At 39.2% G+C, this 72,089-nt stretch overlaps 3 protein-coding genes and 2 long non-coding RNA genes across 6 annotated transcripts; 1 reads left to right on the top strand and 4 right to left on the bottom strand.

Moving 5' to 3' along the window:
* Positions 1-26,150: 26,150 nt before the first annotated feature.
* LOC145768444 (uncharacterized) lies at positions 26,151-26,705 on the bottom strand. The gene is made up of 3 exons (XR_014288936.1): positions 26,590-26,705; positions 26,336-26,409; positions 26,151-26,236 (listed from the first exon to the last, which is right to left on the bottom strand). It is a non-coding gene; the product is annotated as an uncharacterized LOC145768444 (long non-coding RNA).
* Positions 26,706-27,280: 575 nt separating this feature from the next.
* On the bottom strand, positions 27,281-33,244 carry LOC145769068 (uncharacterized). The gene has a single exon (XM_082580664.1). The coding sequence runs from the start codon at positions 33,242-33,244 to the stop codon at positions 27,281-27,283; it is 5,964 nt and encodes a 1,987-aa protein (XP_082436790.1).
* A 122-nt stretch (positions 33,245-33,366) lies between these two features.
* On the bottom strand, positions 33,367-33,921 carry LOC145768445 (uncharacterized). Its single transcript, XR_014288937.1, has 3 exons — positions 33,806-33,921; positions 33,552-33,625; positions 33,367-33,452 (listed from the first exon to the last, which is right to left on the bottom strand). It is a non-coding gene; the product is annotated as an uncharacterized LOC145768445 (long non-coding RNA).
* A 1,523-nt stretch (positions 33,922-35,444) lies between these two features.
* LOC145769391 (uncharacterized) lies at positions 35,445-45,105 on the top strand. Of its 2 annotated transcripts, none has more exons than XM_082581011.1 (9): positions 35,445-36,282; positions 37,206-37,295; positions 41,290-41,429; positions 42,484-42,646; positions 42,979-43,205; positions 43,796-43,910; positions 44,135-44,258; positions 44,602-44,734; positions 44,942-45,105. In XM_082581011.1, exons 1-9 carry the CDS (start codon positions 35,563-35,565, stop codon positions 45,027-45,029), a joined length of 1,800 nt encoding a protein of 599 aa, XP_082437137.1. In that variant the 5' UTR covers positions 35,445-35,562; the 3' UTR covers positions 45,030-45,105. The 2 variants fall into 2 exon arrangements, with proteins under 2 accessions (XP_082437137.1, XP_082437136.1); XM_082581010.1 differs by having other exon boundaries at positions 41,287-41,429.
* A 762-nt stretch (positions 45,106-45,867) lies between these two features.
* Positions 45,868-50,149, bottom strand: LOC145768542 (actin, muscle). Its single transcript, XM_082580053.1, has 5 exons — positions 50,018-50,149; positions 49,348-49,672; positions 48,830-48,991; positions 48,329-48,520; positions 45,868-46,193 (listed from the first exon to the last, which is right to left on the bottom strand). The coding sequence occupies exons 1-5, from the start codon at positions 50,147-50,149 to the stop codon at positions 45,868-45,870; spliced, it is 1,137 nt and encodes a 378-aa protein (XP_082436179.1).
* Positions 50,150-72,089: the final 21,940 nt, after the last annotated feature.

The raw sequence follows: 72,089 nt of genomic DNA, 5'->3' as shown, positions 1-72,089 counted from the left end.
GCTTACTGGCTGGAGTGGTCGCCATGGTCATCGTGTTCATCAAGTTGTGGTGCTGGTTATGCAATAAGCACAAGACGTTGCAGCAGCAAAAGTAAGTAGTCCACATAATGGCGATTGTGACCGCACAACCACAGGTGCGCAAAATGCGGATTTGAAGGACTTTTTCAAAGTTGTTGATAACACAGTGCAACAAATAAAGAAAAAATTGTTCTTGGGAGATAATTCTTATTTTCTGTTTGCTTTTGCCGAAAAAACATGAAAAATCTTTATTTCGCTACAATAACTTCAGATGTATGTTACTCAGATAATTTTGAATTATCTCTCATTTCTCATAAAATAGGCGTGTAGATTGCATTGAGAATTTGCTACTTTTAGCAAGTTACCTCATAATGGGTATTATGAAGTAACCACTGTAATGTAATGAAACATTTGTAATGAAACAAAGAAGGCTGAGGATTTTTGCAGCTGCATGCCTTACAGGAGCAATTTATTCAAATTTGCTGCTTTGCAACCCTACACAGTTTGTTTGGTTTGTCTTGTCAAGCCCGAGTTACTGGTGAAAGGCGAACTTACTACCGCCATTGAGAAGATATAAACGATGTTATAGGAGAATTGTCATTGACAAAGTCCAATGTTGAGCTACTCATTTCTAAAATAAAGCAATTGAACTTATTGGATGACAGTACTCAAATTACTTCACAAAGAAAGCAACGCCACGGCTTCACAGTGTTCTCTTCGGTTTAAAGACTGTTTAGGCTACTGTCACGATATAAAAGGCCTCTTTCAAGCTATAGGCATTTCTTGCGATCATTGAATCAGTGGCGTAGCCAGGAAAAAAATTTGGGGGGGGCCAAATATTTGATGCATTGAAGAGAACGACAAAGTGTTTGATGTAAGACATCGCCACCTGATGTGCAGTGGCGTATCCTGGTGGGTTGAGCAATGAGAAGCAATGAAACTGGTGGGGGTTAGAGCATGCCGAAGGCATGCGTATTCTAGGGGGGTCCGGGGGCATGCTCCCCCGGAAAATTTTTGCAAAATTACACTCAAATAATGGATTATAGCGCTTTCTGGAAACACTTTTAGGATAATTTTGTATAAAGTTTATTAGCAGATAAACAGCTATTAACTTATTAAAGGTAGCTCTTACACACACGAACGGGCAAAATCTGCGGCTAACATTAGAGAACACAAAAACTCAGCTACACAAAAACCCAACAGAGTAAGCCATTCTGAAATTGCTTCCACAAATTAGTTCAAAGAAACGTAAATCGAGTAAATTTTGCGCGATTTACGATTTGCAAAATTTATTGGTGTCTTTCTGTGTGTCTAAAACAAGTCCTTAGGGTGTAATAGCCAGATGTCTTGGAAAACGTTATAAATTTCTTCAAATTTTATTATATTTTCAACAAAGGGCTCAACTTTGGAATGCAAGCTTTGAAAATTTGGGGGGGGGGGGCCATGGCCCCTTTCGCCCCCCCCTGGCTACGCCTATGCATTGAATGGAGGCTCTTCATCGACAGCTCATCTACTGTAGAAGCTTCGAAGCTGTATTGTTGTACAACACAAGCAAGTGTCTCTTCATTTCTCCGGCTCACTCACTTTATATGAAGGAAAAATATCAAAACATCAAGATCGTGATGAGTGCATTGAAGTACAACCTCTACAATTGGGAGGTCATTGGTGCTTTCAAGATGCTGGCCTTTATATGGCGTTTCCGGGTAGTTTTATCAAGTTTCAATGCTGTCTTTGTCTCTGAGATAGCAAAAACACAGCTTTTCACTACGAGAAGAGGAATTGGCCTCCAAGAACCAGCTATGAAATTGGATTTTACAATGTAAAACAACAACCGCCGGTAGATGCAACGGAAATACTGATGTCTGCTGACTCTGCTCTGCACATAAAACTAAGTCTTAAACAACTCGACAGAGAGGGTAGAGCATTCAAGCAATTAAAAATCTGTTTTCAAACTTGCAAGATACAACAATCAAAGCTGGAGTGTTTACTTGACCAGAAGTGAAGGGACTGATAAACTCCATTTATTTTTTGTCTGAAGTTCAACAGACAGCTTGGACTTGTTTCATATCTGTAGTTAAGGAACTTTTGGGGAATCACAAGGCAGAGAACTACAGGAAACTTTTTAATGAACTCAGGGATGCGTATTGGAATGTGGGATGCATGATGTCACTGACACAACCCCAATAAAACCCAAGTCTGCGCATTCCACCTTAGATCCCGGGATGCATCACGCCAACTAAACATTTCCTGGAATGGAACCAAACTGGCACACTGTATCAATCCCACATACCTCGGTGTCAAATTAGATAGGTCCCTCACATACAAATCCCATATCGAAAAAGTAAGAGCTAAGGTGGCTTCTAGAAATAATATTTTGCAGAAACTCGGAAAATCTGATTGGGGTGCCCTCCCTGACACAATACGGTCAACTGCTTTAGCCTTATGCTATTCGGTTGCAAAATATGCTTGCCCAGTGTGGGAACGCTCAGTACATGCCAAGAAAATTGACCCCATACTGAACCAAAGCTGCCGTCTGATTACAGGTTGTCTCAAACCAACCAACATCACGTCGCTGCACATTCTGTCTGGAATTGCTCCCCCCAACATCAGAAGAAGCGTGACCAGCAGAAAGGAAAGATCTTGTCAGGACATAGATTTGAGACACCCACTGTATGGCCAAACTCCAGCACACAGGCGTCTGAAGTCAAGAAAAAGTTTCCTTGCTTCAGTTGTCCCATTAGGTCATGACGATGTCGCCGCCAATGTGCGGGTTCAACTATGGCAGGAGAGGCTGGCAGCCGGACCGACATTGGCCAATATGGAGCTCACACCCATGGAGAGCCTTCCTCCCGGAAAACGTGAACCGTGGAAGTATTGGCGATGCCTCAACCGCTTAAGAACTGGTATTGGCAAGTGTAAAACCCTGATGAGACACTGGGGGTATTCCATGGGGAGCACAAGTTGCAAATGCGGACAGGAGCAAACGATGCAACATCTACTTGAATGCCCTGACCTAAAAGCAAGGTGCTCTGCACAGGATTTGGCCGAGTTCAACGATAGAGCAAGAGCCTGCGTGATGCTCTGGGCTACGGCCGTGTGACACACGATGAAGAAGAAGACTGACACTACACGCACTACATGCTCACCTCAATCAATTCAAAGATACAATGGGCGACTACTAAGAGGAACAAAGTAAAAGATGTCATCAAGATATCAGGTTCTTTGATGAGTGCTAAGACTAAAAACGAAACTCAATCAATTGCAAAGGCTAGGAGGTCTACAATGAAAGTATGATGGGAACTACATATGGGACCTTTTTAATGAAAGTAAACTGATATATCATTGCCAATCTAAAAAAAAAAATTTTTACATTAATTATAAGTTTTAAGTGCTTCAAGTGACAACGTAGGTTTGCTCTGTAATTATGTTGATTAAGGGCCAATAGCTTCAAGCCTTTAGGTATATCGTGCTTGTAAACTAAGATTGCCTTCCATACATTTTTTTTTCTTGTTTATTCATTCAAAAAGACGTTTGAACGTTTTAAATGCTCATTTTTATTAATTTAGACCCTACTAAACTGGAAAATAATAGTTTTAACCCAAGGACAAATTTTGTATTACACGGTTTAATTTTATGAAGTTTAATAGGCCTAACAACAGCGATAACACCCGTAAGCTCAGTGATTACGCACCTGGCTCAAGATCACGCTGAGCTGGTTCGACTCTCGGGGTGTGCGCTTGAGCAACGCATTCCAAGGACTGCTCTCCATTCAGCGACACCCAATGGATGGAATAATTCCCCGGCAACAACACTTCAACAGTCGGAAAACTCACTCTGCCAATCTCGGCAACCGACCCTGCGTCAAAAGCCTCTACAAGTATGCGAAACTACCAGGGATAACCTATCAAGGCTTTGCCAGTCCAAGGATAAAGATTCAAAACCAAAACCAAACACGTTAGTCATTACGTTCAAAGTAACACCAATAAAAAACAATGTGCGCAGCAAACCGAAAAAGTAGAAATGATCAACTGCCATGATGTTAAAGTTTAAACAGTAGCCTCTTTAGAGTTAATGTTGATCCAGAAAAAGATATACCTTCTACTTTTTTTCTTTGTTTTTAGATTACATTAGATGTAAGAGTGCGGAAGCAACAAAATATACCATTTGCCACTCTCCCCTTTGCTGGTCAAAATGGTCGGCTCACGGTCCTTGCTCGACATCTTGCGGGAGCGATGGAATAAAAACACGAACACGGCAATGCGAAGGAGCAGTAGGAGTTTCGAAGCATCTTAGTTGTGTTGGAAATGCAACTGAATCTACACGCTGCAATACAGATGTATGCCCCTAGTTGTTTAAAACATTATAATTTTTCTAAGTTTACTTATACGGTAACTAATTAAAGTTCATTAGTCGTCTATCAGGAATGTGTCAACTTATACGGTCAATTTCTAGATTTTCGATTTGAAATAAAAGTTGTTTTAAAGTTTATATATTTTTATTTTTTCACAGGTATGTCCAAAGTGGGGTCCATGGGGTGTGTTTAGTACATGTTCAAAGAGTTGTGGCGTTGGAAGACAGCACCGAAGAAGAATTTGCGAAAAAGGAAGATGCGAAGGCAAAGATATAATAGAAAACGAGTGCAATTTTCAAGTAATTTCTTGTTCAAATAAAAAACACTATTGGACAATGATAGTCTTCAATAACATAATTTTACAAAACAATATTGTAAAAGCTACTGGCTTTTGTTGATGGCACTTACATAGGCTAGGCTATATTAGTAGACCCATTGATCAAGTTTTCTTAATTAACCCAACGCTTTTCAGGTAATTTCTTCCAAAAGTAGCCAACCATAAAAGTAGTCTACTCCTACAACAATCCAAGAAATAGCAAATTGGCTTTGTATTGAAACAAAATTTTGTTTCAGAAATGTCCTACATGGTCACAATGGTCGTTGTTTTCATGCTGCAGCACCACATGTGGTAGAGGGGAAAAATCTAGAACGAGAACCTGCAAACATGGTGGACTCGAAGGTACAGCAAAGAATTTTATGTAGTCTACACTACAGTAGAACTACGTTATGTTGTAATTTTTATCTAAATAACTACTGAAATACATAAACCGCAGCCTATAATTCTAAATCATGCGGCTATGTCTTGGCACGACATTTAAAGGCATGCCTGAAGGTGGACAAGAAGATTGATTTCCTTGCCTTCTTGTCCACTTAATCCTAATCTTTAATCATTGGGTGAAAGCCTGGATAGGACAAAAAATATGTTGCTATTACTAACTTCAACTCATTATTACATAGATTGTAGAGGAAATGCAGAAAATGTGATAGCTTGCGATGCTGGTTCATGCAACGCTACAACGCCTGTAGAAGATTCATTTGTCTGCGGAAGAAAAATGACCTCGTTGTTTTCAACACGACGTTTGGCTAAGCTCAAAATTTTTGGAGGGAAGGTGAGCTTCTATAACTTTTTACCCAGCTATCAAAAGCTGCCAATTTTACATCACTCGGAGCGTAGCGATGCTATTGTGATGCAAAACTGGGGACTTTGTTTATCGGGTGCTGAAATGAAAGTTAAACTGCGTTTTGAGTAAATAACGTGCTTATTAATCTTTCATCGGGAACTAGTGCTAGTTGTTGACCAATGACCATGCTTCAGTTAGTTAGCCTACTTTAACGCGACATAGATCACTGGGTTTTGTGTGACCGACCAATTTGTGTCTACAGTAAACCTCAAATGGCACAGCACATCAACTGCTTTTGCAGGCTATGTTGTTTTCTACGTACGTTGTTCCTTGTTTCAATGATTACTGTTTTCTATTTTGATTGACTTGTTTTTGTGAGCAATCTGCCTTCATTTTTAGTATGGTTTAAGTTGGAGTGGTCGCATTTTAGGTTGGTTAGGCCTGAAGCCTTACTAATAAATTCAACTTTAGTTTCATGACATCAACTATAGCCAGTGTTGGGCGCGATAACTCATTTTTCAGTTAAGCGATAACGATAATCGATAAACGAAAAATGCCTAAAGCGATAACGATAAACGATAAATCAAAAAAAAGTTAAGCGATAACGATAAACGATAAATTATCGCCGATAATGTCCGATAACGATAATTTTTTTTTTTCTTGATTAGCGCTGCCCCATCCCATGCAGCACGAACTGTTTTCATCAACATGACGAAAAATCGAACATAATATACTGTAAAGGGACAAAACTTTTTGTAAGTTATGCATAAATAGAATCGCAATAGCGGCAGTAGGTATCGAATCTTCAACCTCTTGATCTAGAATCAAACTACTGAGGTAACCGCCGTTCTTATAATTATACCTTCAGATACCAGTTGGATGCTTTTATCAATTGAGTTACACTGCCGCTTACGTGCAGTAGGAAAAATAATTAAATCAAATGAAAATACCATAAAAAATTCCAAACTTTGTATTTTGCTTTCTACGGGCTGTTTACAGCAAAGTCAGCAATAATTGAAAAAATTCCAAAAAACGCAAAATGCTTGAAAATTTATCAGTAATCTTAAGCGTTATTGGTAGTAAAAATGTGCATGCAGTGAAATCCATCAAGCTTGTCAAATTAGTCGTGTTTGTTCAAGAACAATAACATAATTATCGTAATTTACTGATAATTTCAGATAAATTTTTCTGTTTTCTTTGTGAAGACCATCACTAAAGCAATGGCAGAATCGGGGCAGAACGCTGAGTTGTTGAGATAAGAATTACAATATAGGCACTGTATTATTAGTGGGAATAAAAATATTTGATTGAGCGTTGGCTATGTCGCATAGGTAAATCGTCGTCGTATCCAGGCTTACGTCCGGTGGTTGAAGACTTAGATTAAGTGGACGGGAAGGCAAGGAAGCCAATCTTCATGTCCACTTTCAGGCATGCCTTTAAGTGTCCTGCGAAAGACAGTGTCCTGCCCTTTCGATTGCCGTTCCAGCGCTCTCACCACTCGGCTATGCAGTATAGGTAAATGAGAAAGGTTATATTGTATTTAGCATAATTTTACCACGCAACTTGATGCGCCTATTGTCATGCAAAAACTACTACAAGATGCAAAAAGTTTGATGTCGGTCTGCATGTCAAATGCTTCAAGCAATATCATATTCTGCAATGACTTGTTTCAGTGATGGTGGCGCGAAAGACCATGTTTCCGATGTAAAAGCGGCCTCGCATTGCGACAGTTTCATAAACCACTTGCCAATTTCTTTCGCTTCGCTTCAAAAGAATCTGTACCGCCTGTGCGCTTACATTTTAATTGTAAAATTTACTCGCGACTGCCGATTGCAGCAAAACAGCATTTCATTGCATTTCATTGCATTTCATTGCATTTCATTGCATTTCATTGCATTTCATTGCATTTCATTGCATTTCATTGCATTTCATTGCATTTCATTGCATTTCATTGCATTTCATTGCATTTCATTGCATTTCATTGCATTTCATTGCATTTCATTGCATTTCATTGCATTTCATGCATTTCATTTCATTGCATTGCAATTTGCAACTCTAAAAATTATTGTGTTGTCAAGGCCGTCGCTGCAGGGGGCGTGCCCCTCCCATGACAACGACCTGTGCACACACACTTCAGGCATTGAAGAAGAACTGGTTTTAATTTTAGTTTCATGAACTAGGTGGTTAGTAAAAATATTACTTTTTATGGTCTTTCCACTTTTCCACCTAAAATTTATCGGCGATTAATTATCGGCGATAATCAAATATTGCCTTTGGCGATAACGATAAACGATAACTGAAAAAATAATTAAGCGATAACGATAAGCGATAAAAATTTATCGCCGATAATTATGGCCGATAAATTATCGCCGATAATGCCCATCACTGACTATAGCTATCATTGTAGCCTATTGTTTTCCCCGTTTAAGAAGGTAAATTTTAAACACCCAGACGCTTTGACTAAACTCTAGTTACAACATTTGGAAGGTGTTACCTTTTACCCGCCTTTTGTTACCCGCCTTTTTTCAGCAACTACGCTCTCCCAATTTATTACGCTTTGGATAGAGGTGAGCGGTGTGAGCGGTGTTTTGCAATAACTTGCTTCAGCCGGGTGTCAAACCAGACACTCGTTCCGTTATATAAGCAAAATGAAAACGCGGAAATTTTGTTATAATTATGCTACTTTCAAGTAGTAGGCTAAATAATGTATATTTCAGATTTCAAAAACACATAGTTGGCCCTGGCAAGTCAGTTTGCAACACAACCATTGTTTCGAGGACGCACCATGCTGGAGGCACTACTGTGGAGGAACGTTAATTCATCCACAATGGGTGCTGACTGCTGGCCATTGCTCAGAAAAGCAGTGAGTATCAAATAAAATGATGCTATACAGCATCATATGCTAAGCGAAAGTTTTGAAATTTTAGCCACTTCAAATAGCAAGAAAGTATCGAAAATGCTTTTATTTCGTCTAATACAAAACGTAGCCTAAAACTCTTGTAAATGGCGACAATTGATCTACGGATTTTATGCTGTTTTGACGTGAAAAATCGTACGTTTGTAAATAAAATATCTTATCGTAAGCTAACCAAATGCTGTCTTAGTACGCTAAATTTACAAATAAAAATCTCCAAAGCTCGTCCAGCATCTGTTATTAATTTAGTCGTCTGTAGACTGTAGTTTAGCTTTCAACATCAATTTCACATTGCACATGACGTTACTCAATAAATCAACCCGGTAGCCCAATATACCAAAAAAACTCTCTGTGTATTTCTTAGCCGCGAAAGAAGCCGTTTACGATTAGACAGCCCCACGTTGGAATGGTCAGTTGTATATGGGACTAATAATTTAAATGACGTTCAAGAATCAAACAGAGTTGCCATGAGAAGAATCATTCTTCATCCCAAGTATCGCGTGCAACGAGCTATCTACAGTAAGTTTTTTTTTATGCTTCGTTATGGAAAGACCAAGATTTCGCTTTATCTACTGTAGAAAGACCAATCCGGTATTTAGGCTAACTAGGAGCCAGCTGAGTTAAACATTTTCCCATCTTGCCACATTTTAAACTGATTGTCCTGCTTTGGTATCTTGCACTTTATAACGTCTGCATTTTGTCGCTTCTATCTTATTAAAGCTTTGGTAGAGAGTTTGCTTTGTTGAACCATAGAGAAATAAAACAAAGTAACTTCAGCGGGTTTAACATGATGTTAGAGCTTCGGTAGAGAGTTTGTCTTGTTGAACCATAGGCATACGAAGCCGAGCAACGTGATCAAGTTTAACATCTTCAAGTTTATTACATTTACATAAACATAAAACTACGCAACAAATTAAGTATCGAACGTTTTCGACATCACAAGATGTCCTCTTCAGGAATAATATACATACAAATTAACTACATCTGAAAAAAATACAATGGTTAACTAAATCTATAAACAGAAAAAGACAAAAACTGCACAGTACTTCTGACTAGCTCAAACTCAACGACATAGGCTCCACGAGAATCAAAGGTAACTGCATCAAAAGGTGTTAAACAGATCACATGATATGGTAGAAAGGCAAGGTGCGAAAAAACTAATTTTGCGAAACCGTTCGATACTTAATTTGTTGCGTAGTTTTATGTTTATGTAAATGTAATAAACTTGAAGATGTTAAACTTGATCACGTTGCTCGGCTTGGTATGCCTATGGTTTAACATGATGTATTACATACACAAATATAACATAGGCCTAATTAAAAATAAACTCTAACGTTTTCGCCACGTAGCCTACGTGTGTCCTCATCAGGAATTACATATCTGCAACATAGGCGTAGCCAGGGGGGGGGGCGAAAGGGGCCATGGCCCCCCCCAAATTTTCCAACTTTGGATTCCGAAGTTGAGCTCTTTGTTGAAAATGTAATAAAATTTGTCGAAATTTATGACGTTTTCCAAGACATCTGGTTATTAACACCCCCCAGGACTTGTTTTAGACACACAGATAGACACCAATAAATTTTGCAAATTGTAAATCGCGCAAAATTTACGCGATTTACGTTTCTTTGAACTAATTTGTGGAAGCAATTTTAGAATGGTTTACTCTGTTGGGTTTTTATGTACTGTAGGCTAGTTATTGAGTTTTTGTGTAGCTGAGTTTTTGGTGTTCTCTAATTTTAGCCGCAGTTTTTGCCGTTCGTGTGTAAGAGCTACCTTTAATAAGTTAATAGCTGTTTATCTGCTAATAAACTTCATACAAATATTACCTAAAGTGTTTCCAGAAAGCGCTACAATCCATTATTTGAGTGTAAATTTTCAAAAAATTTCCGGGGGAGCATGCCCCCGGACCCCCCTAGAAAACGCGTGCCTCCGGCACGCTCTAACCCCCCACCACTTTCATTGTTTCCCTTGCTCAGCCCACCAGGATACGCCACTGCACATCAACTGGCGATGGCTTAAATCAAACACTTTGTTACTCTCTTCAATTCATCAAATATTTGGCCCCCCCCAAATTTTTTTTTCTGGCTACGCCACTGATCTGCAATAGGCTATACATAAAATGAAAATTGTAAGGTAAACTTGACTTTGCACTATAACTGTAACTGTATAGGCCTACTAATGACACTCCAGACTGAAAAGCACAAACTGAACAAGTGACACAGGAGTTTATTTTTAATTATGTTATTTTTGTGTATGTAATACATCATGTTAAACCCGCTGAAGTTACTTTGTTTTATTTCTCTATAGTTCTACCTATTTCAAGACCGCTGCCATGATTGGCATTTATTGTTTTTATATTGGTTGTGATGGTCAAAAATAAAAACAAACTGAACAATTGTAATTGAGACTTGTTGGTTTTGTGTAATCGTAATTTCAAATAAGGTCAAAATTACGATTACACTTGGAAAGTTGCACGCATGATGTCAGTAGGCTACTTTGGATGAGCCGCTTTCTGGGGTTCAAAGGAGACTACTACATTGCAACCTACTGGTTATCAAATGCAATTCTACTTGCTTGTATAAAATCAAATAGTAGGCTAAACAATCATCGATAAACAGTAATAAATTATTAAAACATTTAATTTTTTAAATTGAAGCATAAAAGTTATTACACTGGTAAGTAATTGTAGGCTATCTGTAATTTGAACGTTTTATTACAGATGATATTGAGCTAATTAAATTGGAACGCCCCATCCAGATTTCTTCCAACGCTAGACCAGCTTGCTTACCTGATGAATCTGTACCTAGTCAAAGCACGACATGCTTTGTGACAGGATGGGGCCACACTGGTAAGCAATCATTGCTGATTTCAATTTTTTAAAAGAAAGACTGCTCACTCTTTTTGTTGGTCTACACACAAATAGCAAGGCCGAGAGATTTACTTCTCAGCGCAAGAGAAGAGCTCATTTAAAGTTATCTCTTCCTTCAATGCAGAGACACAAAAAAGTGTCACTAACAGGATGCAAGTAAACTTGTACTGGTACGGTACTTTTGAGTAAATAAGATCAATGACACTAGACTGGCTGTAAGTGTAAAGTAACGACTTCTTATTGCCTTTTGGATCATGAATGCAAATCCAAAAAATTCCTTTATTGTTGTCTATATTCTGAAGAGCCTATGTATAAAACTACAACATTATAAAGGTTAAATGAAGCGTTTGATTTTGCAGAGATCGCGGCTACAACAACAAACGTACTGCGAGAGGCGCAAATACCAATATTGAGCCATCAGCAATGCCAAAGCTTGGGATACAAGTTTCGATTTTATGTGAATCGTATCCATCACATGTGCGCTGGGGATCCAATTACAGCAAATACAGACTCATGTCAGGTAAAATCATTTAAGTGACTTCTTTGACTGTAAGCTGGATGATGGTGGAATATCTAACAGAAAATATCAATGTCTTTTGTAAAGATTATTTTTAACCCATCTATTATCTTGACACACAAAAAGATTAAGGCAGTAGGTTTGCGCTTGCACTTCGCTGTAAAATTTAAAAATGCTGCAAATCAGGGCCAGAGATCAGGGCGGACAAGGCACCAAACTTCGGAATTTTTCCTTTGGGTTGTTTGAGTTTGGGACGATACGAGGGTAAAAACCTTTTTAGAGATACACCCACTTCAATCATAAAAACTTTTTTTCACCACTTCAAAAGGTGAAAAAATCTATAGGCTATTTAAAAAAACGGCAATAATGGAACCACTTCTATTTCTAAATTCGAGGCTGATTTACTGTACTTCGCCAATCCGTCTCTAATTGCAAAATTACAGAAATAAACTAGTGAAGCAGTAAAGTAGTTATTACAATTGGATAGATTAGCACAACTCTTACAAAATGAAAGCAAAGTTATGTTTCATAATTAAACTACAGTACATCAACTTATTGTTTAGGGGGATTCTGGCGGACCTTTATCTTGTGAAGGTTCAGATGGAAGTTGGTACATTGCTGGTGTCACGTCCTTTGGGTTTGAACGTTGTGGCACGCCGAACCATGTTGGTATTTATGCGTCTTTAGCAGTGTATCAAAACTGGGTAAAAACTACAATAGCTGCATACTCTCGTAATGGATGCTAAATTTCTGTTAAAAAAGAGCCTGGAATGAAAATTCTCAGTGAAGGTGGAGAAAAAACAGTAGCTATGCAGAAGCGTTACGAAAGTGGAGAGGGTTCAAGATATATTAGTTGTGAATCGAAATGTAGGAGATCACATGTAGGCTACTGCCCGTGTTCTTTCCAGCACAGAACGTTTATACAGCATGAGCCTGTGTGGCTAAAATGTGACATCTTTCTGACGTCAGATTAACGTTGGGCAACGTTAAACTAATGACATCACAGAAACTATATCACCACTTTATTCAAATAAGTTTATTGCTGTTTACTGTATTTGCAATATTTGTTTAATTTAAAGAAACTTTTCTGTGCTTGTGAAATTACTCATGCGTTTAAGGCATCCCGTGCTTATCTCAACTCCCTGTCTCAATTTTACTGATGACCTATTTCTTTTTAATCTCCTCTACTTCACTTGCAGCGATGCAAATTATGTAATATGAGTTCATCAGAACTTACTTAGGTCTACTTTCTTCTTTCGTCCGAGAGAAAATAGCTGGCAGCCATAGGCTAGGCTACCCTACTCTTTTTGGTGCCGGAGATTTAGTGCCTTCAATTCCTCAACATTAAGTAATTTAGTACCGTATGAAACCTTTACTTTACTTCCAGAATGATGACTGATAACATTAACAACTTGGTTGGATTGAATAGCAATATATTCAAAAACACTTAGCCTACATCTTTCACAATGGATACGTTTTAATCATGGTTATCAGTGTTTGAATAAAGCTATTCAACCAATTAATTTGATCCGTCATCTGCCAATAAATTTGATGTTTTTTAAAGTTGTTTGTACTGAGCCATCAATCTAACATGAAAAGGAAGATGACCATTTGCGTAAATGTGAAACTTCAAGCAAACATCTCCACAAACTTTTAAAATGTTTCAAGGTCAAGTTAAAAAAAACTTACTCAAACAATGCAATAAATGACCTTAGTAGAGGCAGGCTACAATCAGTTGCTCAGCTGGTACATTTGTCACACCATCTGTCGTACCGTAATCTGTTGATCTTTTCATTCAAGTTATTTTAAAACTGTCCCCAGTTACCCTATCTCTATGTTTTACTTCATGTGAAAACTTGCGCCTCTCGCTGCCTGTTATTGTTACTTTGGGTCATTGCTTTTTCTACAATTTACATTTTATTTTGTTGGCAAGTCTTTCTTTTTTACCGTATGCCGCACGGGTAATTTATTTGTTCTAGGGAATCTAGGCCTATTTACTTTTGCGAGAGTAGGCTATAAGTGGACGACTTTTAGAACTAGACACTGTAGTCTTTCGCACCATATTATAGTCAGGCCCGTAACTAGGGGGGGCGCAGAGGGGGCGAGGCCCCCCTGCAAAAACGTTGGCACCCCCTGGAAAAAATCATGTTAAATTAGCTCTGTTCGCTAACTTTTCAGTTTTACACTCAATTTTCTTGTGTTTAATTGTAAACATTGTGTGTTTAAGGGTGTGGTAGAATCAATGGCGTAGCCATGGGGGGGGGAGGGGGGGGGGGTTGGGGGTTGCAACCCCCCTTTGTCACACGTGTGACGTCACGATATTGAGATTGATGCTTAGTCTAAAAAAAAATGCCTAATTTTATACAAAACTGTATTAAAAGAGCGAGTTTTGCCAATACCAAACATCTCAGCCAGGAATTAGCAACAAGAAAACATAGAGACTTAGCTTTATTTCCGAAAAATGCCGAAAAAAACATGATCTTATCCTTTTGCTATGCCACCGGACAGCACCATTTTACAGGAATATTCATACCCACATTTTTGTTGAAAATGCTCTCAGAATTCACCAAATTCAAAGTAATTTTTAAAAAAATTTTGGGGAGGCCCCCCCCCCCCCCGCTGGGTCGTCAACCCCCCCACCTTTCAAAATTTCTGGCTACGCTACTGGGTAGAATGTTGTCTCTAAAACAAAGTTTGCTTAATTTTAAACGAAACTGCATTAAAAGAGCGAGTTTTGCCAATACCAAACATTCAAATATCTCAGCCAGGAATTAGCAACAAGAAAACATAGAGACTTAGCTTTATTACCGAAAAATGCCCTAGAAAACATGATCTTATCATTTTGCTATGCCACCGGACAGTACCATTTTACAGGAATATTTATACCCACATGTTTGTTGAAAATGCTCTCAGAATGCACCAAATTCAAAGTAATTTTTCAAAATTTTCTGGGGGAGGTCCCCCCAGACCCCCCGCTGCTGGGTGTCGCCTTTGGCAAAGGCGCTGTCGGGCTTTGTCCGCCGCCCGTCAAACCCCCCCCTCCTTTTTTCTAAATTCCTGGCTACGCCACTGACTGTTTCTATGATAAACTAGTCTAATGTAAACGTTGTATTAGGCCTACGATTAATGTTCTTGCGTGAATATACCCACATTGTGTACAAACGTCGTTTTCGTACATGATTCGGAAGGTAAAAGTTGGGCCCCCTCTAGAGTACTTTTTGCCCCCCCTGCTGCTCCAAGCTAGTTACGGGCCTGATTATAGTATCTTACCTGCACCATTCTTGATATTTGATCATAACAATGTGTGTTGTATCCGCATTATACTGTATGCTCTGTTGTGCTGAAAATAAAATACTCTGAATATGGGAACACCAACTTGCTACAGCTAAACGAACTAGTCACCCTCTTGTAAGTGCAGAAGGTTTGACTACTACATAGGCAGATATGGTTTTGGTGATCAAAATCAAAATCACCAATCACCAGATCAAAATCAGTAATCACCAATCACCATGATTAAGTGATCATAAAGATCAAGATCACTTTTGTAGGCTATAGGCCTACATGAAAAAACGCAATTCTTGATTAATGATGTTGCCAAAAAAAGTAAATTTCACTTGTAAGCAACCTGGTTAAAGGGAGTTGGTATTGCAAACGTTTCCTTTTAACTATTCGAACACATACGGTACCGGTATGTAAGAAAAGTAGTACGGTACCGATAACCTACCTTAATGGCTGTTACTATTATCAATCGTTGCCCTATAGTTAAAGTAGGATTGCAACATCACGCCCAAGGCGAGTGTTAGTAGCCTATTTGATCACCTCGGTCGTGTAGGGTAGGAGGCTAAAACGGGATTGGATGCGGGTCACGGGGTAAACCATAATCTCTTCGTGGGAAAATTTTAACATAAAGTTCCCGAATCCGTTCGTCTGTATATAATGACCGAAGAAACACACACTTGAACTTCTTTTCAAACAGTGTATTTCTGTAAAATTAGCCCGCGGCTATCGAAATGGAGATGCAATGGCTACACTTCTAAAACTGTCACTACGATACAGATTACTTGGATAAAAGACGGAGAATTTGTCCAGTTAGCAAGCACCAAATAAACCAGTTAAATGTGCGACCGACTTCCAACAAACAACTTCGAGAATGAATCAGAAAAATTTGTGATAACTCAAAGGCACAATGTTTAAACCGGTTTCAACAGGTTTGACACGAGTCTTACGGACGATGGTGCAATTTTGGCTCATGTTTTAGGAATTTCCATGACGTAATATTTAGTAGACCCAAACGGTTTCTACATGACGTTTGACCAGGCGAACAACCGTCTGGAACATAGCGGCCCCTAGTTATGACAGTCTGACATGGCATAACTAAAAAAGAATTGACGACAATTGTGAGCCAATGAATAAAAACACATGATACACAAATTGTTTGAATCACTCACGTTTAAGTTAATACGCAAATACAAAGGGCATGCAAAGAATGAACAGCAATAAGAATAAACACGACGATACATGAAATTGGTACCATAGGTATTAGGTACACGCAAAAAATGATGCTATATACAATGATTGCGATAATAACCGACTGTTCTGGGCTCAGACAAGTGTCGGCCACCGCAGACAAAACCAGGCTCAAACCCTAACACTTAGGTGTTCTTTACGGGGGCGAGGCACGAAATATCCCTCAACACATAGTCTACTTTCACTTTCCCCGTACTCTCATCATAGTTGCAGACGGCAACTTTAGCTCTACGAACCACAGGCTTCCCTTTCCTAATTTGTGGAACTACCTCATGCACCCTCCCAAGTTGATACTTCCCACGTTTACCAATGTCCTGGAGAGAACCTACCACTACAAGTTGACCAGGCTCCAAATTCTCGGCCATTTTTAGCCATTTTTTCCGGCCCTGAAGACCTGGCAAGTAAAAATCGATCCATTTACTCCAAAACTGATGAGAAAGTGACAAATTGAACCGATAATCCCTTCTTAATTGGTCACGATCATGTGGTTGCCCAACAGCACAGTATGGGTCTAAGTATGGGGTCAAAAGTGAGGCAGGGGTGATGACAGTAAAATCCCTAGGGTCGTCACTCAAAGGTACCAAAGGGCGTTCGTTCACGATCCGAACGGCACTGCCTGTGTACGTAAGCAGTTCAATAAAATTGGGCTTACGACTTGAAGAGTCCAAAATGTGAAAAAATGCAATTTTAAATTGTTTAACCATTGCCTCCCAGGCGCCACCTTGCGCCGGAGCATACGGAGGTATAAATTCCCAGTTTATCTCTCTCTGTCTCAGGGCGTTGTGAAATTCAGCTGATTCTATCAACTCGGGTAACTTCTTAGGTGCTGCCTGAAAGGTACTTCCATTGTCGGAATAGATAGCATTAACCTGCCCACGTAAATCTGTAAACCTTGTAAAGGCAAGTAAGAAATCACTCAGCGACAATGACGTAACCAGCTCAACATGAATAGCGCGAGATGCCATACATGTGAACAAGAGTCCCCAAGCTTTTTTGTGACTTCTACCTTCAACAAAGGTTAAAGGTCCAAGATAGTCTAAGCCGCAATCAAAAAAGGGTTTCCTATGCGCAGTTGTGCGAGACAAAGGTAAATCAGACATGAGCTGCCTTATAGGCCGTGCTTTCTCAATCGCACATACACCACAATCATTAAGATACCTCTTCACGGAGGCATTACCATTAGCGATCCAAAACTTCTGTCGCGTAGACAACAAAGTGTGCTGTACTCCACAGTGCGCATTTCCATTATGATGCGACAGTACAACAAGCCTTGTGAAGGGGTGCTTCAAAGGCAAAACAATCGGATGCTTTGCTTCAAGAGAGATCTCGGGAGAATTACTTAAGCGCCCTTCAATGCGGATTACACCAGCGTCATCTACACAAGGTCTGTACTTTTTAAGTGAACGTAATTCTTTCAAGCGTTCCTTCTCACGTTGCGAAGCGCCAACACTACCTCGCTTTATCACTTCCTCAAGGGCATCCGGCGATCGTTTGGTCATTAAATGTACCACATCACCATACACGCTCTTCTGAACAAACTTCACAGCCAACTCTGAAGCACTGTTAAGATAAGATGCATCCAGTTTTGGCTTCACAAAGCTACGCTTTCTCGTTTTACAGCACAAAAATTCAACAAAAGCAACCAAATAAGCGATTCTCTTTTTCATAACATACAAAGAAGGTGCGGCCTCGATCAATCTGTGAAGACCACCCTGTCCAACGTCAAGCGACTCCTCTTCGTCACGAAGATATAGGCTATGGACAGGTACTGGAGTGGCATTTTCTACAGATGGAATTTCCTCACACTGGTAGAGAAGACTAGAACCATTTAACCACAACTCTCGAAATTCTTTCTTTGTAATAAGATTTGGCCTTGTGCCAACATCAGCTGGGTTCATATCGGTAGAGCAAAAACGCCAATCCTGGGCTCCAGACAACAATAAAATATGCTCAACTCGACGCGTAATAAACTTATTCAAACGTAAATCAGGGTTTTTAACCCACTGCAACACAGTACGAGAATCACACCAAAAATACTTAAGGCAGTCGGGCATCTTCAATGCCTCGTAGGCCTGCTTCACGAGTCTTGCTGTATTCAAAGCGGCAACAAGCTCTTTCCTAGCTATCGGCCAAGAAAACTGATTTTTTACAACAATGGTAGATTTACCCAGAACGAAAGACACACTCGGAACTCCGTTAACCAGTCTACGTAAGTAAACAACAGAAGAGAAAGCTTGATTCGAAGCATCACTAAACCCATGCAATTGATATGAAACAATATCATCCGGACTGCACACACCAGAGTTTGCAAAATACCATCTCGGTAACGAAAAATCCTTAAGCAGGTCCAAAGAGCGAAGCCACGACTCCCACTCTTTAACAAAGCTATCAGGGACCTCGGTGTCCCAATCAAACTTGTCTATCGCCAATTGCTGAAGTATAAGGCGTGCTTTTAGAAAAAATGGCGCTCCAAAGCCTAGCGGATCAAAATTTTGTCCAAGCTGACTGAGCATACTTCGGCGCGTGTGTTTAGCTAAGGGCTTTAAGAAACATGCGATACGCATCTCGTCAGACTCGGTTTGCCACACACAACCCAATGTCTTCGCTGATGGCAAAGTCATATTTTCAGTCTGAAAATCAATGTCACGAATCAAAGGTGAAAGCATCTCATTATCCAAATTTGACAAGACAGTCATAGCCTCCTTGTTAGCACTCCACTTACCAAGTTTAAACCCACGGCTATCAAACAAAGCAATTGATTCATGAGTGATTTGCTGAGCTTCCTCTAAGCTATCAGCCGAAAATATAAAATCATCCATGTACATATTATTTGCAATATTGCAGAGAGTCAATTCACCAGCACTGCTGGGATTCTGCTCGATCATTTTCTTTATAGCCAAGCAAGCGATATACGGGCTACTCTTTATTCCCCAAGGGTGTACACAAAAACGAAATGGTACCATCCTACCATTTTCAAGGTCATCATCTTCAAACCACAATATACGAAACAAATCCCTTTGCGACTCAGGTAACTTTATTTGAAAGAAGCATTTAGTCACATCAGCCATGAGACCAAATCTACCAAGCCGAAATCTAGCCAAGACATCTACCAGAGGGTTTAACAAGTCAGGACCCGAAAACATTACATCATTAACACAAGTTCCTCGGAATTCAGACTTGCCATCGTAATCAATGCGCTTTTTTAATTGTGACGTAACAAAGTACGGTAAATACCATTCAAATCCCTTGACATTTCCTGCTTCACCAGTACGCTCAATATAGCCATTTGATTTAAGATCTTTCATGGTGTCAGTAAGGAAATCACGAAGTTCAGGTTGTTTTAAAGCTTTCTTCCTTAAAGCAGCAACTCTATCTGACGCCAACACAAATTGTTAGGTAGATCAATATCTTCCTTCAACGGAACAGGTATCTCAAATCGACCATCTTTCAACTCAATATTCGGTTCAGCAAGTTCTCTAGCCAACTTATCATTGCGAGACAATTCACAGGTTTCATTTTGCAACGTCAAATCCTGAATGACTTTATTCAGGTCTGCTATTTCCATATCACGAGACTCAATTTTACGCTGAAAGCCAGAGATTACATCCGACTCTGAAGACGTCTGCACTCTGCACACTTTAGCAACGCTTTCCTCTAAGGGTGACTTACCACCACAAGCCAACCAACCGAGAGGAGTGAGTAAAGCATGCGGTTCACTACGATTTTCACCAACACGTTCTTCTTTTGCCCACATCAAATAAGCGTTGACGTTGCCAATCAGTACATCTACAGTACTACAATCATTCAAATGAAACATATTCACGTCATGAAAATGACGGAAACCATTTAAATCTTGTTTATGCGGTAAAGTTTTAACATCATCAGCCCAAGCTGGGTTAACCACCGAAGTTATATCACAAAACAGTTCATCTGTCTCTAACGACTGGATGTTGAGTTTGACAAGGTCAGCACAAGTAGCTTTCTGACCAGCCAGGGTATCCATTTTAAACGACGCTTTATCGTACGGTTTAAGATCAAGTTCACACACCAAGTCACTCGAAACAAACGTCAACTGCGAACCAGGATCATGCTGACAATACACCAACTTCGATTTGCCAGTCATTGGATTCAAAACACGAGCAGCAGTAACGCGGTTAAAGGCTGCTTTAACATTTCCAATCTTAACATTACGCACAGGAACTCTGGCACGAGCATCATCTTTCCCAACAGAATCCAGAGAATCACGTGACGTCACATAAAAATCATGCAGAAGAAAATAGTGTTTCCTATCGTTGTTAGGCCCACACTTACGACAGTTATTTGCATGAACGCAATCCCTAACCATATGCTGGCGCAAACAATTCAAGCATTTGCCAGCTTTCACAATGACATCTCTCCGATCTTTAGGTGTCAAGCGCAAAAATTCTTTACAATTAGACAAAAAATGATATTCAACTTGACCACGTGACGAACAACAAATGCATGCCGGTAGGTTTTTACGTCTGGCTTCACCACCGCGCGGTGCGCCAACAACAGTCGAGTACTGCGAACTCCCTGACATCACATCATCGTGGGGTTTTACGGACGTCTGCCTAACCGGACATGAAGGCAATTTTCCTTTGCCAAACTTTTTAAATTGCTGCGACTCACCAGAATCGCCCATTAGCATAATGCTAAAATCAGTCGACTTACGCGTTTCCTCTCGTACAACAAAATCGAACAAACTCTGAAAAGTAGGCTCATCAGTGCCACCATACTGATCACCTAAAAAGTCAAGATAACGCTGCTTAGCGTCAAACGGGAGTCGCTTAGCCAAATCCAAAACAAAACGTCCTTCCAATTTGTCACGCTGACCATAAGCTTGCGCGTAAAGCAAACACTGCGATAATTCATCTTTAAACTCTTTCAGATCACTGGAAGAGGTCGAAGTCAATTTGCTACCATAGCGATACTTTCTAATTTCCGGTTCTGCAAAAAGACCTCCACGAACCCCAAAACGCTGGGACAAGCGAGCTAACGACATTTCTATCCTGTCTTCCTCTGACAAGCCAGGGGTGTCAGAAACCAAATTAGCAATCGTTTGCGCAGCTGTTCTAACACAAGCTGCTTGTAACAAAGTCAAACAAGTCCCCTTAAAGGGCGAAGCTGCCATTAAGGCCGTAACACGATTTTTAAAGAAGATAAATGGCATATTATTACCATCGTAACCAATCAAGGCCGCCTTATCGAAAAACGTCCTACTATTTTGGTATTCAAAAAAGCAATCCTGCTGTTGAGAACTCGATTTAGCGGGAGAAGACAAGCTATATCCCTTAAGGGGCTGAGTGGGCTCAGTCACATGCACAGCCCGACCACGATCCTCACACACGTTAAAATCAGGAGACGCAATACGCCTCTCACAACCACCCAAATTACGTGTAGCTGGGCGATCAAAACCTAGCGGCGCTGAAAACTGTGAAGGGGGCAAAGCATTACTACTAATGGCGGCCCCGTGACCTGTACGCTCTGGGGGAGGAGTTCGGTTGTAATTCGCAGACCTTGGCTCTACAGCATTCGGAAGACCCTTAGCCGCGGCCCCGAGACCTCCTGAAACAGCTGGAAAACGTGTGGATTGCCCTGGTCCACTCACAGGTTGAACGGGCGTTTGGAAAAGGTTATGTAAATTAAACTGCGATTGATGTTCATTTCTGGAATGCCTAGAAGAGCCCTTCTTAGAGCTACGCCGAGAGCCCACCTCTGATCGATATTCAGCTAAAACTACCTCTTTACGTTGTTCAGCCCTCAACTGAGCGTCTTTGAGTGCGAACTCAGCAGCTCTCGCTTCGGCTCTCGCGGCGGCCTCAGCTGCTCTCGCTTCGGCCTCAGCTCTCGCGGCAGCCTCAGCTCGAATGGCCTCAGCTCTCGCGGCAGCCTCAGCTCGAATGGCCTCAGCTCTCGCGGCAGCCTCAGCAGCTCTCGCTTCGGCCTCAGCTTGTATCTGGAGCTCCTCTCGTCTTAGCTGCAGGTTAATTTGTGCCACTATCCGAGACGAAGTCCTAGACATCCTAGTGCTTACATTTGAGGCGCTATCCTCAGGATGTATGTCAGCATCCAACATATCTGAGAACTCACTTTCTTTTTGTTCAAAGTTATTTTTTAACGAGTTAAATTCGGGGTCTACCCTATCACGAAGTTCTGCCAAGATCGCAGAGTTAAAGATTTTAGTCAAAAGAGCATGGAAATGCCGTAATTCCTCTTCTAAAGTAGATAACTTAGATCTAAAAATTAACAGTTCCTGCTTATCACTCAAAGAACCTAGGGCTACAGAAAGTTTCCCAATTTGAGTCAAAATATCCCGTCTAAGATGCCGGGCCTCTCGAACTGACTTAGCCTCATCGTTAATGGGTCCCTCCCCAGAATGGCCTGCCCGACCGCAAAGAACATCATCAGGCTTAAACTCAGTCGAGTCTACGGCGGTCGAGTCCTTGTCGCCACCGAGTGTAGACATATTAAATGTTGGGGCTAAGTTTAACAATTAAAAAAATTAAGTTACACAAACACACAAAATTATTAGGCTACAGTAGTTATAAAAAACTTAACTGCCAAGACCGTAAAAATACAAAAAAGAATTTAAATGCACGATACCGTAGCTGTACGAGTATGAAGTCCTAAAGTCCACAAACTTGCTTGGATTCTTCCACTTGAATCTACAAGCACAGATGGATTGTCTTTTAATCTTCTTTCTTGCCAATGATTGTCAAAGTTATTTTTCTTCTGTACCAAACTGAGAAGAAATGTCTTTACTTTTCTTTGCTTCTGTAAGAGTGTAGACTACCAACCAACAAATCTTCTTTTATTATTCCTTGTACTTCTAAGTAGTTCTTCTGCACTAGCTGACAACAAACACGTCGTTTATTTTTATGCCTTCAAGTGCTTCTTGGCCCACCAGCTAACAAGAATCGTCGTTTATTTTTTATTTTTTGCTTTAATTTCTTCTTGACCTACCAACTGACAAGAACTCGTCTTTTATTTTTTATTTTTTGCTTTAATTTCTTCTTGACCTACCAACTGACAAGAACTCGTCTTTTATTTTTTATGGTCACAGCGGTAAACCATAATCTCTTCGTGGGAAAATTTTAACATAAAGTTCCCGAATCCGTTCGTCTGTATATAATGACCGAAGAAACACACACTTGAACTTCTTTTCAAACAGTGTATTTCTGTAAAATTAGCCCGCGGCTATCGAAATGGAGATGCAATGGCTACACCTCTAAAACTGTCACTACGATACAGATTACTTGGATAAAAGACGGAGAATTTGTCCAGTTAGCAAGCACCAAATAAACCAGTTAAATGTGCGACCGACTTCCAACAAACAACTTCGAGAATGAATCAGAAAAATTTGTGATAACTCAAAGGCACAATGTTTAAACCGGTTTCAACAGGTTTGACACGAGTCTTACGGACGATGGTGCAATTTTGGCTCATGTTTTAGGAATTTCCATGACGTAATATTCAGTAGACCCGAACGGTTTCTACATGACGCTTGACCAGGCGAACAACCGTCTGGAACAGATGCTTAGACATAATTTAAGCTGCCATGCAGTTATATCTACTGTACATTAGGAGCTTCCAGGCCATGTAGGCCTACTGTATAGCTCGGATTGATCATGGAAGGTTTAATAGTTCAAAAAAAAAACATTCTTAAAACTTGGTTAGGCGATAGGCAGGCAACAGTGTAACTTATTTGTTTTAACCAATTAGCAGAGATGTACGTATACGCCGCAAATTCTACGCCGTATATTTGCGGCGTAGACTTTTTGTTTAAGATAACGCTTGCGGCTACATTTTTTTGGATAGTTTGCGCTTGAAGCTACGCCGTAAAGTTTTCGCGGTTTTTTAGCGCATAGCGTCAACGCATACTTTTTAATGTATTTTTTTTGCTACAACACGCCAATACCTTCCAGCGCTGCAGTTGAAAGAATGTTTTCAATGGGCAAAGACATATTGGAACCAAAACACAGCAAAATGTCAGATGAACACTTTCAGATGCTTGTGTTTCTTTGTGGAAATTCAAAATAAAACTTGTTTGTTTCGAGTGGTTTATACAGTGGCGTAGCCAAGGGGGGAGGTTTGGGGGTTACAACCCTCCCTTTTGGCACGCGTGTGACGTCACGATATTGAGAATGATGCTTTCAGTCTAAAAAAAAAATTGCCTAATTTTATACAAAACTGCATTAAAAGAGCGATTTTTGCCAATACCAAACATTCAAACATCTCAGCCAGGAATTAGCAACAAGAAAACATAGACTTAGTTTTATTTCCGAAAAATGCCGATAAAAACATGATCTTATCCTTTTGCTATGCCACCGGACGGCACCATTTTACAGGAATATTCATACCCACATTTTTGTTGAAAATGCTCTCAGAATGCACCAAATTCAAAGTAATTTTTCAAAATTTTCTGGGGGAGGCCCCCCAGACCCCCCGCCGCTGGGTGTCGTCTTAGACGAAAACTACCCCTTTCAATATTCCTGGCTACGCTACTGGGTTTATAGCGTGTGAATGTTTGGCACCTAGCAAAACAAAATTAGTTTACGCTAACGCTGACGCCGCCAACATTTTTTACAAGTTACTTTGACGCATACGGCGTATGGTTTTTCGAACGTTTGCGTTTACGCTGACGGCGTCAATATTTTTGGTATGCGCGTACATCACTGCCAATTAGTGAGACTGTGAGTAGACATGAATCAAAAATCAATCAATCATTTTATTTTTCGTCACGCGTCCGGGACGAAAAAGATACGAACTACAAAAATCGATATAAACCTACCAGCACGTTAATGAACTGGAAAGGGTGGCAAAACCTTGAAAGGTTTAAAACGTGCCTGAATGGAAAATCATGCAGTAGGCTATCCTATATCAGTAGTTAGCACGGCCACAAAACCCAAAAAACAAATAGCAAAAAATAAAACAAAAACAGAGAGAAGCACACATGTAGTAATGAATGACAGCCCAATGAAAAGTGTTGTGGATTGAATTTGCCAGTTCCAATATTGATGTGGATGAGCAATCATAATAATAATAATAGGATGAAGATGCAAGGGACAGGGTGAAATGGAGAAAAGGGATTAAAACAATTGCTGCGCGGAAACAATCGGCCACCCCCACTAGTGGGGAACAAACCGACGATGGATTATGATGATGATGATGATGAGGATGGAGAAAGAAAACCGGACATAAAAGAAACCCATCCTCAGGCAAAAACCCGTTTCGATGTGGCCCAGGAGAGCAGGTCTTGAGCTCTTTCTATGGTTAGACTGCACATCACACAGTAGCCTAAGACGATTGAGGTTTGATATCCAGTTTAAGTTATTGTTTCTTGTCCTGGTGGGTGATGGAATGGATAAGCTGGTAGGTGATGATGCCCTGATGGTGTTGATGAAGCTCTCATCCCCTTTTGCGACGTGTCGTGTTGATTATGGACAGAGGTGGGCACTATACATACAACACACAACACAGCATAGCCTACTGGTCAGACAAAAGCGAATAGCCTACCGGGTATAGGCTAGCCTACAGTATAGCGAGATACGGTGAGAATAAGTAGAAACAGTTTGATGGTACATTGGTACTATAGGCCTACCCGTTACTTATACCCACAAACCAATAAGTATGGGCTAAGGACAGGGGCGAATTTAACTGATGAAGGGCCCGAGGCACTTTTAGATCGGAGGGGGCCCGGTGTAAAAAAGGGCGCAAAAAACTTTACAAAGGTAGGCTAACTTGAAAGTCACTCACACCGTTGCTTATGCTTTTACGCCAAGCTCAGTCGTAACTGTAACGTACGAACACGCACACAGAGTGACGGTTATTGTATTCAGCTGTCGACGACAACGACAGCTACGACAACGAACAAGCGACGGTGAAGTGAAGAAGAAGGTTTCTGTGACAACACAGCAAACAACGATTAGCAAACAAAACTTACGAATTAGGCCTAATGCGGAATTACAGATGACGAATTATAGGCCTAATGAATTCTTACCGACTAATTTGTGGCGCACGGAACAGCACAGGGAGAAACCCAACAATTGAAAATTCTACCGTTGTAGATCGAAACTGAACATATAAACAGTAAACGGTAAAATATTATGCTATAAATTTCACATCATAGGTGAGTCCCGTACTTGATTTAAACATCGGGAAATAAGACGAGGTACTTATTACACTTAACCATTGACACTAAAATTCACATTGGCCTAGCCTATCACAAAGGTTGCAGTAGGATGTTAAGCTTACCGTGAACTGTGATAATCACTGATTTGGCCACATAGGCTAACGGCAACGACAGATGAACTTGCTGCAGACTTCAACAACACAGTACGTTAACGCAGTAGGCTAACTCTTATTCAACTAAAAAACAGCAGCACCGTTAATATCTCGAATTAACTGTCGGTCGCTAACTAGTTGCTGTAAACGTTAAGCTGATCTTTACATGTACTGCCACTTGACAAAACTCAAAGAACAAAGAAACGTAGTAACGAACGCAAACTCGCAAATGCAATTATGACGTAACGATCACACCTCGAGGTGAGACAGCAGGGGTTGCCAGGTGCTACTTAGGGAATCCGAATTTAGTTGTTACACATAGAAAAGGAGGCGGACAAATACGACGTAACACCCCCACACAAAAATGAGAACTGAGTGAACATTTTTTTTTACAATCCAAACTAAGTCGTGTTTGGAACGATATACTTCACAATCCAATCGGCCTCTAAGAAGGCCTTTACGAACAAGGGATTAAAAATGCAGTTACATATTTACAATTAAAAGGCACATTTTTGAAGCAGGTAGTGTGTTTTCACTATTCTCAACCAAAAATGTTCGTTGTTGGCTGTATTAGCCAACAGAAATTTGTTCGATAGTTCATAATACACATTGATCAATGCCTTTAACCCGGCGACAGGTAAACAGTCCATTTTGTTCTGCATTAAGCAGTTTCCAAAATCAAGCACAGTTTCGAAATTGGTCTCTTGACCACATTGTATCGAGTTTTCACCGAAACTGTGCGTACAGTCCCTTTATTGTCCGGGTATGTGTCAACCACTCGCCCCAACAGCCACTTCGAACGAGGTTGGGAATCGTCGACGAGGAGGACAACATCATCTTTTTCAAAGTTCTTCTCTCTTTGAAACCACTTCTGTCTCTGAATGATGAATGGGAGGAACTCACGGGTCCAGCGCAACCAAAATTGATTGGCTAGGTATTGCACCTGGGCCCAGCGGCGTCGAACATAACAGTCCTTTCTATCAAACAGTCCAGGGGGCAGGTTTGGTGCTTCTCTCAACAGCAATAGGTGATTGGGAGACAACGGCACATCATCTTGTGGGTCAAAGATGATAGGAACGATGGGTCGCGAATTTATGATTGACTCCACTTCGACCATCAGAGTAACGAGAGCTTCATCTGAAACGGTTTGCTCCTTCATTAGAGCAGTTAGGATTCTTCGAATGGAACGGATCATGCGCTCCCATGCTCCACCGAAGTGAGAGCCGGTTGGCGGATTCCAATGCCAGGTCACATTTTGTTGGCACAGATACTCATTAATCTTCTGTTGGTTCCACAGTTCTAAGGACTCACGCAATATTCTTTCAGCACCGACAAAATTCGATCCGTTGTCACTATAAATGTCGGTTGGGAGACCTCGACGACCAATGAATCGTCGAAGGGCATCAATAAACGAGTCAGTAGACATGGTGTGGGTAATTTCAATGTGGATAGCTCTAATTAACATGCACGTGAATACGCAGCCATAACGTTTGAGTGAACTGCGGCCTTGCTTCACCATAAAGGGTCCAAAATAGTCGACACCGACATGAGAAAACGGAGGCTTATCGGGTTGGAGTCTTCCAGATGGCAAATCAGCCATAAATTGTTTGCCAACTTGTGCATTCCTTTTTTTACAGAGCAAGCACTTCCCGAGGACACGTCTAACGGCGACGCCTCCCTTCAGAATCCAGTATGTTTGTCGAAGAGATGCCCATGTATGGGTCATGCCAGAATGGCCCACTTGAGCATGGTGACTTGTAATCACAAGATCTGTAAGGTGAGAGTCATAAGGTAACACGATCGGGTGCTTGGCGTCTTCTTCGATTGGTGCTCGCTCCAAACGGCCGCCAACCCGAATGACCCCATCAACCAATATAGGGTTCAATTTAACCATGGATCGTGAGAATGTCCTTTTAGTTAGCATGGCACCTCCAGATAATACGTTTAGCACCTGTCCAAAGCGACTTCTTTGCACATATTTAATCAGTTCCACTTCAGCAAGCTTCAATTCGCGGACTGTGATGGGAGATCGATTAAGTGGAGCTTGGCAAACCGAGGGTCGAGTCTTCATCATGAGGAACTCTTTGTAGCGCATCAACCACGCTGTTGCTTTCTTCAAGCGTATCAGCTTGGAATATCGTTGCATCAATCGGTCAGTTGAACAAGAAGTCTCTGAAGCGGCACTCACGTAAACTCGTTGTTTCTTGACGGGCGCAAACTCTGCTGGAAGATCAGGTAGTTTTATTGGAGACTCTGGCCATCTTTCTTCGGCTTCCCACAAAAACGTTGGGCCAGACAACCAGAAGCTGGAGCTAATCAGCGTACTCGCATTCATCCCACGGGACGCACAATCGGCAGGGTTTAACTTTGAAGGCACATGTCTCCACTTCGAAAGGTCTGTATTTTGTTCAATCGTGGACAATCGATTGGCAACAAATGTAGGGAATCTTTTCCTTGCATTACAAATACTTTGTAAGACAGCGCTCGAGTCTGTCCAAAATCTTGATGTGCAATTGGGTAGGTTCAATTCTTTTCTTACTATTTTATCTAACCTCACGGCCATAACAGCAGCAGTGAGTTCCAGCCTTGGAATGGAAACTGTTTTAAGTGGGGCTAAGCGGGACTTTCCCATCAGAAATGCACAGTGAATCCTTCCTTCATCGTCAACAAGACGGAGGTAGGACACAGCTCCATATGCCACAGACGAAGCGTCTGCAAAATAGTGAAGTTCATGCTCCGTTACCACGCCAAAGTGGGGAGGTTTGAAACAACGAGGCAGACGTATGTCGTGAAGTTGGTGTAGCTGATTTATCCATTCATTCCAAGTGTCTACTTCAGACGCCGAAATTGGATCATCCCAACCGAGACCTTGCTTGCACAAATCTTGCAACAACAACTTTGGTTTCAAGGTCACTGGAGCAACAAACCCCAGGGGGTCATATAGCGAGCTCGTCGCAGACAAAATACCTCTGCGGGTCAGGGGCCTCTCGGGAAGAGAAACGTTAAACCCAAACTCATCTGTGAACACGGTCCAATAGACACCCAGTATGTGTTCGTTGATACAATCCTCATTAAAGGTGTGGTTTCTTAAACACTTGGAACGTTCATTCTCGGGTACCGATTCCAAAACGCCTTTGTCGTTCGACAGCCACTTGGTTAAGTGAAAGCCACCTTTGCTCAACAGCTGAGTGAGTTGTGACATCACTCGTATTCCTTCTTCCCGAGAGCTCACAGACACTAAGCAGTCATCAACATAAAAGTTATTTTTGACGATGTCTGGAATGCCTGGACAAAGAAGACTACTAAAGTCCTGCGCCGCCTGTCTCAAACAGAATCCAGCACAGCTGGGGGAGGATGTTGCTCCGAACAAGTGAACCAACATTTGATGTGGGACCGGTTGTTTGTCCATATCTCCTCCAGGCCACCAGAGGAATCGCAGTGCATCGCTGTCTCGAGGCTCCACCTTAATTTGATGGAACATGGCCTCGATATCAGCAACCAAGGCGATTCTTTCCTTCCGAAAACGCATTAACACGCCCACAAGATTGTTCACTAGGTCAGGACCTTGCATTAAGGCGTCATTGAGTGAAATGCCATGATGTTTTTCAGCGCAGTCGAACACCACTCGTAACTTGTCAGGCTTCCGAGGGTGTAAAATCGGGTGGTGCGGCAGATACCATGTGGTATTTACTGTTTGGATTTCCTCTGTTGGAATCTCTCGCGCATATCCCTTCGAAAGATAAGTTTCTATTACCTCAACATATTTTTTACACAGTTGCTCGTCTCTTGTCAAACGTCTTCGCAGGCTAAGTAAACGACGATGCGCCATCTGGCGGTTATCTGGTAGAGTCAAGGAACAGGGTCTCCAAGGTAATGGGAGTTGATATTTTCCATCAATCTGCTTGACTGATTTTGTCATTATGTCATATGCCATTCTATCTTCACGTGAGTTGGGCATGTCAAGTACTGATTTTTCGTCTCCAAAGTCCGTTTTCCATAAACACTCGATTTGTTGCTCAATGGCAATGTCTCTCGATTGAGCAAAATTAACTTGAAAGGACGAAGAGGAAGTTGGTGACAGAGATGGGCCTAACAAGGACCAACCCAAAGGGGTTTTTATAGCGATCGGCTGATCACGTGATCCCTTCCGTGAACGTTGAATGCAAAACACTTCTGGGTTGTCGACACCGATCAACAGTGTCACACTTCCACCCTTCACACAGGGAAATTCCAGATCATCTAGGTGGGGTAGTCCAGACAGTTCCTCTTGACTCGGAATGGCATTTGGAGTAGTCGGAATTTCATCAATTGACAGGACTCCAGACAGCTCAAACTTTCGTCTGTCATCTAGGGAGGACACAGACAAGCTTACAGATATTCCATCATATATTTTAGACGTGTTAGAAAGAGTCTGTAGTGAGATCTCTCTTTTATCTCCAGTGATATTCAAAACGTCTATCAATTTGTTAGCGCAAAAGGTTGCTGTAGAACCTTGATCGAGGAACGCGTAAGTCAAAACTTCATTGCCATTGTATCTAACCTTTACTGGCACAATGCACAGGTAGGCCTTGCAGACACCCGCGTCTTTATCTGGCGGCCGCGGTTCCGTCACTGAACAAGAAAGAACTCCCCTTTGTTCTTCATCACTGCGTGGCTGAGATGAATTAGGTGGATTAGGGTTGTGGAGCAAAGTATGATGGAAACGTCCCTTGCACCCTTCAATGGTACATGTGCTGTCAACTTTACAGTCGCGAGTTTGATGCTTTGTGCTAGTCAGGCACTTATAACATAAGTGTGCATCGTAAACCAGTTGTCTACGCTGTTTGTACATCATGTTTTTAAACTCGTCACAATCAACAAGCTTGTGCGACTTGCGTTTACAACATAGACAAACATTACTGAAAGATGGCTTTGATACACCTTTGAACGGAGGAACGTCCGTGTTAAATGCTGAAACTCGATCCTTACGATTGGGTTTCTTTGCCAGGGTCTGGTGAGTTTCCTTCGCCTTATGAATCCTACTTCCGTACAGGGAGTTCTGGATCTCTGCTCGCATGCCAACAAATTCTGCAAGATCTCTGAATCCTGCTTCACGGCTTGTGTTGTGCAGAACCATAACCGATCTCTCTGCCCATGCCTCTTGCATACGGAATGGCAACTTCTCAATCATTACCATCATTGTGTCCAGAGAGTTCAGTCCAGCAAACTCATTAATGTCATCCAGGGTTGAGAGACACACATCCATGGCATTGGCTAGATCCTTTAAGCCTTGAGGATCGTTATGCCCAACCTTTGGCATCCTCTTCAGTTTTTGCTCTGCTGCATTTGCGATGATATGGGGCTGGCCATACTCCAGGTACAACTTCTTCCTTGCCAGCTCATAGCCATTGGATTTCTTCACAAGATGTTCTATTGAACGCTTTACGTCACTATGACAATGTTGTAACAAATAGACCAACTTCCTTTGATAGTTATGTACCAGCGGAACGATCTGTGCGTCAAACGTCCGCACAAAATTTTGGTAAGTTAAGGGGTCACCCTTAAATGAAAGTATTTCTGGTCGTGGTAAGAAACGTTCGTCACTATAAGAGAAATGTTTACTTGGTAGTTGGGGCTGCTGATAGGAGCACCCTGGTTGTTCACCGACATGGGACACAGGTTGGTAATCTGGTCCATACGAGTCACGTTTAATTGTTTTCGGTTGCCAAGCCAAACTTGGCGAACTAATATTTACTTGAGGAGTCGAGCGTGCTGCAGGGAACGTAGAATTAGGCTTGTTAGCTTTAGCATCATGAGTAGCATAAGGAGATGAAAAGACAGGAGAAGATGTCTCTTGAAATTGCACAGAGGGTCTCTTTGTCAAACGGGGGGAAACATTCGCCTTGCTGTTTGGTAGACCAGGTGACGTGAATCCAGTTTCATCGACAGTAACGTAAGGTGAATCAGCGTCACTCATCGCCTCTGCCCGAGATTGCAATTCCAATTGTAACATTTCAATTTTGTGTTCAGCTTGCCTGCTCTTCCTCTCAGCTTCTATCCGAGCTTCTTCTTTCTTCCTCTCAGCTTCTATCCGAGCTTCTTCTTTCTTCCTCTCAGCTTCTAGCCGAGCTTCTTCTTTCTTCCTCTCAGCTTCTATCCGAGCTTCTTCTTTCTTCCTCTCTGCTTCTATCCGAGCTTCTTCTTGAATATGAAGCTTTTCCCGCTGAGCCAGTTTCAGTTGGATCAGTACTTCACGTTGCTTTGAGCTTGCTCGCGAGCTGGTGCTTCCAGAGCGTAGGCTCACGGAACGATGTGAGGAACTAGGCTTCTTGTAAGACGTAGATGGCACAGGCAAGTTGGCTGTTCTTTCCAGCCACTCCTTGCAACGAGTGTCAAACTCGACCTTATTTTCTTTTATTAGGGAGCGTTCGGTTTCCCTATCATCTCCAATCATATTGACAACTTCCTGATATTTTCGGTCCACTTCGGAGCAGTAGGAACGGAATGCCTCCAACTTAGTACTAGGATGAAGCATTAGCCGCTCTCCATGCAGATAGGACTGCTGCAAATTTTTTGCGGCCCCATCGAACTCAGCTTGCTTGGCTGCAGAAGCATCCTCGAGTGGACTACTGCCTTGGACGCTCATCATAAATAAACAAATGTAGAAACAATTAAAGCCTACGGCAAACCTTCGGGACTTGAGTGCTGCAACTCCGAGGACTGTCCAAATTAGTCGAAACGCTTCTATGTAACGTACGAACACGCACACAGAGTGACGGTTATTGTATTCAGCTGTCGACGACAACGACAGCTACGACAACGAACAAGCGACGGTGAAGTGAAGAAGAAGGTTTCTGTGACAACACAGCAAACAACGATTAGCAAACAAAACTTACGAATTAGGCCTAATGCGGAATTACAGATGACGAATTATAGGCCTAATGAATTCTTACCGACTAATTTGTGGCGCACGGAACAGCACAGGGAGAAACCCAACAATTGAAAATTCTACCGTTGTAGATCGAAACTGAACATATAAACAGTAAACGGTAAAATATTATGCTATAAATTTCACATCATAGGTGAGTCCCGTACTTGATTTAAACATCGGGAAATAAGACGAGGTACTTATTACACTTAACCATTGACACTAAAATTCACATTGGCCTAGCCTATCACAAAGGTTGCAGTAGGATGTTAAGCTTACCGTGAACTGTGATAATCACTGATTTGGCCACATAGGCTAACGGCAACGACAGATGAACTTGCTGCAGACTTCAACAACACAGTACGTTAACGCAGTAGGCTAACTCTTATTCAACTAAAAAACAGCAGCACCGTTAATATCTCGAATTAACTGTCGGTCGCTAACTAGTTGCTGTAAACGTTAAGCTGATCTTTACATGTACTGCCACTTGACAAAACTCAAAGAACAAAGAAACGTAGTAACGAACGCAAACTCGCAAATGCAATTATGACGTAACGATCACACCTCGAGGTGAGACAGCAGGGGTTGCCAGGTGCTACTTAGGGAATCCGAATTTAGTTGTTACACATAGAAAAGGAGGCGGACAAATACGACGTAACAGTAACCTTGTGACTAAAAATTAACCTTGAAAAAAGAAGGAGGCATTTTGTAGAAACTTCAAAGGCTGAGAGAAAATAATAAAAATAACACAAATTACAGTTTTCCACGTCGGGAGACCCTTCAAAAAGGGGGGCTGGGGAAGCTGTAGCCTACCCTCTACTTCCCCTAAACCCCGGCCTGGCTAAGGACACCACCCTGTTTGACACTATTACTACTGACAAACCAAAAACCAAACCAACCAGACGAGATTGTGACAATGAACTAAAACAAAATTGCTTTTGTTGCCACACTTGCTCAAAATGTGGGAGAGCAAAGCATGTCATTATTGCTAAAGGTAAATTTGATAAAAAAAATAAAAAAAGGCCAAGAACCATTGACCTACTGTAGAACAAATCTATTTTCCTTTTTACAAGTTAAATTAAATTGAAGAGAAACAAAGCAAAGATAGTGTCTGGTTCGTTGAATCTGAAATACCTGCAAAAAGAAATATCATGAGCGCCCAGTAGCGGCTAATAAATTTTGATTTGAACCTTTCGCGGGAGCAGGCCGCAGGGTCATCCCAATTTTTCAGTTATGAGTCTTATGACTTTTAAAATTCTAGTTACTGGCAAGTCACTGCTGACTGTATTTTTGTTATTCTTTTGCCTTAGGGTAGGCTTGATGAGTAGAATCAAAATAATTAAGCAATTCGACTGGCTGCAGTGAGTGCATACTGTATAGGTTGGCTAATCTGTAAAATACTGTAAAAAAAAATTGAATTGAATCACTCATTCAGTACTGTAATACAGTAACCAGCTCAGCGGCCATGTGGTTATCGCCTTCGGCTCTGGTGCTGGTAGGTGACAGATCGATTCCAGGTAGAGTCAGGGTCACACCGAAGACTGTAAAAACTGTACCTGCAGCCTACCGATTGTATTTTTTCTTAAAAAAACCTAGTGAGGATAAGTTGGGTAATAATGGGATGACATTCTTAACCTAATACAAAATTTAAAATGATGTCTTGTTGTATGTGTGTGTGTTTTTCTTGTTTGTTGTTTTGTCTACATTGCCGTTTCTGCTTGCACCGAAATAAACTTTCTGATTTATGTCGCTAAAACACTAGCAGTTGCAGAGCGACAATAAATAAATCCTTAACTTCATTATTAGTAATATGGTAATTACATACCCAATAAATTAAATGTTATTTACTAAATGCTTTGTAATAATTTTGTGTCAATGATTTTGAAAACCTAAACAACTCTGTTTTTATAGGTGAATACATTGTGACATAACAACAACATTTATCTCAGGTTAACTAGCAAATTCTGAGAAAGCCTAGGTTTCTGCATTAAAGCTTGCTTCATGTTTTTGGCCTAGGCACTTGCTGAAATATAAACATGTCTGAGTCGAAAGAGTTTCTTAGAAAATTTGCTTCTTGGGCTCGAACATTGGGGTTGAATTCATTTGAAACTTGCGATAGTAAGTTTCCTGAAGAACTTACTCCGATTTTTCAAGGGCCTGGTTTAAAAAGCCTTTGGAAATACCTAATGGAAAATGTGCAAGACAAACAAACTGTGCTAAAAGTTGTCAAAAACATCCAACTACAAAGTTTAAAAGTTGAAAATAAAGACATAAGTTCCACATCTTTGAAAACTACCAAGGAATTACAAGAAATTAATTCCAGTCTCTACCAACTTGAAGAAAAAATCAAACAAAAGAGGAATGTTTGTAAATTGTCTGTTGTGTCTGCTGTGAATGAACAACAGAGTTTATCTAGCATGCAAATGAAAAAAACATTGTACGAAGCTCACAAAAGCAAATTAAGCAATCAAATTAAAACTGTTTTTGACAGTCAAAAACATCTGCATGAAGTTTGTGAAGAACGCTCAAAGAAATGTGAAAGTATTACTGATGAAGTCGGTCAGAACTTTTTATCTTGTTGTTCTGAAATAAAGAAACTAATTTCACACCTCAGCAAACAACATAACAATACCTTGAAGAGACGTGACACTCAATGTGCAGATGTGTGGAAAATGTCTTACCATACTCTTTCACTTTATCCAGCAAAAATGATTATGAATGCACTGATTTCTATTACGAAACAAGATATTGAAAAGGTTTGTTGATTGTTGTACATCAAGCAACATGGTTCAAATTACGCTTTCAGAATTAAGTTCTATGTAAAAATACAGTGCGGGTGATAATCGATTTTGTTTTTGTACAAAAAATTGACGTCTAACCGATGTGGCTAAATTATTTTTGCTGTTTCTGACAGGGGCACAATGGCAAAACTTTCAATTTAATTCTTAATCCGTTTTTATATCTTTAAATAAATGTGCCTATTGCCTAATCTGGTCTGTGTTAGTTAACTTGTATGCTTGTGATACTAAAAGGTAAACTTTCTAGCAAAGCCTAAATATTTCTATATCCGATGCAATTATGTTGTTTTGTGTAGGCTATTGGTAATGGGCATTGGGCAGTGAAATTTAAACGTTTGCAGTAGTTCTATATAATACACATTACAGAGTTATGTGTTATACTTTTGGTTTTAAAAAAGGCAGTTATATATATGATATGATATAATACCTAAATTTCAAACTTTACCAATTTTATAAAATTTATTTGGTGCTACTATAGTGTGAGGCCTGCTACCATATATCCCGTCCATGTAAAAGGAAGCAAAAGAAAGGTTAAGGTTGTGATAACATTTTTTTTATATTATTTGAATCACTAGAATTGATAACACAGTGGAAGACCTTATGATTTAGCCCTTTTATTTCGATGTTGTCTTACCAAACTATTTTGCAAGTTTGTATGCACAGTACAATGAGTAGTGTTTATTGCAAACTTAGTTACCAAAAAATAGTTAAACTGTTGAAGAAGACTACTTAGTGTTTCAGGATTAAAATTACTATGCCAGAAAGAACTGGAAGTAATATTTACTTAAATCACATCTTCTATCATATTGTAAACTGAACTTTTAAGCAAAGGTTTGCAAATGAAAGACTTATCAAATGAAACATTGTTTTTACTACTGTAGCTCGCAAATTCCAAAGAAGATGATGCCGAACATTCTGCTGAAGCTGCTGTGGAAGACAATCCTATGACAGCCTTGCAAGCTATGATGAAGGTAATTAACCAATATGAACTACAACCACTTTGATGATATGCTGTCTCTTGCACCCAGACTTTTTGTTTATAATATTTGCAGAGATGTACGTATGCGCCGCAAATTCTACGCCGCATACTTGCGGCGTAGACTTTTTGTTTGCGCTGACGCTTGCGGCCACATTTTTTTGGATAGTTTGCGCTTGAGGATGCGCCGTAAAGTTTTCACGGTTTTTTAGCGCATAGCGTCAACGCATACTTTTTAATGTCTTAGTTGTTGTTTGCAACTTTTTTTGTCAAACTGCGATATGTTGACGTCTTGCAATTGCCCATTGTTCTAGTGTTGTGTCACAGTGTCATCCATTGTTCAGTCAGCTGGAGTTTGTTTGTAGGCTATATCGCACTACTGCCTTTGACGCTAGAGTCCCACGTGGAGACTGAAGTCTTGCAGAAAAAAAGAAAGAATTAGTTAAAACAACTTAGGCCTACTGAGAAATTACTTAGTAAATTACGGGTCAGAACAGGAATGTAATGTAAGCAAGCAAGTAGGTAGGTTGGTAATGTCGCTCCATGTAAAATGTAAACAATGACTTGGCTTCGTAGTGTGAAGTTTTTTTTAGTCAAGCAGTGTTGAAGGCGTTTGTAAGCAATTGTGAGCACTTTAATTTATATTAGTTAAGTCTTGCATTTTGGGGCAAATCAGAAACTTCTCAGGCAATGAGCAGTGCAGCCTATGTATCTAAACAAACTCAAATATTTGGTCTCCGACCGTGATTACTTGCATGATGTTGTAGTGTTGTACTCTGTATCTGTATGTTATATGTAGTACATTACTTTACCTTTGCCGGTTATTCTTGTTGTAGGCTATGTAGCGTAGTAATGTGTAGGCCTACATACAGTAGGCTATCAAGCCATAGGCGTAGCCAGGGGGGGGGGGCGAAAGGGGCCATAGCTCCCCCTCCCAAAAATTTTCCAAGTTTGGATTCCGAAGTTGAGCCCTTTGTTAAAAATGTAATAAAATTTGTAGAAATTTATAACGTTTTCCAAGACATCTGGCTATTAACACTCCCCAGGACTTGTTTTAGACACACAGAAAGACACCAATAAATTTTGCAACTCGTAAATCGCGCAAAGTTTACGCGATTTATGTTTCTTTGAACTAATTTGTGGAAGCAATTTCAGAATGGCTTACTCTGTTGGGTTTTTGTGTAGTTATTGATGAGTTTTTGTGTAGCTGAGTTTTTGGTGTTCTCTAATTTTAGCCGCAGTTTTTGCCCGTTCGTGTGTAAGAGCTACCTTTAATAAGTTAATAGCTGTTTATCTGTTAATAAACTTCATACAAATATTACCCTAAAAGTGTTTCCAGAAAGCGCTATAATCCATTATTTAAGTGTAATTTTTCAAAAATCTTTCGGGGGAGCATGCCCCCGGACCCCCCTAGAATACGCGTGCCTTCGGCACGCTCTAACCCCCCACCACTTTCATCGCTTCCCTTGCTCAACCCACCAGGATATGCCACTGCACATCAAAGTGGCGATGGCTTAAATCCAACACTTTGTTGTTCATTTCAATTCATCAAATATTTGGCCCCCCCCCAATTTTTTTTCTGGCTACGCTACTGTATCAAGCTAAGGTAATTTTTACTTGACAATTTATACATTTTGTTGCGTAAGTATGTAATTATATATGTTTTGTAACTTGATGAGCAGTTTAGCAAAACATGCATCCAGGGGCCAATTGTGAGAGGCTTTTGAGTAGCCTACTGCTAATAACACTAGTATTATAATGCTAACTATCCCTGAATGCTAATAACAAAGAGTTGTGCAGTTCAGAATCTAAACTTGCTTGTGTCTGGCAGTTTTGTCTTCCATTAACCCACTTTTTAAAAATCTTATCAGAAAAAAGTATAGAGCTTACTGAGAGAATTATGTCATTAAAAGCAACATTAGTCTTATTCAAACGGAATCATTTTAAAAATACTGTTTTTTATAATGGATTTTTAGGAAGCGACAGTTAGTATATTACTAGGAGCGACAGTTAGTATAATACTAGAATTTTCTTGATAGGCATATGGTACAGTTTCTTACACTACACTATTGTATTCAGGGAATAACTTACGGTAATACTAATCTCCAAGTGAAATGGAGCATGATAATACAAATCCATGGGCCCTAGCCCCTACATGGAAAAGTATTTTAAGCTCTCTTCTTCGAAAGGCAAAAACTTATATTTTCACTGCCAGATGTGCCTTCCGGCCAAAAAGATAATTTCTTGTGACGAGAAATCGCGAAGTGGCTAGAAAAGTGTGTTGTTTCGAGTGGTTTATACCGTGTGAATGTTTGGCACCTAGCAAACAAAATGAGTTTGCGCTAGAGTATGCGCTAACGCTGACGCCGCCAACTTTTTTTACAAGTTGCGTTGACGCATGCGGCGTATAGTTTTTCGAACGTTTGCGTTTGCGCTGACGGCGTCAATATTTTTTGTATGCGCGTACATCACTGAATATTTGTACAAATACACAACTTTGATCGAATTCGAAAACAATCAGTTATGCAAGCTTACATTGTCACTGTCAGAGCTGTGAGCACAGAAGTATTTTGGTACAGTAGAACTCGGTTAATCCGGATTCGGTTAATCCGGATCTTCGCCTAATCCGGATGAAACTGGAAGTACAAATGATTTGTAATCTTTTTCTTAAGAAACGGCTTCGGATTATCCGGATTATTTAATCCGGATCTTCGTCTATTCCGGACAAAAGTTGCGCTTTTTCTATCGCTTTATCCGGATTTTCCAGACAGTTTTGCCATTTTATGCTAAAACGTAACGTGGCTTATTGCGAGAAATTTCTTATCTATTGTTCCGTTAATGTGACGCAATAAATTATTGCGGATTTCTTCTTTTCATGAACAGTAATCCCTCCTAACGCAAAATTCCTGCACAAATGCCCAAACTCGTACTGTAACTTGAAAAGATGTCGGTGGAATTTTCGGCGGTATGTCAGTGATGTTTTTCCAATAGAAGACTTTGTTTGATTTTTTGTAAGTTTTCCAAAGAAACTCGTCTTCCGTAACTGTTTTCAAAAGTTTTGAGTGACTACAGATTATTCCTACACGCATGTCTGAAGATATAACTTTTGCCAGTGTGTTCTTGCGTTTAGACGCAGAGTCTACAAATACAATCGTTTTACATGCATAGGCTACTGCATTACAAAAGAATTCTATCGCTAATATGGTGATCGCGCGTCTCGGAATTTGCAGATGACCACACTAATGCATTCAATTTCGGTGATTTTTACCGATTCCCTTCTATCTAGGTAACGTCAGGCTTGATAGAACCGTCATCGGTTAATCCGGATCTTCGCCTAATCCGGATGGAATCGCCGGTCAAATCGAATCCGGATTAACCGAGTTCTACTTGTATATTCAAAGTTAGTGCTTAAATTGTGGTATAAGAGTATTAGACACACTTCTTTGGTTTTACTTCATAAGTCTGTGGAGTTAGATATAAACAAATGTTAGAGTCAAGGATTTTTGGTTTGACTTCGCCTCCACCACAGTGATTATAAAAATCTTAGCTGTGAGTTTGATTCAGAAAAAGATTTCTACAAACCCAGGATACAAAAGTAGTGAAACTAGTGATGGAAAGGACTTTTATTATGTAGTTCTTGAGAATTGAGAAAGAGATATTTTGCACAATACATGTTGCCAAATGATATTCGAATTTTCAGCTCAAACACCTTTAACTACTGTACTTTTAAATTAGACCAGTAGGCTACTTGTTTATTAAAACAACCCCAAAATTTGGAAAAAGAAGAAGATTTTTTAATAAATGCAATAATGTGTAGAGATTTGGCTACCGTATTCAAAAAATTTAACAACTTCAAAAGAAGTTGCAATTACAAGTCTACCGTATTGCATTATGTAATTAACGTTTGAAAAAGACTAAGAATAACTTTCAATTTATATTTCTAACGTAGGTGCTTCTGGACATAGCTATGTTATTTTCTGTTACAGAAGCATCATCATGACAGCCTGAGTGAACTACAAAAAGCTGCAGTCAATGAAAACCGTGTTTCAAAAACTGAAGAAGTTATTTCGCAACTTATAAAGCAATTGCATCAGCTCATGTCAAGCTCTTCGAATGCCCAACAGATGCAGTAAATAAGATTTATTTTGTTACAAATCCTAGGTCTTTTTTAATCAGCATATCTCGTGTTGGTTTCTGTGTAGAACTGCAGTTGGGGAGATTGTCTGACATACTTACAAGTGTCAAAATATAGCTTACTTTCTGATGATTTTTTCTGCGAATGTTGAACACTTTCCGAGCACAAACCCTCAGTTATTAATCTGAATCCTTCCAGTAGAACACTTTGTTATAGTTCATTCATTGACGGATCAATTGCTGCTTTTTGCTCACTGCTTTTACTTTCAACATTTGACAGATGTGCATCATTTTGAGATTCAGTCACATTGTATTCACATTTTTAGGTCGAAAAACAACAAAAGTTTATGCGGCCTTTAAAGGCATATTCAATGAAATTTTCAAACTGGAATTAAGCATTAAAATGCGTAACCTGAACACTCAAGAATACATTTTTTAAAAAATTACCGAAAAAAAATTGTTTTCAAGGGCGCTGGCAAGGCCCAAAGTCCAGAGTTTCATTTATTTTCATTTTTTTCAAAAATGACCAAAACGTGCAAACACTGCTCGAGAATACGTCATAAAGGCCAGCAATAACAAAAGCCACGTTACCAATCTGATGTTTTGAGCAAACTGTCTGCTGTTTTGATGTTAAAATGTGCTGTTTTGATGTAAATACATACATAGCCTACAGTCAAATCGCCCGCAGTAACAATTATTGCGTGATCGGTTGATTGCTAGCCTTTATGACGTAGACTGCACAGTCGCACGCTTCGTTGCTCAGGCTCAATTTCATTTTGAAAGCTCTGACAAAAGCACGCCCACAATGGTGGTCAGACCGCAATGGGGCAAAATTTTATTGAAAATCGTTTTATGGTAGCATGTTAAACACAAAGAACGTGGAAAATCGCCAAGTCAGGTTTTTCCTTTAGTACCCCTTTAATAAAACTGGTGTAGGCGCAGCTACCCAGAATTGTGTCTGTCTTACTTAAGTAGGAACAGTTGTATGGAAATTGTGTAGTGCTGTTATATGATGACTAATCCGAGGTTTATTATGCTTGAAATTACAGAGACTTCCTCCAAGCTGAAGTGGAACTAAAAGGCAAAGACGCTTATCTTCACTCCCTTGAACAATCTATTCAGACTTTGCAATCTGAACTTGAAAGTGACGCTCTCATACAAAAGCAACTTGCAAAAATGCAACAAAAAGTGAAGAATTTTGATAAAGACTTGGTATGAATAAACTAATGGGTTTTGTTTATGAACATTTACAATTTACATGTAAGTTACTCTTCTTCTAGTCATTGTAGCGAAAAATATGCAGGTTATGCAGTAGCAATATCCAGTATATTTTTGACGTTTCATCGATCAAGTTGCCCTTTTTGAAACCTAAGACTGGTATTATTGTAATGTAATGCAAATAAGGGCACTGCACAGAAATACTATAAAGATTTGAGCTTGAAAAGTAATTAATAAGTGTCTAATTACAATTACATAACCACACAAAGCAGTCTTGAATAAAGCTTTCCACTAAAATTCGTTAGTTTGATATTTTCATTTTTCAGATGAGAAACAGATTCGAAATTATGGAAACAACGAAACAAAACTACGATCTACGAACAAACTTAAAAAATTACCAAACCGCAACCATTGATTTAGCGCAGTCTTCGTTTTGCATTGACCAACCAGAGCTGAGCCACCTTTGTACAATGCTCCAAAGTGCTTTGAAAGAGGAAATCTCTGCTTTGGATACAGCTGACATCTCTCAACTTTTTACTGTCAATATTAACCTGTAAGCAAATTGTTCACTTTGGATTGGTATGTAAAAATATTGAAGTATCAAGACAACTTAATGAATATTATTTTCCTAGCCCAATCATGCCATTGTGGTTCGATAGCGACTTGAATGATGAAAAAGTGCGCTTACGAGACTGAAGAGCTCACCCCGTTTGTTTCATTAAAACTTGTAATGATACTCTGTAGAAATCCTGCCTTCCAAAACTTGATTATTTGATTACCGTTGCGGAAATGTGTTTTCAATACATCCACCTCCATGCCATTACCATTATTACACTTGCTGTCATAATCTAGGACGAGAATTGCGTTTGGCTTATTAAAACGACTAAAGGCTATGTCATTGTGTAATTGATAAATTAAGTTAATTATTTATCAATTGTTACATTATTTCTAAATTTTATTGGTGATTGGCTTTTGTGTTGCAATATTCTTACATGATGTAGTACAATCCCATCTTTAATCTTTACCTTACATCTGAGATCTTGATATCATTGTTTTGCAGACCGAGGTAAAAATTGCTCTTTAAGTTTGTTAAAAAGTTCACACCAGTGCTTTTAGTGGCTTTTGTATTTAATTTCTTGTCAGAAAAACGATTCCTATATATGACCTTTCAATCCACCGACCAGTGAATACATCATACGAATGTGGAGGGGAAGCTTATCAAAGAATCTCATCGCTGCTTGGAATTAATGCCATCAAGGTTTGAACTTGAATAGATTATGATGTTATTACGTTTGCTTGTCGAGTCTCAGCAAAATGCGATATTTTTTCCTAGTATATTTGAAAACTCAAACCAACTTTGTTTTTGTTTCTTGATTGAAATGGTTTAAAATATGAGCATTGAGCACTGTTTCAATGTTTTATTTAAAAGTTAATTGCCAGGCGCATTGAATGTTTTTTATTCATCCCATTTTTTAATTCCAGTCCCCATCTGATTTCTTACGTGACGTCCAGCTGAAAATTGAAACTAACTTGATGCTTGAAAGTTTAAGAACGTACAGCCGGCGCATTATCGAGCAATGCAACAAAAAAGTGAAAGAAATTGAAGGTGAGTGGATTTCAAAAAAAAGCACTTGTTTCGTTGAAGCTAGCTTGGCTAACATTTTGATAGTTTTTCAGAGACGAGTCTAGGCCATGTTTATCGGCTCCAAAACCGATAGTCGATTGGCCTGTTATGTCTAAGTCCAAAGCATTTGCTTTGAAAACATTGGTAGCATTACATATCGGCTTTTGTAAAATCAACGTAGCGCAGCGGAACGCCACACAATGCATTAGCGCATGCATCCGCTTATGCGTGTGTACCACGATACGTTCAAGTGAACAACTCGCTCACTAAGTTACCAATTCTATCGCGCAAGGGAAACATAACTAGCCCGCAGTCACTTGCGCAGGAGTCCGTAGTCTTGTGGAGTCAGGAAAACACCAGCATCAAGATAAGATGGGGACATTTATCAGCCAAGGCGAAAAATGGATGCAAGGTTTACAGGAAGAAGAAAAAAAGCTAGAAGCTGCTCTCGTGGACTGGTGAGGCAATAAGTCATTAACGATTTTCGTATTTTAACATACAATGCCAAAGTAGGCTACCATGTTAACAAATTGCGTGCAAACGCAACTCTAACAACTCCCCAAGCAATTATATTATCGTTCGTCTTCACCGTCTTCACCTTCACCTTTCACCTTTTAAATATCACCAACTTATGCCAAGAGCATGATCGAATTTTTTCCACACAGGTATGACCAACCTGCGCAGCACGTCACTCCCTGGTTGAGAGTGGACGGTATGGACTTAGCATCTTGGAAGCAGACCAAGTTGGCTTAGTTTTGTGTTTTCTCATCGCGGCGTACACATTTTAGATTTACATCGGTTCACAAATAAATATGATTTTTGGTTGCGATACCGTCTGGTAAAGTTTAAATGAGACATTGTCTTAATCGTTTCTAACCCGGTTTCCCGCCCGTCATACAATTGCGAATTTGGCTCCGTGCCGTAACAGTTTTGGAACCGCTGATGCAGGTTAATAAAACAAGCTCTATTTTGCATGATACTACATGCATTGTTTAGTTTTCGGTGCTTAGAAAACAGGGGCGTGCCAGCGTCACTGTGTGTAGAGATGCAACGAATACATTGCCACTTTACTTTGTTTTCTAATTGCTGAATAAAAAGTGGAATTGTTGTTCGGAGGGAGCAACAGCCCCAGTTTTCAGGCTCCATTTAGGAACCTCTTGGCTAGTGTCAGAGGTGTTCATTATAATATGACGTTATTTTCATGCTTTCTCAATCCTACCCATATATGAAGCTTGCCAAGCAATCGCCAACTAACGGTTTCGCCACTTCTAACGTTGTTGTCGTGAATTTGAACCTCTCGTAAGCTTTTTTGCCACTCGCTTGCTTCCAATAGTTTCTTTCTTTTGTTCAGTTTCATAGGATCACGCAGACCACTGCCTTTTCATTATTGTACATTTGTACTGTAATGGAATTTTTTGATTGAGTCATAACCGCGAAAACTTTTGTTCAAAACTTACGTTGCATTATAACTTCATAACACAAAATCTTTCATCACGATTTATTCGTTGTAACAGCAGAAGACTTCATGCTTTGCGACAGAAAGTTTGTTTTGGAAATAGACCAAATACTTTACAGCAGACACACTTTGCTTCTAAAAGCATTTTCGGTGAACGATCGAAGGACCGGCTTCATCGTACTCTTGTTTTGTGATCCACATCTGTTGGAACGTAGAAAGAGAAGCAAGAATTGAGCCTCCGATCCAGACAGAATATTTTCTCTCTGGAGGAGCAATGATCTTAATCTTCATGGTGCTTGGAGCAAGAGCAGTTATCTCCTTTTGCATCCTATCTGCAATACCAGGGTACATGGTAGTTCCTCCAGATAAGACGTTGTTTGCATAAAGGTCCTTGCGAATGTCGATGTCACACTTCATGATGGAGTTGTATGTGGTTTCGTGGATTCCAGCAGATTCCATTCCTGAAGCATACGTAGTGATTAGTATGTTTTTTGACAGGATAACTTTTGTACAGGCTACCGTGCACTCAGGGTTGGAAGTCGTTAGTCAAAAAGCAATGACTATTTCACTATTCGATAGTGCCCAAAAAAGCAATGACTTTCCACTATCGATACTTAAAAAAAGCAATGAATAGCAATTACTGAAAATATTGTATTTGCGTATTCAGGGACTAGTGATGCCAGGTTGTCTTTTGAAAACAAGCAAGTGAATCTAAAAAACAAGCCCAATAATTTGCAACCAATACCATTTAGCATAAAGCACGCAGTTTAGCAATTCAAATTTTTCAATACAACCTTTGCAGTCCATACATCACGTTTATTTCAAGAACGACATTTGTTTACGCCATTCCAAGCAATAATTATCTTGAAAAGAAGGAATACAATGTTGACTAGCCTACAATAAAAACCTCGCAATATCAGTGCCAAAAACAAGTTAAAAAAAGTTTGACTCGCCAAAAAACAAGCCCCAAAACAAGCAACTCGTAAACTAAAAAAAATACGCAAACTCGAAAAAACACAAGCCCAAACTTGCGGGAAAACGGAAAGGTTGGCAACACTGTTAACGACTCTCACTAGCGGTAGCCACTTTAACAAGTCGAAATTCTGCCACTGAAATTGATTAGAATGAAACCGCCAACCAATCATAAGCTACGGTTTAAGTGACGTAAAAATGGCGAAAAGAAGATGATAGAAAGCAAATTAAGTAATGGATTTTTTGTCAACTGGTTGGCTTAGGGGTTAGGGCTAGAAAGTAGTCATTTCATTGACGCGGGTTCGATTCCCGCTACTGCTATTGCTCTTTTTCTTCTGTAATTACCAAATAAAGTTCAAAACAAGCATTAACTCTCTAGATGAGTGCTAGAAGGGTCACAATTGGACGGTAGCCTCTTATAACATGTTCTGATTAGTTGGCGGTTGCATTGTAGTCATTCGCAGTGGCAGAATTTCGACTTGTTAAAGTGGCTACCCTCACTAGCATGGTTTTTCTGAACTGTGTTGCCGCAAAATTTTCTTAATCCTTTAAAGTTCGAAAACCAGAAGGGGACTAGGTCGGATAGTAATCCGAAAACTAAATTTCGTTTTGACGACGAAGTAAGTGAACAACAAAAAATGATTCAGCAGTTTTCCTGAATATCGATTAGTGAAAAACGCATAATGAATTCGTTGCTTGCATAAAAAAGCAGTGAATAACGCGCATTCGATATTTATTTTTAAAAGGAATGGGTATAGACATTCGATGTTCAGAAAGCAACGAATAACGTTATCGAATAGTGACAACCAGGTTTTTTTTAAGGTTTGGTTTGGGTGACCGCAAAGTAGTTTTAAGAGACCGCAAGTGTTTCATTTAAATACCAAAAAAATAGCCATAACTACATACAATCAACGCAACATAAAATGAATTATTCGACAAGGCACAGCTTAAATGATTGTGACAGCGACCAAACAGCCTGCCCAACACGGCCGCCAAACAAGTTTGCTGCACGGTCAAACAAAGTGTGCTTGTTGGCTTCTGCTTGTTATGTTTCCACACGTAAAAACTGATCATTATGCGCCATAAATCAGAAATAAACATTGACGAGTATCGAAGGTGCACTTGTTTTGTGAATAACTCTTTGATTCAGCTGTTAGCTGTATCTCCACTTATTCTTTATTCCGGACGTGAACTATTGATCGTAGGCTATATTCGTATTATCGACAAGACATAGCGAGAAACAACCATTACTTTTCTACTGTAGTTGCAAGTCCAAATTTTGGGAAACCGTTTCGGTCCCCCAAAACACCTTAAAAAAATACTGGTGACAACTAGTCGTTACTTCCAACCCTGCGTGCACTAATAGGTTTCAAGACTTGTATGGCTTAGTTATCACGTGGAAGAATTATACTGACTTCATTAGTTCAATATTTTTGCAACAATTGGAACTGTTCATTTTTATGCAGACTTAACTTCTAGGTACAGTATATACAGCATAAAAAGCTCTAAAATAAGGTGAGACTAAACCTGATTGCCGTTCTTACTTTATAATAGATATTAGGCATTACCGGTACTGCTTGATAGCGCACTCGCTAATCTTTTTTATTGTCCTTTCATTTCTTACCAATAAAAGAAGGTTGGAAAAGTGTCTCTGGGCATCGGAAGCGCTCGTTGCCAATAGTGATCACTTGACCATCTGGGAGTTCGTAGCTCTTCTCCAACGAGGATGAGGAGGCAGCCGTTGCCATTTCTTGTTCGAAGTCAAGAGCAACGTAACACAATTTTTCTTTGATGTCTCGGACAATTTCTCTCTCAGCTAAATTGGAAATAAAAACGTTTATTTTTGTTGGACAATCTGCAGAAATGTTAAAAATTGCAGTTTGCACTACTCTATATTAGTTAAGCCCTTATAAGTAACTTCAACAACTAAAATTTGGAAACAAGCTGACCAAACTTTAGTTTCAAATTCATTTCTCTCTTTCTTTTGTCAGTTATATAGCCTATCTTCACTGGTTGTTAAGAGCTGAAAGGCTAGTTTTTTACTTAAGATTGTTTACATTAACAGACTACCAGAAATTAGTCAATTGTAAAAACAAGCATTTGAAATGAAGATCATAAACTTTACCTGTTGTAACAAAAGCGTAACCACGTTCTGTTAGTATCTTCATCAAATAATCGGTAAGGTCTCGACCTGCTAAATCCAACCGCGCGATGGCGTGCGGGAGCGCATATCCCTCGTAGATAGGCACGTTGTGAGATACACCGTCACCGGCATCAAGCACGATCCCTGGTTTTAAAAAAAATATTACAATAGCTTTTCTGCTAATGAAAATTGCTTGCCGTCTCTTTTGCTCATTTACCATAGAATATATGTATTCAAAGACTATCACGTCAATCTGGCTAGGCCTATATTTTATGCATTGCTTAGGTGGTGGTTCTTAGTTAGGCTACTAAGCTTCAGGCAGGGATATCCCTGGTTTCAGGGAATGAGGAGAAGGTTCTCATCACACTATTATTTTTGTAAAGACAACTTTCTATTACAAATTTATCAGGTATTTACCTTAAACTTTCGCTTTTGTAACTTAGAAATTGCAAACGACCGACAAAGCTATATCGTAGTCGAAACTTATATTTATAACTTGCCTGTGGTACGACCAGATGCGTACAATGACAGTACAGCTTGGATGGCGACATACATGGCCGGTACGTTAAATGTCTCAAACATGATTTGCGTCATTTTTTCTCTGTTTGCTTTTGGATTGAGTGGAGCTTCGGTCAAAAGAGTTGGGTGTTCCTCAGGAGCGACTCGAAGCTCGTTGTAGAAAGTATGGTGCCAGATTTTCTCCATGTCATCCCAGTTGGTAATGATGCCGTGTTCGATCGGGTACTTCAAGGTCAGGATACCTCGTTTGCTTTGAGCCTCATCGCCAACGTAACTATCTTTTTGTCCCATTCCGACCATCACTCCCTGTAAAAGAAAACACGCTTTTAGGAGCTCAGCAAACGGACTTGTCCAGGTTTAAATTGATTCAAACTCTGCAGAAGTTGGCGATTAGCTCATTTTTCTAGTTAATTTAGAAAAGCTGACAACTTTTTTTACCCAGGTTCCTAATTGCTTGTGCAAGTTACTTTACGAAATAGTGGGAAAGATATGTCGTGTTATTTTTGTACTGACTGGTATTTGAACTTGGGCTATTCGACTTCTCTTTTCTTTCTATTGACTCAAAAGCGCTCTACCCATTAAGCTACATCAGAAAGAATAATCTTATTAAACCAAATTGAATTAGAATTGAAACTTTGGCTTTTCACTTGCCTGATGTCGCGGTCTTCCCACAATTGAGGGAAACACTGCTCTCGGAGCGTCATCTCCTGCGAAACCAGATTTGACCAATCCCGATCCATTATCACAAACCAGAGCAGTTTGATCGTCTTCTGATTCTGACATTGTTGATGATGTTGTAGTTTGTGATACGCTTCACAAATCTCGATTCGACCAGTGTGGTCTAAAGTTGCAGTTCCCACTTTATAAAGCTCTGTGATTGGCAATCATCACTTCGTAAGGTAAACTGTTTAACACCTTTCTTCAATGTCACGTGACATTCTGTCGTCTTCCCACAATTCGAGCTCCAAATAAGGAACCGTATACAATATTAACACAAGGACTTAATTGATTTGCCACAAGAGTTTTTCAGTAACCCTTCAACGACTTGAGATGGTTTTGGCAGAACTGTTTGATCCAACTTGCAAGTTTAGACTTTGTTTTAGTTACCGGCAGTTCATGTCTTATCAACTTCCGTGCTTAGTAGTCCTATCATGTTTTAATCACTCAAAAAGAGGACGTTTTGTGAGCAAGTAGCCTGAAATGCAAATGGATGTTTACATTTAAAAAAAATGACATCTTGGATAATGATTATGTCTATGCAGCAAACGTTGCAGCGAACAAGCAAAACAAATTTATTTGTCAGATTCAGCCCATTAATGTTTTGCTGTCCTCTTAACTTTATTCAATGAGGAAAGATAAGCTTTAACGAGATCATAAAATGGCTTCCACAAAATATGATTGAAGTTCGCAAATAACAAGATGCTAGAAACAGACTCAACCTGGCGCCGCTGTGACTGCAGCATATAAATTGCGTTCTAGCCTACATTTATTTTGGTTTACAAGCCATAGCCTATTGCAGATGGAGAATTGCTCGATTTTCAACAATTCGCTAAAAAATTCTACGGTATTTGAAAAATCCTGTCCATTTTTCAAGTGCCATCATTTTAAAGAAAATAAATTTATAGCCTAAGTTTTCAAGCTTTCAGCGAAAAGTCACATAAAAATAAAATTCTGTTGAAAATATAAGCAAGAGAATTGAAAACGCAAAAAAGAAGGACTTTTGGGCATTTTCGAGTGTCTTCAGAGGACACTACATGTTTCTTGAGAAAAGAGGACAATTCCTCTTCAAAGAGGACGTATGGTAGGTATCATAGTCTTCTTCAAACAGAAATACGCGGATGAATTTCGTTGGAACACAAACTTGTTAAGCTTTTTCAAATAAAATTAATCAAGAATATATCTAAAAAAGTGTTTCAGAAAAATTTAAAGAGGGTTTGTATTTAATTTTGTAGGTTACACAAGTAAATGCAAGTAGGCTATTTCACTGCAAGTAGTCCATAACGTGTTCTTTTTACCACTTTTTTCCTTAGCGTGGTCTACACAAAATAGGCTACTCCTCTAGAAAGCAGAAAGTGAAGAAAAGGAAAGAGGAAAGTAAATCATGAAATCTTTTGCAGATTTTGACTTTTAAAATACCCCTCTGAGATCAGTCTGAATATAATCTAATTTTGATCTCGCCGAACGAATATGCCATGTGTAGTGAGGAGTTGTTCAAAAATCACAGCAATTCCTTTGACCAACGAGTTGTCATATTGAATTATAAAAGTTGCATGTCATGTCATAAATTACACGTCAGAGAGATGCGGTGAAGAGCAAAACAGGTATTTCTTTCAAGAAATATTTGAACAACCCCAGGCATGGAGAAACATTTTGAAAGTAGGTGGGCGCAGTGGTCAAAGTCAATCCAACTTCTGGGGGGCTTCGCTCCCCAGACCCCTCATAACATTTTTGCATTCCTAACACTTAAAATCGTTTATACATTGTGTTTTCATAATTGCCTTTCGTGCCAACAAACGAAAATTTTCCATGTTTGGCCCGATGTGGCCAAAAAATGTAGAATATTGTTAAATTTCTCTATAGTGCTGTGTACAAAATATGGCGATGTACAAACAAATAAAAAGGCAACAATGCACACACAGTTATAATACCACCTGGGAGTAATAATCTGCAGCATTATACGGTAGCCTACGTGGATATGTAATGCTATCATTGTTTTAACCATAGAGACCATGAGAATGATTATATTGATTGATAGATTGCTCCACCTATCACACGCAACCACATCCACACGTGCTGCCCATCAATAGTGGTTTCAACAGAAAAGTTTGAAGGTTGGATTTCATCATTGAGCTATCAAAGATATAATCAAATTAGTGTGTATCAAATGAGTGAAGACCTTTTTTTGGAACTTCCTCTCGGATTTGCCGTTTTCGCTACCTTTTCAAAGAAATTTGGCTTTCAAAAGTGGATGGGCCAGGCCCACCCAGAAAATAAAGTAGGTATAAGCCCAGGCCCACGTGGTTCCTTCATGCCTGAACAGCCCCGTAAGTTGCTTCAGGCAATTCAATATTTGCCAATAATTGTTAGGATTGATTCAGTCTACACGTGTTCAGCCAAGAGATATTTCGAAATATTTTCTTTTGAAGCTATTTTTTGTCGTGATGTTATTTGTGTAAACATAAATTTCTCTATGAAGATTTTCGTTTTCCTAAAAAAAATGTTTCGTTAAAGTCTATTGCCCTCTATTTAGTACCAATTTAGGAACCGACGTAGCCCACGCTAACTCTAAATAAAATGCTTTAAATATTACTTATGTAGTCTTCCTTAGGCAAAGCTTCAAATATAATTATGGCACCCTTGGAATGGTAGAAGCAATAAAACACGAAGCTTGAGCGTGTTTGAGACCGAAACAATGGACCTGTGAACTAAGTAGCCTGCTAAGTAGGCTACAAAGAAATTGGCACTGATGCATTGTTACATTAACAATGTCAACACCATTTCTAACATCAGACAAATAGCTTAGTTTTAAAAGGATATCTATTTCCGCCTTGTTGGTATTGTATAAGCAGAGTGTGCAAAGCCTCAGAGAACAATGTTCATTCCGGCCTCAGTTTAAATTGGGGAGAGCTTCGATTGTGTTGAATTATTTATGCATAAAGATACAAGACAGACTTTTAAACTTTAAGCTTAAAAGAAAAATAACAACAAATCCCTTGGGACTTTTGCATTATTTTGTCGGCTCAGGCGGGCGCCACCTCTGGAGAATTCGGCCGTATAACGTACAATATTTGCCAAACATTGTAAAAAAATAATGATTAGATAATGCTGTGCCTCTGCTGTTTCCCGTGTCAAAAAAACTCCTGTTTGACATCAGCAGTTTATTGCTTGATAAAATACAGAAATGTAGAAAAAGGATGGGTACGGTAAAGGAGTTAGGCTACTGTTTGATCTCAGCTTGATAACGTCGATTAGGATGCACCCACATCTTATCAATCTTTGGCTTCAATTGTCAAATAATTACTTGTTAGATCTTATGCAGGATGTTTAATGAGAAGTAGGCTTACATGATAGCATATCTAATCAAAATAATGACGAGCTACTTTCCCGCTACAAAATGTCGATCGCTATGTCATGGATGAGAGACTTTTTATATCACTTTGAAATTAAAATAGGCTTTAGCTTACATTGAAATAAGGAACGAGTCACAAGGTATCAGAATGTCATAAAATTCTGAAAATGAAGGTTGACTGATGTAAGCAACAACATTTTTGTAAAAAATTATGTAGCCTAGGCCTACTATTGTCTTACCCTACAAAATTAGCTGTCTGATAGAAAAATAGGATGGCCTTGTAGTTTTTACAGCTCAGTTAATTGCTCTTAGGAAAAAAATATGAAAGCGATCTAATTGATCGCAAGACGTGACATGTTGACAGGAATAGAATGTTTGCCTCTTTTTGGTGTCTAATTATAAAGTAGGCTAATTGGTCTATTTGCTTTGGTCGTTTTTCATTTTTAACTATAGGTCCCTGCTGGTCAAAATTTTGAATGAAATGAACGACCTTCACCCGCATTTACTTCTATAAATTTTCCTCAGCAAAGATTTAAAGTTCTAATTTAAGTTTATCATGCAGCTACAAGCTACCAAGAACTGGAATTAAAGCTTTGGGCGGAATGCCAATTTGTTTAAAATTGACGTTCTGCCTATACGGTAATAAATTAACCGACCTTTAAGTTTCCAACCTAAAATTGGCCTGTAATGTAAAAATTGTGTAGTACAGTTACAAAAGAAGGCCGCACCAGCTTAATTCAATATTGCTTGATTTTTTGTAAGAATTAGGCCTAATTGTCTTCTTTTGATAAAAAAAAAAACAGTACGCCTATAACACAAGTTGCGCTGGAGAAAGAATATTTAATATTGAAGAAATTTTGATCAGCAGGTCTTTGATGGAATTATGGCGTCAGTTTCTATTCTATTACTATAAATTAAACTAATTGTGGGCTACTGTAGCCTATATGAAGTTTTTAATTTTTAAACAGATAACCTTAGGGGCAGCTAGGGCCGTGTTAACCATCCACCTTACCCTCGGCCGTGGGGGGCACGGCTGATCAGGGGCCCACTCATTTTAGTTTGTCTGATGTTTTTTGACTGTTTCAAAAATAAACAAATTCTACAGAAGCTTGATAATTAATCAATAGCTAATTACACCATGCAAGGCTGTATTTAGCCTACTGCTTTCCAAACCCCCGACTGGGGGGCTATCTCTAACTAGGGGCCCATTCATATTTAGTTCGTGCAACGTTTTTTGGCTGGTTATTTCACTTTTTTTTCCATTTTGGTAAAAAAAATTCGTTCGCTGTGCTCGCTCAGTCACATTTCGTTGATCTTCGCGATATGGGCAAGCATAGTTGGGGATTAAGAGAATGAAAAGTTTTTTATGTTTAAAAAGCTAACAAAAGGATGCAATATTTGGAAAAAAACACTGCTCACTCAAAGAGCCTAGTTAATTAATAATAATTAAATTAATAAATTTCAATGTGAATTGAGATGGGCTATAAACTGGAAATGGGATCTATGAAGGTGGGGACACCTTGGGTAAAAGTTTAGAAGTTTTAGCCTGCTGAAAGACTACAACACACTAAGCTATACAAACTTTCAAGAAATAAATTACTGAAATCCTGGGGTTGTGAATAAAAAAATTTTGAAATGGTAGGCTAATTTAAATTTTAAACAAAAATTCTACCCCCAATCCAATTTTAATTTCATAAATTTGGTTACATACAAAGTGTGCATCTTGATAAAAAAAATTGCTCCTAAAAATGCCTAAAAGTGACCGAAACAAGATTAAATTTGTCAAAATTTTCTGGCGGCAAGCCCCCACCCACACTCCCTTTCCGTTTCATTCGTCGATTTGCGTCGGCTGCGTAGCCGAGTGGTGAGAATGTCTGTGCGACGTTCGAAAGGACGTGGGTTCGACACCGCTCCAGAGCAGGCGGCTGTGTCTCGGCAAAGACACTTAATAGCAAGCCAAACTAAGGAGAGCAGCTGACTCGAAGACTATATGTCACTTCGCTACTTCCTGCCGTCTGTTGTATCGCATCTGTGATCGCAGTGTAGGCCTACTGTATGTTATCGCAATGGGTGCAAATAAAAGCATTTATTATTGTTTATTTGGACATTAAATTTTGCATTGCATTATTCATTTATGTTATAAATTTTACTTTGTTAAAACTCTGGTCCTTCCCCAACTTTTTTCTAGATCCCCATATCCATTGTCGGCATATAGGCTATTAGCTATTGTTTTCTATAAAATGTTAAAAGTTGTTTACTCTTTGCTAAAATAATGAATTGAAATTTTTTCCCCATATTGAAAGAGTTTTCCGCTCTAAACGCATTTTGGTCCTATTTTTAAGAGCAATCACTAAAACATTGGGGTCCACTGGTGGATTCCGGGGGGGGGGGGGGCGAGATGGTTCTCACACGGCCCTGGGGGCCGCTAGTCTGTCAGTGAACTATCATATTTTGATTAAAATTTACATATGCTGAATCTGGGACTTGTTGAACAATGAGATGCAAAACTATCTGCATGGAGTGTTGCCAGATGTTTTTTAAATGTTTGACCCAACTAGTATTTTAACTAGTTCAAAACTTGCAAAAGTGCAGAAAGTCAATCTAAAACAGTTTCGAGTTGACTACAAAACGAAAACGGTTTTATTTCAAAACGAAGGCAAGCCAAATTTTTCGCTATAGGCCTTTAACCTAATTTGAAATTAAACAAAACCCAAACAGTAAACTTTGTATCTGAAGGAAATATTTTGAAAACTTAAGTATTTTGGAATTTATTTGCTCAAACAGCTTTTCTACCACAGCTGACAAGGAGTCCACTCGTTTTTAGTCTGTCTAACTTTTTTGGGCTATCATACAAAATGTAGAAATATTGCTATAAAAGCTCGATATCCAATAGCTTACGTCACACAGAGTGGTGTTATCGGGCCTCCCCAACCCGCCGTTTAGACTGAGGCACACACATTTTTAGTCTGTGTGGGCTACTGCTCTTTTTGGACCAGTAAAATAAAACTCTGAAATAAGCCAGCTGCTACAAAAGCTTGAGATTTAATAGCTTACATCACATTCATGATGTAAGCTATTAAGGCTTTGGTTCACTCCACTGCTGAATGCTGCACCCCTGCCTGGTGCCGCAGTGCCCACACCCGCCTCATCGACAGCCCAATCAACGACGCATTGCGAATTGTGACTGGATGCCTGCGCCCAACTCCAACAGAGTATTTACCAATCCTTGCAGGCATCCAACCTGCTGAGCTTCGCCGAAAGGGAGCCATTATACACCTGGCTCGCCGGGCGGGGGATCCTGACCACTTGCTCCATGCAAAACTCAACATCCCACCTCAGGAATCTCCCCGGCAACTAAAGTCAAGACACCCCTTTGTGCCAGCTGCTGTTGAATTACTACAACCATTCAGCGATCGTGCCATCAGCGCAGCACACTTCATGGAAGACACTTGGAATGCAGCATGGTGCGCCACCGACACCAAACTACATGGTTTTATGCCCCACCCGGTGGCGCGCCCCCCTGGTATGGACCTTCCTCGGCCGACTTGGGTCAGGCTCAACAGAATCCGAACCGGAGTCGGTCGCTTCCATTCCAACATGCACAAGTGGGGTCTGGCTCCCTCATCGGCCTGTGAATGCGGCGCGGAGGAACAAACTGCTGACCATGTCGTTCTCGAATGTCCCATCTACAAGGCACCAAATGGAACGCATGGTATAGCAACGCTGGACGAAGCTACACTCACCTGGCTCTCCACCACCTGCCCTGAAATTTGATCTAGTCTCAAACGAAAGAAGAAGAAGATCACATTCATGATGGGTTTTGTACCGTCGGTTATCATTTGGTATAACTTGACATGTTTCAATAATTCAACGAAACCAGTAATTCAATGCAATTTCGTTAAAGTTTACAGAAAAAAAAATCTATTATTGAGAAACATATTTCAATTGTAGGTGCTAACGCTTGTGCAGCGGCAAAAACGTTAAATATTAACAGTCAGCAGCGCTGACAATGGTGTTCCAGGGTAGCCTATACTTTTGTACTTCGGATAATTTTAGGAACTGAAAATATTTTTAGAGGGCCTGCGATCGGAAAGAAACTCCACAACACCGCATTTTTAACTTTTTATTTTGCAGTAAAGTAGACAAATCCTGTGTTAGTTCTTTTTCTCTTGTCTTTCGTCTCTGTTGTCTGTTAGGGAGTTGGCAGTTATTATTGGTTCTCGCGAATGCTAAATCTGGATTGGTACCAGTGTTCCATCGCCCTGACAGGAAAGTTGGCAAGCCGTTGGAATCTAGAAGGAGAATCAGATTGTTTTTAGCAGCCCATCCTGCTAAGCATTCTCTATCCGCACTGATGTTGTTGTACCCCCAATCAGTATGCTGACAGTTGAAATCTCCAGCATGGATGCAATGAGCGGGGAACACAGGTAGTGATGTAACAGACATTTGCAAGGGAGGGGGTTTATAGATGATAAAACGATGTTGTGCCCCTCTATATTGATGCAGTGCCACTCTATCTCGGAATTCTCGGGAGATGAATCTGATGTTTTCCAAGACAGGTTTCTTCTGACGAAAGATGCGAGGCCATGTTTCCTGCTTAGAGAGTATCCGGCTTGAGAAAAGTTGTTGATTGCTAGCCTTCCCACTGTTGTGCAGTGGGTTTCCTGGAGGAGGGCAGTGGTTGCATTGTACTCGTGGGCCGGCCGCTCGACAATGTCAAGCTTGCTGGTGGTGAGCTCTTCGACGTTCAGCTAGAGGATTTGGAAAGACCTCTGCCGAATCCTCCTCTCTCGTGTCTTTGTCCCAGCTGGGACAATTGTATGCCCTGAAAAGGGCTGTTTTTGCTGTGAAACGTCGTGAATGTAGTCTTTTTCTCTGACTTGTTGATGAGTTTCATTTCGCCTTTTCATCTAAGTTTTTTTTTGTTTCTGTTAATTCTTGGATTCGTATGGTGTAATCAAAATCTAAATAGGTCTGTAGGTTTCATTTTTTTCAAACTTTCTGGAAATGTAAGTTTAATTGAAGGTACAGTAGCTGTGTGCTCTTCGTGCCAGTGGTGTCACAACTTCGTGAAGCTGTGGATAGTAAACTATTTGATGTCTGCGGCTAAAGGTGGAGCCCTTATTTCTGAGTTGTATTCAATGCATAGGTTTACTGTAGATACACGCAAGAAATCGTTAGCCGACACTTTCAGCGTCAACAACCAAAGATCAATTATAATGCAATTTCAGCTTAAAGACTTCGAGGTGAAGATCGGCTGAGAAAATCAATATCAGTTTGTTTTGCTGATTCTGAAACTCGAGTTTAAAGGAAATAGTTGTTTGTGAGAGTAGGGAACAACTCGTCATCGTCACAAGCTCTTCTTTAGTATAAGTAGCAATGTTTTTTCTCGTTCTTTATTTTAAGGGAAAAAATGTATAATGATAGCCTATACATGGATACCGTTGCAGTTGAAGATCCAATTAGGAAGTAAATCAAAGCAGCAACTGCTAGGAAGCTAACTTCTACATTCTACAACTTATTGAAATTTGTTTTTAACAGCTTGTTCAGATAATTTCAATATCTTCTTAAAATTAAAATAAAAAAGTTCTCCGTTTTGATTTTTATAATAAATGCAGTGATTGGTTTCAGTTAGCCAACTACCGCATGAGTTTGGAGCAGGTTTAGCCTGTCAGCTTTTCGTGACCAGCATGCTTCTTTTAGCATGTTCATAGAAAAATAAAATCAGTAGAATGTCTACTAATACAGGGTGGCTACAAAGTAGGTTTACAGTTGTCACTTAGACTATTTACTTGACAATTTAATTTTAGAATATATAGCAGGCAGCAAGAAAAAGAGCGTGAATCCATGTTAAATTTATACTCCGATTAATGTTTTATACTGGTTGTATAGGCTACTTAGCAAGTAACTTCAGGCATATGAACGATAGCTTGATGACTGTACATCTACTTTGGGTCTCTTTGTATAAATAACGCTACCGTCATGATTTTGTAAGATGGTAGGCTGTAGCATATTTCATGTTCCCTTGCTATTACTTTACTGATTCTACTGTAAGTAGGCTACTTTATATTAGAAACATTACAATCTGTATAATTTTGAATGTTTTTGTGTTATCCAGCAGCCAAGCTGGAGAAGTTTTAAAGACAACCTTTCCCTTTCGAGGCGTGTATGACGTCACGATAACTGGATCAATAAAAATAATGAATAACGTTTTTATTGCAAATCCACCTTTCGTGACGTCGCATACCCTATAGCAGTGGTTCCCAACCTGGGGTCAGCGGACCCCTTGGGGGTCCGTGAGAAAGCATTTGGGGGTCCGTGATTACCTTGATGAATTTTGACAAAAAAAAAACGAAAAGCGATCTTTTTACTTTCATTTCCCTCTTTAAATGCAAATGTGTCAAGCTCAAGCCCGCGAGAATAAACTGTACCGGTATGCATTAAAATAAATCTATGCTGCTGCTAACAGTGTGTACATTAACCTTAAACTACATCTACCACAACGCATGTCGATTACAGTAAAATCAGGATTGGCTCGTCTATTACGTACCGGTAATAGAAAGCAGAGAGAAAAACTTTGCGCACACTTGGAAACCCTGCAAATCTCATGTCAACGTTATTTTAATTTAGAACACCTGCCGAACGAAGTTGAAACAAGGACTCGAAATCCTTTTCTTTTTTACTTGAACAGCATTAGCGATGACGATCTCAGTAAAGATAACTTAATTGATTTGAGATCAAAAGAGTTATTAGTTATTACGCATTGGATTTCATTCAAAAACTGTGGAAGAATTTTGGTGCTCACAACTACAAACCTACCCAGTCTTGGCAAAGCAAGCGATTATTGTTTTGCTACCATTCATAGCCACTTACCTTTGCAAGGCAGGATTCTCAGCTCTTGTTACAATAAAAACTAAACATCGAAATCGCCTGAACGTTGAAGATGACAAGCGTGATGCATTGTCAAAAACTCAACCACAGTTCAGTCGTTTAGTTCAGGAAAGGCAACAACAGCCCTCTCATTAAATTTGCTTACGTTGAAAAAGTTTCGGCATGGCACTTTCGGTCACCTTAATATTCAAATACTGGTGACATTTCTTGAACAATTCATTCATTTTGTTATTTGAGCAACTGCTGTTTAACCTGACATTTGCCACAGGAGTCATAGCGGCAATGCAATATGACACAGTACAGTAGTTGAGTAGCATAATTATTACAATAGTCAATAGTATGTTAATTGAGTTTCAGGCAAAATTTAGGTAAGGGTCCGCAGAATTAATAATTTGTCTAAAGGGGTCCGTGACAACAAAAAGGTTGGGAACCACTGCTGCCCTATAGGGAAGTGTCGCATTAAAAACTTCCTTTGGGTCGGCTACTAGTTTAACTCTATAGCGGTTTAGCCCACCTATGAATCGCAGCCAGGCTCACCAGAAGTAGTGGAGGGCATCGAACAGGTGATTTGCAACCTGTGGATCGCTCAGTCAGGAGTCAAGCTCTAACTGGGTTCTAATCAAGGCTTGGAGCTTGTCTTGAAAAATACTTGTCAATTGCAAGTAGCAAAAGTTTTGACAATTGTTTTATATATCTTTTTCAATTTTTTTCGAGCCTTTGAGGTCACATGTTTTGTAGAAAGGCGATTTTGGAAAAAAATATCTAATCTTCAGAGTAAATTGCAGTAAATTTTCTGTGCAAGCACAATCGACAATTCTCAATGTCACTGCCTTGTTGTTGAGAAGTTGTCTGCTGGTTTGTCGCCAAAACACGGAGATTGGATGTGGTATTATAGTGTATTGCATATAAAGGTGGATTGCATTTCACTGTCCGTTCATCGGAAGGAACAATAATTTTTTCGCCCAGATAAACTTTTCAAACGTACTTTTGCTGCAGGAAGTAGCCAAAAGCTTATTCTGCCAATAAATCTTTTTACTTTAAGCCTTAACGGTAAAGCAATTTATTAGTGGTTTTTAAAATCCTCATGCAACGAACGGTCCATGATGTCACCATATGGAGAAAATCCAAAGTTGTTCTCGTTATCGCAGTCAGTGACGAGTCCAAGCGGAGCGACCCAATACAATGGAAAGCAAAGCAATTACTTTTCGGATCAGAACAGCGTAGTGTCTATGATAGACAGCGAAGATGACAAAGATGAATTGCGACCTTCGGATATTCACGTCTTTTCTGCTTCTTCAACCCTTCACGGTTTCAATCACATATTCGCTTCGCACCATTCAACGCTACGACGATTTGCTTGGGCCGTTGCTTTTTTGACGAGTCTTACTCTATTCTTGCTGCAAGTATGTAACTTTTGATTGCAGAGACTTGAGCAAATAATACAATAAGTGATGGAGTTGCCATTACGTCTTTGATTTGATTGCTTTAAAGCAGGACTGTGGAGTCGGAACTATTTTGGCGTGTTGGGAGTCGGAGAGGCCGACTCCGGCTTGATTCGAAGCGGTACACAAGAAGTTTTTCGTTTGCGATATTTTTTCAAATTATTGAAGTCGAAGTCGGTCAGTTATAAACCGAAGAGTCGGAGCCGTACATTTTTCGCTTGCCACTCCACAGCCCTGCTTTAAAAAATTTAAATGTATTTTTAATTTATTCATGCTTTTGCATTATAAGCGGCTCTTCTATTAATTTAAGCCAATTTCACTGGTCAAATAGCATTCAATGTGCTGTAGCGGGCATTTCGAGCAAATCAGTTTAGTAGGGCATACTATAGTAACATTAGTACTTGATGTCCCAATTTAAAAGTTTCCAAACAAATTAGTAAGTCTTTCCAGGCTACTCTAATTTGTTTTTTGTTTTTTTCACGAAGCTTAACGCCTACAACTCTAACAGTGTTGTGTAAAACATTTCAATCAGTCTAAATGACACTTCCCACTGCTTACACGTTTTTATTTTTGAAAAAAACTTCTAGAGCTGGTAAGGAAAGAAGACCAGATAAAAGAACCTCTGTAGTACATTGTGTTTTGAGCTCTTTTAGTGGATGGCTATGAAGATTGACTGCCTTACCTTCTCGTTCACTTAATCTTAAATCGTCTACTACCGGGTGTAAGCCTGGATACTACAAAACCAAAAAATGAATGGTTTCAGTCGGGCAAAAAATAATAATTAGTTGAAACAATTTTATTTTGAATTTCATCAAACAAGGCCATTCCCACGCAAACCATAAATCATTCTTTGCATATTTTAGAGTTCCAATCGTGCCACATATTACTTGAGTCATCCACATGTAACAAGACTGGATGAAGTGACTGCTGGTGATTTAAACTTTCCCTCTGTGACACTTTGCAATTTGAATGAGTTCAGGTTCAACAAGATAACGAAGCAGGACATGTATCACGCAGGTAAGGATTTACTTTCAAACAAGAGCGATTCTTGCCGTTCATATAAATATCTCGTATAACAATGTCGATTCTATTAGTCTACTATAAAAAAGCAAATGCAGAAATAGAAAAGGTGATCTAACAAAATTAAAAAAAAACTAATCGTACAAGTTTTTTTACTGGTTTGTGTTTTTTAGTGATGGTTTGCTTAGGTTAATTTTCCTAATGAATAATTTTTTGCTCGTTAAAACTTCAGGGCATCTTCTGGGAATTTTGGACAACTCCGATAACCTTATTAAACCATCCTTCTATACAAACATCGAAAAAATGGAGGACGGACCAACGAAAGATCGATTGGGAGCAATGAAGGAAAGAATCGATCGCCTGACAAATTTTGACCCCAACTTCGTGTAAGCATCAAGAAAGTATACAATTATTTTCCTAATATCAACGCATTTTTTATGTATTGTGACTTTTGGTTGACACTTTGAAAAGCCACAAAAACACACTTACTACACAGTAGGTGTTGAGAGTGTACTGCATCTTTTAAAATCCCTTTGTGCTTTTTTGTAACAGGTGCTGCTTTAGATGATTAAAAATTTAAAATTAAGAGTTTTTTAATTTTGTATATTCAAACAACTTTAGATCAACAAGTGAATGAAAAAATGACAGTAACCTTTCAAGTATATGTAGCTCCACACAAAATGAAATTCGCATTACCTTTGATTGTGTTTTTATTTCTTTAATAATAATGTGTAAAAAGACATTATTACAAGTAACTACGCACTTTTTACAAAAATAGTTGCTAAAGGAATACGAAACAAGCAGCCTTCCTTAACTGCTATAAGTGGAACATTAAAATTTGTAACAATTCAGTGAAAACTCTTTTGTATTCAAATCTTTAAAGAATGCAGAAATGAAGCACGATTGTTGGTTGTTACAAAACAGATCCTTTGATTTTACAACGTAATCCAGTACTTCTCACACTTGTTTTCAGTAACGTTCTCCAAGTATCATGTTACTGACTAGCTGTCAAACATCCTTTCAGCACGCAAAAACAACTTAGTTTCTAACCTTCTCAAAACTTAGAGTAACAAAGTTTTGCAATGACATAAGCCTCTTGATACAATGTTTTATTTTGGATAAAAAATGCTTCAAGTGTTCTCTTTAGACCAGGGGTGTCCAAACCAAGGCCGCGTGAATGTTCTAAGTGGCCCGCGCGTTATTTTTCGAAATGACTTATTACTATTAACTTAATCGCTTACGTAAAATCAAATCACATTGAAAAGCCAAGTTGGTCATCGAGTTAAAGTGAGCGCACCCAATATGCGTGAAAACTGTAGTGTACTAGAAATTAGTTTAGCCACCAGTGAAAAATAGACCAGTTAGTCTATTCAAGCAGGTGGGTTTCCTGGGTCAATGTTAGCCTAGTTTTGCTTCATCCAGCCCTACTAAGCACGTCCACCCAGTTAGCTCAATGGTTAAGCGCCCGAGTTAATATCACGCGGCGCTGGTTCTGCTCTCGTGGTTCTGCTCTTGAGCAACGCATTTCAGAACTGCTCTCCATTCAGCGGCATCTAATGGATGGAATAATTCCCCGGCAACAAAACTTCAACAATCGAAAACTTCACTGTGCCAACCTCGGTAACCGGCCTTGCGTCAAAAGCCTCTACAAGTATGCGACTGTGAAACTACCAGAAATAACCTATCAGAGACTTTGTCGGTCCGAGGAAAAAGATTCAAAACCAACAAAGTAGGCTCAAAATTAACAAATTTCTATACTAGCTAGACAGTTTTTTACCGTACTTAAATTCCGTCACAGAAACGTAAAAACGTAAAATCAAATCACTTGAAAATCTCTTGACAGCTTCCAGGATCATAGTTTGCTCTGTGGATATGGCGCTACATAAATGTTGTTATTATTATTATTAAAAACAGTGCCATTAACATTGAAATGTCGACATGTAGGCTAACAAAAAGCTTTGTTGACTGTACTGTATTTTGGTATGTTTATTGTTCTTATAATAGTAAGAGAGGATAATTCGCATTTCTAAGATTTAATTTTGGTGTGAGATTTTTAATTAGAAATTATAAAACAGTCGTTTCTAAGATTACAAATTAACAGTAAACACTCAAGTGGAGGCGCATTCATTCGTAAACCGCATGTGGCCCATTCGCCAAAAAGGTTGGACATCCCTGCTTTAGAGAATGTTAATATTTTTTCTTTTTACCATTTACAAATCATGATCATCACAATGAAGGTATGGCACCAACTATGCACAACTACGGCACGACTCGTTTCCATGAGAACGGGTATTTTTCTTTTTGATTCGACAGCCAGAAAGATTAATAGTAGATATTATGGAACTTCAGTCTGTTAGAAATTGCATTGCAATGTCACGCATTTCTCCTAAATAATTTTGTACAGATGTCGCTGAATATAACCATTACCATCCAAAGCATGTGCTTCTTAATAAATCGTATCTTGGAATCAAACTTCCACATTGTTTTATAATTTCTGAAGACATTTGTTGTATTTGCCTTTGAGGGCCTATATCAACATCAGACATCTTTTTGTGATTATTGAAAAGTTTATTTGATGCTTTTTAAAAGCATAACTTACTAAATGAAAATTTCAAACCGGAATTAAGCATTAAAATGAGTAAACTGAACATTCAAGAATACATTTCAAAAACAATTACCCAAAAAAAATTGTTTTCAATGGCGCTGGCAAGGTCCAAAGTCCAGTGTTTCATTTATTTTCATTTTTTTCAAAATGACCAAAACGTGCAAACACTGCTCGAGAATACGTAATAAAAGACAGCAATAACAAAAGCCACGTTACCACATCTGATGTTTTGAGCAAACTGTCTGCTGTTTTGATGTTGAAATGCGCTGTTTTGATGTACATACATACATAGCCTACAGTCAAATCGCCCGCAGTAACAATTATTGCGTGATCGGTTGATTGCTAGTCTTTTGTTACGTAGACTGTACAGTCGCACGCTTCGTTGCTCAGGCCCAATCTCATTTTGAAAGCTCTGACAAAAGCACGCGCACAATGGTGGTCAGACCGCAATGGGGCAAAATTTTATTGAAAATCGTTTTATGGTAGCATGTTAAACACAGAGAACGTGGAAAATCGCCAAGTCAGGTTTTTCCTTTAGTACCCCTTTAAATACTTTAAAATTAAGATAAACTATTGAAATCTCGAAATATCAGAGCTTTCACAGTCTCACTCCTTTCTCGTGTTTTTTAGCAAAACATGAAAAAAAGTTGCTTCTTTGGTCTGTTTTGTAAATATCCTGTTTTTACTCCCACTTCCTTTCAATCGCACGATTTATTGTCAGCGCCAATTTTAAAGTTGTGAACGGTACCAGCGCAGCGCTGTCGCCTGCTTTGAGAATCATTTATGTTACCTGTTGTTTTTAAATTAGCAGATATTACTTTGCAGTGCAAAAGGAGAATTTAACATGCATGAGTTCTACAACCGAACCAGCCACGACATTTCCGAGTTTTTACTCGGCTGCACGTACAGAGGAACACAATGTAACGCCACTTGGTTTTCTGAGGTAAATTTTGTTTGTATTCAAAGTGATGTCAAACCGCTCTGTTTAAGATGGGTATTCTGCGCAACTGATCAATATAGAGTAAAGACATAATACCTTTGTGACGTTATTTAAAATATGTTGTCCTGCAATGACATTTCACTTGAAGCAGTGAGCTTTTTATACTGTAAGCTAGCTAGCCTAATAATTAAAAACACTGTATAGTGTATAGCTGGTGGGGGGGGGTTCTGTCATTTATGGGTGATTGACCGAATTTTTAGCAAAATGTCCAAAAAATATATAGTCAATTTGGTCAAAATGTCCGAAAAAGGTTGAGTTTGGCTGATGAACGTTAAAGAAACGTTTGTCTGTTCTAACTTTTCTCAGATAAAACACGACAACGTTTCTCAGCGAAACTTAATGTTGTAGCTAGTCAGGAAGTGCAAATTTTGGTTTGTATCAGCTACTTGAAAGAAAATATTTTCATCAGAAAAACTGACCGAAATAAGTAAAAAATGACCGAATTTTTTCAAGTCATTTCGGACAAATAGCCGAAAAGTCGCAGCGAAAAAAAAACACGGGTGTATACTGTATAGTCGAACTTACCAGTTTTAATTAATGTGATTGCATGGGTTTAATTGACTTGAACCTGCCGGAATAATGATAACAGAAAAACACTAACAAAAAACAAGATACTAAAAATTGAACGAGAATGTTCACCAGGCACAGGGGACCAGACGTTTAGTTAAATGAGATAATTGTCAGATTTCACAACTAAAATGCTATTCACAAAACAATGACCTCGGTCACAAACTTAAAACTTTTTGACTAATTTACGATTTGATTCGGCTAAAATAAATCCCTGGTTTAAGACATACAGGTTGTATTTTGAGTTAAAAAGTAAAAGTAGAATAAAAGAAAGAAAAGAAAATCTAGATTAGTAATTTTGAACAACAATAAGCCAGATATGCACAATAATACAAAATAGGTAAGCCATCCGTCCGTCACTAGGCCTACGCCGTGTTTTGATGTAGACTGTCACTGTAAGTATAGGCTAATAAGTATTATGTGTGTACACAGCCTACAGATAAACTCAGGTAGAGTAAGTTTTAAAATCTAAGATTTTAATTGGGAGCCTCACCTTTACGTGTAAAACATTGGCTATTCAGTTTGTAGTTAACGTTATAAGGGGGCATTTTCAGTCTAGAAAAAATGTATATTTTTTAACTTGAAGTTGGTAGGCTATTATCATTTATTCAATTATTGCTTGTAGTTTACAATTGGCTCTCATTGGTTATAGGCCACTACTTAAATCTGAAAACAACAGACCTGCATCTACAATAAAAAAATCGTTTCTAAAATAACGAAGTATTGTTTTTTCCACTGAATAGAACCTAAGTTGGTCGGAAAGCTTACTTACCATGTCATATTTTGATGTCTTTGCTATTTACAATAGGTCTACACGTTTGATTGCTTTTAAAATTAAAATGTCGATTTCATCTGAGGGTAATTACTTACTAGGCTAAATAAAGACCTAGATTGGCTTTTAGCAGGGAAATTCTCAATTTTCTGATTGAGGTTAATATTTTCATGTCAGCTGAAAGACGAAACAATGAAATTGTTGTTCCAATGGAAAACTATTTCGTATTTTTAAGTTTGTTGAATAATTTTGACGCAATTATGTAGGCCACTTTAGGCTTAGGCTGCTGATAAGCAAGCCAAATACAATAGGCTATTCAGTTTTATTGATTTTTGTTTTCTGCTGCAAGACTTTGTTTGGATCCGATATCTCGTTTTGAAAAACATTTGAAACATGGATTATGGTTTCCGTGATTCTGGTTTTGGTGTTAATATTAAAATGTTTCGTGGCATTTTTAAGAGGAAAAATGGCTGGTCAAGAACCAAAAGAGAACAGAAATCTAATAATTGTCTGCTGCAATCATTTATTTCGAAAAATCTTAAGTTAAACAGACATTGAACATCAAATTGTCACAAAATCGATAAACTTGTTGCGATCTGTGGCTATGTAGAATAACCTTCATTTTTTCTGATATGTTCAATTTTTTGCTTTAAAATCACAGAAGTCGATGACCTTATAAATTATGCAAAACAAATTATTAGCCTACAGGCAACTGAGTGGTTGGCTTATTGCTCGATGCAACGGCCAGTAGCGATCCAAGTGCTACTTATTCACGTGTCCGCAACTTTTCTTGTGTTGATGGTCAGGGCCTATGAGAGGGGGGTACGGAGGGTACGGCGTACCCTTGAGGGCCCAGGCCTGTGATTGTTGGGGGGCCTGGAATTGTGATTTTATAGTTTACGCGCAAAAATGTTTGGTTAAAACCATCCTGAACGACTAAATTCAAGCATAAAAGTTGTTATTCTTTAGTCCTGGGGGCCCGTAATGTAGCAAGAGGGCCCGGAAAGGTAACTAAGTGCATTGTGCGCAAATTAGGGGCCCAAAGTGGTGATTTAATGCTTTACTTTAAAAATGTTCTGTTAAAAGCACCCTAAATTAAATCATAAAAGTTGGTTATTCTCCTGTCCGGGGGGGGGGGGCATAGCGTAGCAAAAGCAAGGTTGAGATTGCCTAACCCGCCAGATTTTTTTTAAAAGCCAAGGTGTTTTTGGGCTTTTTGTGTTTTTTAAAAACTATTTGAAAAAGGTAATTTCACGCTTATTTTACTTCAAAATGAATTTAAGAGTTGTAGCAGGAGCCAGAGTCAATACTTTCGGAGCTGGAGCGGAGCCGAAGTAAAAAAAAGTGGCTTCATTCACCTCTGCTAAGCATGTGGTGAATGCAAAAGTTAATGAAGAAAGGTTATTGGTCAGATGATTAATTTGATTACGTTTTGACCTGATGTTGTGTTTGAGCCTTGGTAAAGAGCTTGACTTGTTGTACGAGATACATATGACGCTCAGTAACGTTAACGGATTTAACATTTTTTATTAAACACAAAAAAAAACAATAAAAAACTACTAAATCCAACGTTTTCGACACCACATAGTGTCCTCATTTGGAATAATTATAGGCTACATCTAAGATAAATAACTAAGTTTGAAAATTTTACATTAAAATTAAAACTGTACAAGCGACACCTTTCAACAGCATCATCAACAACTGACATATGAATTCAATGCAGGATACACAAATTGGCGAGTGACAAATCACATGACATGCACAACACAAAACACTAATTAAAAACGCAAAGCAAGATGGTGAGTTTGTGTAAATTAAAGCTGATCAAAAATTATTTAAGATCAACAACAGGTGAAGAGCGTTTAGTCAATCTGGCAAGGCTCAGCATAGAATCAAAGTTAGCCAGACAAGTTAACTTTGATAAAGTTATTAAAGTTTTTGCAGAAAAAAAGGCAAGAAAAATCTGTTTTGCTGAATAAATGAAGTCAGCGATGTACAAAATACTGCTTTTGGTAGGCTATATAGTTGACATGCAAGCATTGGCTAAGAGTTAAAGAAGACCCTGACAAAGTTTATTTTGGCCAAGTTATAAAAGTTTTTGAAAGAAAAGTCCAGACAAGCTGTTATGCTAACTAGTAACTAAATACCGATCATGAAGGTATTGTAGTACAAGTATTACAGTATATTGTCTTAGTTTTGATTGTGGGCTAACTTGCAATCATACCATACTACAGCTACTAATTTGATGCTCTTGAGCCTGTTGAAGCGTGAACTTTTGAAAGTACTTGAGCTTTTTTGCTTTTGGACGGTCATTGTCATTCTCAATCTCAGCAAAATTTTGTACATGCTCAAGTTAAATGACGGACTGATTGTTTAATAACTATAAATAGTGAATTTTTTATATACAGCAGAATTTGGATATAATGGACTATTCATGGGCAGCATTTTTTGTCCTTTCCTGTATCAGAAATCTGACATCTGTTACATCCAAATGCCTTGGAGAAAAAAAACTGACCAGAGTGTTGGTCCATTACATCAGAGTTCTACAGTAATAGCACATTATACTGTTATGTAGTTGTTAAACTGTACAAATTATCCTCTTTGTACAATAGTAGCCTACTGGCTGTATGTGGGTCCATGTCTTTTAGGTGCAGACAATTAGGCGCCGGTCAAATAGGCGCGCACGCACACTGTGGTGTCAGGATATTTAGGTGCAGAGCATTGTGGCGTCCGGTCATTTATGTTCTGCAACGTCAAACTCTGGTAAGAAGATGCTATGTTTTAATGGAGTGAAACTATGGAATCAGATACCAAAAGAAATATACAGGAAAAGTCTTATAATGCGTTTAAATTTAAATATATTATAAATGTTTATTAAAGAATTTGTACAATGATCACTCCTAAAACATATCATCTGCTTATTTCTCTGCAGTTTTTTTTTTTTTTATGTTGCCCTGTGTTACTCCACTGTTAATGTATTATGTAAAGTGCTGGTATTGTGCTATATGTGTTAATATTCTTAATTTTGGGTCTTTTGTTTAAATGTTTAGGTGGCAGCTGACTTTGGTGACCTTTTGGTCTTTCGCTGCCATCCTTGTTGTGTGAATTATTTGTGTTTATTGTGTTTTTGTATATTTTTGTTCTTTTCTTTTTCGCCAACAAAACAAAAATAAACTGAACTGAACTGTCATTATTCAGATGCATAGGAATAGAATTTAATTTAGAATAGGCCAATCCCATTCTCTGTTCCTATAAACTTGTATTTTATGATGCTCAGTCTTATCTTATCTGGCAGCACGGCAGGGTAGGCCTATATCATATGAGGTAAGTGACATATTTATCTTTCATATTCAATATTATTGTGCATAGCCTATTAAAATTAAGCAATAGTTTTATTGCAGCCTGATACTATTATATCGCACAGATGTCTAATTCTGCAGTAAAATGTTGTATGGTGTGCAATACGCCTAAGCAAACATCACGCGTTTTGTCCAAGACGAAGGGGGCCCGGAATGACTCTTCGTACCCTTGATGAAAACTTCTCTCAGAGGCCCTGTTGATGGTTATATTTAAAGAAACTCCGATTAGCAACCTGCTTACGTTTTTGATCAAACATTCCCGTGACAATGGTCCGCTATTATTAGGCTACATCCTATTACACTGTCTACGGGAGCTTATACATTGTACACAACAAAATCTTCAACTTGGGCAACAAAAATAAAATTTTAACATTTATCTGGCCTCTTTGAGTATAGAACCAAGTCCTGTGGCTGAAAAATACAGGTATGATCGTGTTTAGAATTACGAGGGACTCTTGGTCACGTTCCCTCCTCCCCAAAAAAGTCATAGAAGTTGTTTTCCTTTTTCAAAAAAGTTTTTCTTTTGCTGCGCTTACTCAAACACATTGTATTGAAATTTAAACGTATAGTTGTATATAACTGATGACATACAGTAGTTAAGGAGGATTTTTTTCTAATCAACGAAAAAATTAATGTGGTAGGCCTATTTTTCATGTGTCTAAAAACTAAAAAAAAAATCCAATATTCAGAACTTGAAACATGCACGCTTTTAAGTACATGACGTTTTAACAATTAGAATAACCTATTGCAGTGGCACCTTCATAAAATTATGAGATGGTGCTTTGTTTGTGTATCCGAAGACAATGAGGATATTTTGTGCTCATTATGTTGCAAATATCATTGCAAAAACAGCAAGCAAAAATAATTTGAGCTTTTCTAAGCAATTTCACAAGCAGAAATATACAGGCCTATCCAGTGTCAGAAATTCACCTCAATTAGAACTGTACTAACCTTTCTTCTCCATAATTGACTCAATAGCTATTGAAAACAAAAAATAG

This window comes from Aplidium turbinatum, chromosome 4 (assembly GCF_918807975.1).
Source record: "Aplidium turbinatum chromosome 4, kaAplTurb1.1, whole genome shotgun sequence".
NCBI lineage: Eukaryota > Metazoa > Chordata > Ascidiacea > Aplousobranchia > Polyclinidae > Aplidium > Aplidium turbinatum.
This window is presented reverse-complemented; position numbering and strand designations above follow the sequence as displayed.

Excerpts from the sequence above, each read along its gene's own strand:
- LOC145768542 (XM_082580053.1), bottom strand. The coding sequence starts at position 50,149 with ATGTCAGAATCAGAAGACGATCAAACTGCTCTGGTTTGTGATAATGGA. Across the intron at positions 49,673-50,017 it reads TGGGAAGACCGCGACATCAG|GGAGTGATGGTCGGAATGGG; the intron begins GCAAGTGAAAAG and ends TTTCTTTTACAG. Across the intron at positions 48,992-49,347 it reads CGCATCTGGTCGTACCACAG|GGATCGTGCTTGATGCCGGT; the intron begins GCAAGTTATAAA and ends TTTTAAAACCAG.
- LOC145769391 (XM_082581010.1), top strand. The coding sequence starts at position 35,563 with ATGTCTGAGTCGAAAGAGTTTCTTAGAAAATTTGCTTCTTGGGCTCGA. Across the intron at positions 37,296-41,286 it reads CCTTGCAAGCTATGATGAAG|AAGCATCATCATGACAGCCT; the intron begins GTAATTAACCAA and ends TTTCTGTTACAG. Across the intron at positions 41,430-42,483 it reads TCGAATGCCCAACAGATGCA|AGACTTCCTCCAAGCTGAAG; the intron begins GTAAATAAGATT and ends TTGAAATTACAG.
- LOC145769068 (XM_082580664.1), bottom strand. The coding sequence starts at position 33,244 with ATGAGCGTCCAAGGCAGTAGTCCACTCGAGGATGCTTCTGCAGCCAAG.